The sequence below is a fragment of the Medicago sativa genome, chromosome 2 (genome assembly GCF_051527215.1).
Source record: "Medicago sativa cultivar Bolivia chromosome 2, Bolivia_mono, whole genome shotgun sequence".
Classification (NCBI taxonomy): Eukaryota; Viridiplantae; Streptophyta; class Magnoliopsida; order Fabales; family Fabaceae; genus Medicago; species Medicago sativa.
Window position 1 is genome coordinate 69,800,958 of NC_140750.1, and position 72,089 is coordinate 69,873,046.

Here is a 72,089-nt window from a genome sequence, read left to right on the forward strand (position 1 = left end):
CCTTAAAACTAATACAATCTCGAATAATAGAGCCAACATAGTTGGGAGATTGTTGGTGAGCATTCAACGCTAAAACCACATTAGAAGCATCCGATTCCGTTATAAGATTCAGAAAAGACATGTCTTTTGCAAATTCCAAACCCTTCCACATAGCTAAAGCTTCAGCAGCCTCTGAATCCGGTAATGAAAAGACTTGTCAGGAACTAGCACCAACGACAACACCTTCATTATCTCTCACCACAACACTAATACCCCACTTATCACCCTCTATCGGACCTGTTGCATCAACATTAATCTTATAGAAACCACTAAAAAGAGGTGTCCAATGAACATCAGATATTGGCAAAATGGACCTCCATTAAGTGTCTTCACCAACACCGTACTAGCACTCTTAAAATTCACAATAAATCTTTGTGCTTTTTGAACAGTGGCAGCCACATCAACATCAGCTCCCTCAAAACATTTCTTGTTTCTAGCACGCCATATCTCATAACACAAGGTCAAAACATGGACTATAATATCCTCATCGACATCAATAATATTTTCCTCCAACAACTTATGAAAAGGATCGTGCCTGGAATCATGTGAATTAAATACCACACCTAAAGGGGAAGCAAACCATATCTGCTTTAACCAATGACACTCCATAAAAGGTATGAAACTCTCTCATTATGTTCCACACAAAAAACACACAATGGATCGTTGCTTCTTCAACTTCCGTGTGAAAGTAAGAGAAGAAAAACTTTTCAACCAAAATGAAAAGGTCTCTGGGAACCACCGAAACCAACCCAAGCCACTTAAGAACATCTCTCCAAATTGCTCCTGTAAAATTACATGTTGCAAATAAGTGGTTTTTCGATTCCTCTACTCCCGGACACGATGCACAATGGGAATGATTACTGCCCCCCCAAAAATACCCCTCTTCGAAAGATTACCTCTAGTTGGAAGGTATCCTACAAGCATTTGCAGATAATAATATCAGACGAAGAATTTTGGCTTGTTCAAAAAAAAAAAAATCAGACGGAGAGGGTCACTGAAATTGTATCCAACCTATGTTTGAGGTAACTGAAATTAATGAAAAAATCGTATTCAAAGACTTGAAAAATTCCCTACCTTTAAAATAAATGATAATGCTATAGTAACTAGAGGTTTAACACACCCTCTAGGAGTTCAATGATTAAAAGTTTTCACCCAAATATCCTTTTTATTTTGGTACGCCCTTGTAATTAATGACCTCTGAATTATATTTTCCTGTCAAGGTCCATTGCTTATCTGATAAAAAAATTGTTTTTTCTTTTTTATGAAACTTGTAGGGAAGGGTGACGGGGCTTTGAATTCAGCTACATACTTGCAATGGCATAGATGCTGACAAGAATTTTGCTCTCCACCCAGCACATTTTGCTCGCACCCGACAGCCATGCCCAAAATACCCCTGCGCTAGTTAACTTGCGCAAGTGTAAATTAATGCGCATGTTAAGTCACGTGGCGCAAATTAAGTGGCGCAAGGCTACTTTTTTTTAAATTTATTTACTACTTTCAAATTATGTTATTAACTTTATTCAAAATTATTTTGTTTATATTAATCTAAATTATTAATCTAAATTATTTTCTTAACTTTAGTCTAAATTATTTTCTTAACTTTATTAACTTTATTCTAAATTATTTTATTAACTTTATTTTGAAATTATTTTGTTTACATTAATCTAAATTATTTTCTTAACTTTATTCTAAATTATTGATTCGATATTATTCTTTAAATAAAGGCAAATATAAATAAAGGTAAATACAACAATAGAAACTAAAACAAATATAAAATAAAGGAAAAAAATTGAGGCATAAATAATATCTCATTTTATTAATAATTCATACATTACAATAATTCATACAATAAGTTTGAACTTATTCACTATATCTACTTATTTTCTCCTTGGGGTAAAAAGTAATCAATCTTCGTGGGGTAAAATAGTGAGCAGCCTTCTTGGGGAAAATACATCATCAACCCTTGGGTTAAATTTAAATCCGGTTTTTTTTACCACAAGAAGTTCTTTTTACCCACGGTAAAAAGTTTCTGCGGTTAAAAAAGCATGTTTAAAATTATCCCACAGGTCGATCACTTCCCCAAGTCGGCTACTCACTATTTTACCCCGACGAAAATTGATCACTTTTTACCCCAAAGAGAATATTGAAAAGAAAAAAAAAAGAAAGAAGAGAAATAGAGGGAGAGAGTGAGGAGTGGGAGAAAGTAATTATATGGTGTGAGGAATTAGGGAAGTATGGAGGGGTATTTATAGGTAGAAATGAGAGCCTAGGTTGTAACTACCATAAATGTGGTAAAAAAAAATGTGTAAAGTTTGTTAAAAACGTGTGGATTGAAGGTTGAAAACCTGACCACCGTCCAAAAAACGTGTGTTTTTTAGGACAGACCACCGGCCAACGTGCGTAAGTTAACTCGCGCATAGGCCAGTGGTGCGTGACTTAAGTCACGCATTGCTTACAACGTGCGTTAGTTAAGTCACGCTGCGTGACTTAACTAACGCAAGGGTATATTTGGAAGCAATGCAGGGCGCGAGCAAAATGTGCTGGGTGGAGAGCAAAATTTTGCTGACAATTATCCTACTTTAAAAAAATTGATCATGAACATTGGCCACACCACATTGAGCTAGCTTTTGAGCTTGAGATAAGATCTAAACTAAATTTTAAGATGGTATCAAAGTCTATGCAAGCAGTTATTGGGTCACACACATTTTTCCATATTCCAAATGTTTAGTCCCTAAGCGTTATTGTTGTAAACCCTAGCCGCTTTCATAGTACTAGCCACCTTGCATTACCTTCATTCAAACCACCAACACACTTGTTGTCCTAGACGTGAGTGTGCTCATTGCACCCTCCATCCCTTTTATTGTGCTGGATGCGAGTGTGTACATCCACGCCGACTAGACATATGGCTAAAATGGTCCTTGTGACTTGACATGAGCCTAAAATGGTCCTTGTGACTTGACATGAGCTAGTGTTTGGAGTCAATTTAGGACTTGTCCAAATTCTAAGATGTATTGAAGTTTATCCAAGATCGGTTGTTGGATCACCCACATTTATACACTTTTCAGATATTTAGTCCTAGGGGAAATATATAGATATCACTAAAAAAATGTGTTTTTTTTTTTTAAAAAAATAAACTAACATTCTTTAAAAGAAAAACTAACATCAAAGTAACTACATAGTTCAAATTCCCTCAAGATTAGTTGTTAAATGAACATTAGTTCCAATTTAATAATAATTATTTCCCGTTACCCAACTTTTTCTTTTTAACACCGACCTCAAAGTAGTTTATGATCTAAACTTTAATGGATAAGATCATTGAAAATAATATGATGTTGAAGAAGATTTGATAAGATATAAAAAAAAAATTGCTAAATTATTGAAAAAATTGAGAGTGACAAAGGAGCATGCAGAGAGGAGGTAAAAAATTGTAGAACACTTGACATAAAAAATTTCAATTTTATATATTGATACTTTTGGGTTAAAAACAATATTGAAAGCAATGTGAATTTTATAGAATCATGATACTTCATAAAAGAAAATTAATAACAAACATAAGATAACTTTTTTAACGAGCAAAAAGTTATCTTATGTTTGAAAAAGTAATTTGCAAAAGCACTGTCAAGAAGTATGGAACCATAACTTGGAGAAAGATTTGCTCCTAAAGAAAACATGATTTTTGTATGCAAACAAGAGACATGGTCCAGCATCATTAACAAACAATATCCCGAAACAACAAATTATTCGAAAACATTAGACAAACAACAGTTCGAAACAACACATTATCCGAAAACATAATTCTTATCCAACTGATGGAAAATTCAACAGCACAGATGAATTCTAGTTTGAAGAGTTTGATCTCTCAAGTCTGATAATCCTTTGCTCCATCTGCAAATTGATCAAAGTAATCAAACATATTAATATATCATACATGCTTTGGAAACTCAAGAATTGTTTCCCTTTCATGCAGTTAGTATATATCTAAGATGCATTTTAAAGGGCTAAAAGAGTTCATGCAGCTATGCCCTATCATGCACATGTCGTTAGATCAAGCCTGAGCAGCAACATACCTGAACAAAGGTCTTCAACTTTCTCTTGGTAGTAGCAAACTGATGTTTTACCCAGATCAATGTTAGATCAAGCCTGAGCAGCAAAATAAACAGACAAAAGTTAGATGGAAGGCATATAATAAAACTATCAAGACGTTACCAAATATAGAAGATACATACTAATAAATATAAAATAAATTTATATATTCTAATACGTGTCAACCCACTTTCTTATTTTATTTTTTCTTACAAGAAAGAGCAAGAACTCCTGACCATATCCATGAGTGTAGATAATTATTTATTTGTTTCCTAGAAGGTCTTGTTCAGTATTCTTCTACAAAAGAAGTTTTAATAGATAGCAGAAATAAACCATAGAGAGACAAAAGATCAAATCATGGACAATTCAGGCCAGGCACTTACATTATTTTGTTCATCTCATCGCAAGCTTTAACGAATTCAGGACATGCAATCCTCATATACTCAGCACCAATGCTGCAATATCAACTCGAAATTTAAGCTACAACAAATGCTAAAAGATGTAATATGCTTATAATTCTTATAAGATAGGCACTTGTGAATTGTGATGTTATCAGTAGAGCTTTCCAAATTAATGCAAACATCATCTTATATAAAGAAACAAACAATAAAAAAATTACACAGAAATACAAAGACAAATATTCGAGCTCAAGACTTGCTGCTACTACAAACATCCTCATATACCCAAAAACAAGACAACTATATTGTTCTGCAGTACTGAAGAGTATAGGGAAATGTGTACATGATAGGGTTGTTACTGTTAGATGAAATAAATAAGGCATGTCACCTATAAATGGGGAGGAGGGGTTTTAGTGTGAGCTGGGTCTTTTGGCATTGGGAGGTAGGCAGACCTTCGGAGTGCTGCCATTGTACTATAATTAAAGCGAATTCTTCCCATTTTCCAGCATTAATATACCAGTTTCTATCGGTATAAGGGTATAAAGAGAAAAAAAATTCTACTTTCAAGCTTATTCTCACTGTTAGATATTATTTATTATCCATCAAAGTCTCTTTGATCAGAAGGTCAAAAGTTTGATCCTTACTGCCTTTATTCACCTAACTGGAAATTGAATTTCAGAAAATTGTAAAATTGCAGTTTCCATGCCTTTAAGACCAAGGCTCTTTGCGCAGGGAGGTGTATTGGAAATTAGAATAGATAAAAGAGCCTAGAGGGGATATTTATGTGAGAACTAGTGTATGTTTAAGCATGCATGCATATGCATTGAAATTTACAGCTAAATGCAATACCAGAGGGGATATTATGGATAGCTAAATGCAATAAAACTTGTGGCCTGATGATAAAAAGCATAGCATTTTAGATCAACTAGTGTCAAATGAGAAGCAAACGAGAACCTATTACTTGAACTTCTATGCAGAACTGCACTGTAAGACAAAGCAGTATATGCAAGTTATCAAGTTTTAAAAGATTACGCATATCTATATTTAAATTCATAATCCATACAAGAATAATAAATCCATTATCATATTTTCAATGCATGATTTGGATTGGATTTTTTAAAAGATTTTAGTGGATTGTTAATGAATTTTTTGATCCATCCATTACAATTCAAATCCATATCAATCCAATGCATCCATCTTGCCACCCCCTATATATACAAGATATCATCTGTCCAACTGAAATACTTGTTTAAGTACTTATTTATTTATAAGAGTAATGCTATTTATAAAGAGGTCGGACTACAGACACACTCATTTACATGCATGTCAAACAAAACAAAAAAAGTGATATCTATGTCTCATTACTATCCACATCGATTAGGTAATGTTGAGAGTTTCACATTTGATGAGGTATGACTTGCAAATGTGTTTATATAATTAGGAGACGTCACTCATGTTACAGGGCGGTTTTGTAGGGCTGAGTTCGACTCAATCCAAATTTTAAGATAGTATCAGAGTTTAGTCAAGACCTGTTTGGCTACTCGTTATCAGGTCATGCTCTAGATGTCAAGTCCTAACCATGGTGGAGTGTATTGAGAATCCTATATGATCTAAAAATGTGTTTATACGTAGGAGACATCTCTCTTCTTACAAGTTAGTTTTGCAGGGTTCAGTTTAGGCTTAACCTAAATTTTAAGAGGTAACATTACAAAGTTATATAATGGGATGTCAAACCAGTATCGATAAAAATATGGCACAATAACATGGTTTTTTAATAAGTAAAATATAAGATATAAATTTTTGTTTTAATTCTACTGCATTTAAGTTTTTGTTTGACATTTCTGGTAAATATAATCAACTAGATTTATGCCACCATCTCATTTATGAGAACATGCAATTGTTTATCATGAGCTTGAAAATGATTATGCATAAAAATATATTGTTTGTAAGCTCTAATGCATGACAACAGGACTAAACTCTATGCATATTCATGGTACAATCAATGATGGGCATATCAAACTAAATAGTAATAACACATCAGAAAATCTCTTCTCAAAATTGTAAGAATATAAGGATGTATATGGGTGCAGTGTATGAATGGTCATTCCTGTTAGACTTAGAAAAATTGTGATAAAAGGATGTTAAAGGTACCTTTCACTTTTATCCTGAACTTGACGAGCTAGAGGGGCCAACTTAGAGAAGTCAAATGCTGAATTAGCACTGTATATATAGACAAAATAGTTAGATAATCAGCTTGAAAATGGAAAACCCTAAAATGAGCAGAAACATTACACATCAAGTGACATCTCAGCAAGGATCAAGCCAACATCAGCAAAATATGTTTCTATCTGCTGCACAACACGGTCTCGTCGTTCCACGGTGTTATTCAAACCTACCATCGCATTAAACCGGTCATTGACAACGCCCTGCAAAAAATGAAAAAAAAAACACCAAATATATATTTGAACATTCTTTCAAATAAGACAAATCGCTGAAACCACAACAAGATTATATTCACATACATTTCAAATTTAAACATGTACAGATGAAAATTAAATCACTTCAGATTGATTTTTTTTACCTCATCAAGCAATGCACTCAAGTATCCTTGCATCAGTCCTTTCAGAATTTCCATAGTCATGATCCCTAAGAAACAGAAATATATCTTCCCTTGAGAAGAAAAACTATAAGGAAGATTGATGCTTTAGTTGGAAGAGATTATTCTTCACGAGGAGTGTCACTTAGGTTTTAAATAAAAAGGTAAAGACAAGCAAAAGCTGTCAGCCAGCTGAACTGAATGAGTAGAGATGGAAAAAATCTGTCAGTTATCTTGGATTCAGCACAAAAGCTTATGAAATTTAGCATTGAAATGTGCAAATTAACATTCACGCCATAGTAAAAGACAAATTTCAAGGGGCAGTTTCCTTTTCTTAGTCTTTACTCTTTAGGATACGTTTGTTTCATGAATATCAAGATATTCTTGGGAAAGTAAACTGGTAAATGGTAATATGACATTCCTATGGCTGGCTGTTACTTTTCAATGTTATGTGAATAGAAATTATCCAGTAACTCAACCAACCATTAACCTTAACTCTACTTCTTTCTACCATCAGGGTATGGCGGGGGCCCAACTAAAAACCCGCACCCATTCACCATCAGGGTTTTAAAAAATAAAACTTATTATAATTCTTAAAATTAAATTATAATTATTAAAACAATACTCCTTCCGTCCCTTTTTATTAACCAATAGTCTCTATTTTTCTAAGAAAAATGCTTAACAGCACGACATCACCTTGTTGTGTAATCCACACGACACTTTATTCTACCTGCACACTATTTCAGAATTTTCATTTATTTGAATTAAAAATTTATTTAAATAAAGGAGAGGAGATCATGCCAAGTAATCTATCGTGCAGGGTGGTGCGCGGTGCTTTTGTCGTGCACAATAGCACTTCTCTTTTTCTAAACTAGACAATGACCACTTTCATAAACATTAATAGATACCATTCTACAGATATCCTAGCAGCACAGAGCCTTAATTCCGACTTTTCATATTGCAAGTGATTCAACACTCTGTTCATGCCTGAACACATTTTCAGGATCCACTCTAGTCTTTATCTTAACTAACTTGTTGAAATTATCCTTAAAATACCTATACCCCCAAACACTTGCTTCTATATAGCTTGTATTGTTCTTGGAGTTAATTCCCCAATCAAGATCCCTATAAGGGATCATATAGACTATAGTTATAAAGCTTCCTAATTCAATCTATATACCTTGCAGCATTCTCGTCTCTACAAGGAAAAGGGCTATCATATTATGAAAATTGACTCCTCTTTCCACCATATGGTTTTCATATCATCAATAGGCTATCTTCAATTAACAATCTTTGCCACAATCCTTCAATACCAGTTTCTGGTTTGCCTTTGAAAAGAATTTTAAGTGGTGTATCACTTGGAAAGCATGCAAAATAGAGAACATATTTTATCCAACTAGTTTTTTGACAATTTATCGATTGTGCGAACTACTAACAATTGATTTATGAAGCACGGTTTTTGCAAAGTATGGCTAGTTATTTTTAGTCTTCCATGTTGGGAATAAACTTGATGAAATTTGAACAACTTATTTCACTTTATGGCATCTGCAGTGTGCTTTGCGGCTTCAAATATTTAATTCAAATAGTAGTTATGCCTAAAGTCGCCTTAATTCAAATATTTATTCTTGGCAATATTTAATTTAATATATACTTCTAATCACATATCACAATTATATGTCATTTTAACAATGCAATGCAATCATCTTCTATTACATAAGTGATGGTGCTTGGTTCTTGAATGGAATTTTGAAGGTGTTTCATGCACACGGCAATGGTTTTCTTTTGTTTCTAAAATTCTACCTTCTAAAAATGGAATTTTCAACAACTGCGCTGCTACTACATTGAGCCAGAGAAAATGCTTTTGTATTTGAGCCCCATGTTTAACATCCATATGAAAATTAAAAAGAAACCAGCAACATACATTTGAATAAGGTACAGAGCGTGATGACCAAAGTTTTAAATACTGCCATTTACACCTCTTCAATTATCTGCATACTCGAAAATCTTTGCAAAAAGAAAACCACAAAGTACGAGGATGCAACTAAATAATATCTGATCTGATCCCCTTCTTAGGTGGTCTTGCAATTCTATGCGGTGTCTGAAAACTAATACTGCAATTAATTAACTTGAAAGGACATGAAATATTTATCATGACAAAGGAAAGGGCATGCTCAGGAGCCTCTAACTAACAAATAAGAATGACTCAAGAAACCACAATTCATTCAAAATCAACTCTCAAACTCCTGTATCAGCCATTGTGGTTAGATTCAATTTATTTACTTGTATTTATTTCTTGTAAAAACCTCGAAAATTATAATAAAGAAACGTTATGACTTGAGAAATCGTTGCACTTCAAACACGCACTGCACCGCCAAACATATACCAAAAAAAAGTTATTCAAAGCCTGTAAAATTTACTGCCAACAAGACTGAAAAATTAGAATCTGCAAATACCTAAACTATCTGCTATAATGAGATACAAAAAATTACCAAGTCACATAATTTCAATCTATAGACATAATATGAGGTTTTGCAAATCAAAACGTATAGCATTATATAATAATTTGATTCTGTTAAGATATCTAATAACCAAGATTAATCAAGTCAAGATTGGTAGCAGCACATAGCAGATTATTAGAGCTTTACTGTTTTCCTTTGCCCAAACTATTGCTACTCACAAAATTGAGTTTTGGAATGCATGCTAAGCCAATTTAAAAACTATAAAAACATAAACATGATCTTAGTCGGAAACTATAACAGATAACTATTGCCCAACTAAAGAACAAAAAAGCAGGCCTTCTCTTCTGTAAAAATTAGTTGTTTTCAATTCCAACCATGAAAGTTGAAACAACTAAATTACCTTTCGGCATCCAAATCTGCAACAAAAGCAATGGCAGTCTAACACACAAACGATATTCAAATGAAATGTAACATATATTTGTGTGAACTTTGTATGGAAAATTTGCTAAAATTGGTTAGCATCAAAATTAATTAATTAAATATTTTTACCAAAAAAGCCAAACAGCTGCATAACATATAGTCCAGGGATACCTTTGACGAATGCAAAACATTAACAAAAAGAGGGAGGGCAAAGGTCAAATGCCTTGTTTCATAACTACCTCCTACACCATGAAATTTCATTAAAGCTTGGGCACATTTAAAGCATTACTATGTATTTCAGAATGGAAAGAATCTCTTGATAATATTTACTCAAACAATCTATACCCTGGTCAATTACAAAAAAAGAAATATGGTTGAACCTACTAATTTATCACATAATAATTACAATTTACAACTAGTACATAAAAATGTAGGAGAAAAAGTTACAAATAAGGAAATTCTTAACCGCTAGCAACACTCTCTTATTAGGTGAAATCAATGTGTCCTCGTGAGCTTAGCTCATTTGGTATGGACAATGCATAAAATATGCAAGGTCCAGGGTTCAAACCTGGCCATCACACAAAAAAAAATTAATGTATGTCCCGCTACTTTAGGTGGGTTCCATTTCCAAAACGTAGGATCAAAATTGATTTAAATCAATTAGAGAGTGAGTATTAGAAAGAATGTACAAAAAAGAGTGTTGCACTTTTTCACAAAATATTATAACACTATTACAGTTAAATTGAATGCAGATTTTCTACAATATTTCCGCTACTTTAGGTGGGTTCCATTTCCAAAACGTAGGATCAACATTGATTTAAATCAATTAGAGAGTGAGTATTAGAAAGAATGTACAAAAAAGAGTGTTGCTAACACTACTTTTTCACAAAATATTATAACACTATTACAGTTAAATTGAATGCAGATTTTCTACAATATTTGTAAAACATGACATTTGTTTGTTTTTTGGAAAGCATATTTTCCCTTATTTTAGGATATGATAGATGATAGAACATTAGGACAATATTTGATCTAGGTAGTGGACTCCACTTTATGGTACAAGGATTGGTTGATTGATAGTGACATGTATATTGTAAAATCAAGTTAGAACTATACCAACCACAATTAAAATATATAACTAATGACTCCAGTAAAAATATGAAAATAATCATTCAAATATATAAAATACATCATCTAAAAATCTATAATAAATCAATTAAGAAATTCAAAATAAAAACTACATGAGTTATCAATTGAGTAACCGTTAAAAATATGAGGTTAAAATTATGAAGAAAAAAAAGTGATACAATTAATTGAATTTTGTTCGCAATATACAAAATAGAAAAGTGAAAAATTGATTCTGACTTATAAATAAAAAAGGTGAAAAAGTGAGTTTTTTAACGTATCAACCAAACGGACCAGTCCGGCCCCGCCCCCATCACCATCCCGTTTTTAGCGGGTTAGGTGGAGCGGGTACTCTACTAGGGAAATTGTACCCAATACCCTATCATCTATACCCTCACCCCTACATTTTACTTGAATTGACTATTTTACCCTTTTATATAAAGTTAAACCACCAGTGTTTTTTTCTCCGAAATTTGCCTGTTCACCCTGTCCCAAGTGCAAAGCTACCGGATCTGGTTCGAATCATGCTTTGGGTCCACATCTTTTTCTGCAATTTTGATTTGTAACTATGTTTTAGGAAAACGCAAAAACCACGTTTCTGAATTTCGGTTTCAGGCCTGGCACTGTTCTACGATTTACTAGTGCGATGATATTTTCCGGAAAACATAACCATCCTTGTCCATTTATGAAGATATACCACAAAACTAAGACATTGTTTTCTATTATTATTTGTTTGTTTTCCTTTTTAATTTGCGGTTTGTTTTATAGTGGTACGATGTAGAGTACTATTGCTGGGAAGGATTCATAAAACAATTAAAATCAGTTTGGTGGCATTAAGGATTCGGTGATGGGGTTTAATGGCATGAGGATTTGAAAGAATGATTTAACTAATTTTCGGACTCGTTCTTCATTGCTTTCATGAAAACAACATTACTCGAAATGATTAAAAAGGTTTCCGGGAATACATATCTGGACTGCCATGTGGGGGTGAAAACAAATGTGCTAGAAATCAAATGACAAGAAGGGTAATATTGGAATTTTTTATAATTTGTAGGGGTGAAGGTATAAATGTAGGGGTATATGGTAAAATTTCCCTCTACTAGTGGCAAGTTTAAAATCTCAGCCCACTCCGCGAACCAATGAAGCAACAAAAAACACCAATGAAGCAACAAAAAACGCAGGTAGTATACCAAAACGACGAGATCGCCCTAAAATACACACTCACTCTTGTTAGTTACTACTACGCTGAATCGACAGACGATGGCGGAGGAGTTAATGATGAAACCACCGAATGATGAAGAAGAAGAAGAATGGGAAGGAGGAGTCACCAATGGCGTCGACAGGTTGAGTAATCTACCGGACTCACTGTTATGCCATATCATGTCCTTCCTTCCGACGAGAACTTCCGTCGCAACGATGAATCTCGTCTCTCCCAGGTATCTTCATCTCTGGAAGGATCTTCAGGTCTTCGATTTCTACTTTCACCGCTCAATTCCGTTTCAAAAGGATTCATTATTCGTTAACTCTGTTCTCTCCCTCCGCAAATCCCGTGACATTCAAAAGTTCCATCTCACTCTCACATTTGATCGATACAAATCCGTCGATATTAAGAAGTTTCAACAGCTTCAAATCCGCTGATCACAATTTCACTTGGACATACTTTGATATAAATGATGGATTATTCAAACTGGGAATCGTTGGAAACTTTCATAGTATACTGGAAGCATTTTTTGATGCCTTTTCCCTTACTGAAAGTGAATTTGTCGACCCTATTCTCAACCTCATCCGAGATGACAACAGTGAATTTCATAGACAACTCCTAGTTAAGGAAGATGATGTATATCTACTTTCACGTCATTTGACATCGAAGGTGAATTTTTACTTTTATGGGTTATTTGTTTTTATATGTGTAGTTTGGCACTAATATTGCGCTATCATTTGTTGTTACCGTGTACATGCGGTGGCCAATTCATGCCCCTGTTCTAGATTATCCTGAATTTCGCGATTTACATCATTTGAAGTTAATTCTTCCATGTTTTAACTCAAATCTGCTGGTCCATGTTCTTGAACAATGCCACATGCTTCAAGTTCTCATAATTCAGAGCAACAAGGTTTGTTTACTTCTCAAGTTTAATTCAAACAATATTTGGTCTGTCTATATGTACATGCATGTATGTCTCTATCCGTACACGCAAATATATTTTTGAGTCTCACTTGTTGCTGATAGGAGGAACCACCACCATTGAGAACATGGCAGCCGGAGTCAACAACAGTTTCTCAATGTCTCAAATCTCACTTGACATATATTCATTTAGAAGGGTATCAAGGACTTGAAGATGAGCTGACATTTGCTGAATATATTTTGCGGAACGGACTTGTTTTGAAGACAATGCTTATTTTTGTTGATATTTCAATGGACAAAAAGGACAAGGACTGCTCTCTCAAAAGATTAACTGACATACCAAGGGGCTCTATCATGTGTCAACTTGAATTTGACCCAGCTGTATCTCCTTAAGGTGAAACCTCTTGCTGTCTTTTTTTTTTTTATCCGTCTTAATACATTAGAGTTGATTAAGACTGGCCTTGTATTTTTACTAAACTATCTGTGTCTTGAGTTCTTGACAATTGGACGTGCCTTGTATTTTTACACGCTTGTTAATTTTGCCCTATTTTAAACTATGCTGTTGTATAACTACGTAATCCCATACGTATCCAAATTTTCTTTGATTTATTTGTTTTCTCATAACAGTTTTTGTTTTATGACTTCGATCTTTGCAAGAGTTTGAGAAAGTGTTGGCCTTCTAGATTTCATGCCACTTAATGTACTTAGCGATTTTCTTCTGTTTACTCTATTATTGCTAACAAATCTTTATTTAATTGTGTACTCTTTATGTTGGCACAGCAATATTTTCAATTCATGGTATAGTCTGGGATTTTTTTTATTTTGGATTACCAAATCACTTATTAGTCAAATACCAATTATATTAAAGTATATAAGGTAAAAGTTATAGTCATACCTGTGAGGACTCCTATGCACTCATTTGGAACCTCAAGTTCTTCATCCGAAGCTCCCTAAGTTTATAATAGTTTGTATACGTTTTCTGTTGGTTCGCTTATTTTGGAGTGGCCTCTGGTTGTGGCCTGTTGTTGGCTTTGTTTGGTGGATTTAGTGGGAGTGTGGAGTTTTGTGGGGGTCGGTTTTGCTAATGTGATGGTCTGTTGATGTGGAGTGGTTAAGGGGCACATGTTGGTGTTGGAAGCTGATTTTGGCTCTTCGCCATCTTTTTCCAAATAATTGTTATTTTTGTTATCTTAGTAGTTTGTGTGTTAAACTCAGATATGCTCTGAAGTTGACTCTTAGATGTGGAGTACTAGAGTGGTTTTGGCTTTGAACTCATTATGTTGTCTTGATCGTCTCAGATATTAGAGCTTCTTAGGGTTTGGCTAACTTGTGGACCTCAACATGATACTGAACTTGTATTTTTGTGGAAGCTCATTAATCGCGGTGTTCAGTTGCAGAAGTGTGTTTTTTCCTTTTCCCACTGTCAATGGGATGAGCAGTGCGGGTTGTGCAATAGTAGGTATTGGAGTGCGTTGGTGTGTGGCATGGTGGTTGACGATATGGGAGGGTGGTGGATTGTGATTTTGTGCAGAATTTCTAATCAAGCTTAGTATATAGTCTCTTGCAAGCTTTTGTCAATTATTTATATCACTTCCTGCATAATTATTGCAGCAACGTGTGGAGGTTGGTTTAATTCTTGTTTGTTGGGTTAGGAACTTGTGTGGGTATACTCTTTTGTGTTGAGAACTTGGTTGGATTGTTCTTTCCATAGTGCACTTCTTGTGCCTAAAATTTAGGACAGCGACACTGAGTATTAAGTTGCCTACCAAATGCAGATGCTCTATACTCAGGAGTGTCGGTGCTGATTTTTCTAAGACTATTCATGCTTTAGATAGACTAGTACAAGATTGTTTTAAGATACAAAGTGTGTTCCAATCTAATTATTACTCTAGAGGAACAGTTGTGTTGATAGAGAATTACAAATGATCTCAGTAGTTGAACTTTTTTTTGTGTATAATGGAGGTAGTGAAACTTGAATCTAAGACCTCATACATACATACTAACTACCTCACAGTTTATGCTGCATCGTTGAGAACCTCAATTCCCTTTCTTAGTACATTCCTAGAACCATAACAAGAACACTAAGGTATTGTGGTGTGTGGATTTAAAGTCCGTTTTCCCAAGCTTGTTATTTGGATTTTGGCAAAAAAAACAAAGAGGTTTTGATGCTTTGTTAGCATATTTTTCTGCCTTGATGTGTTTGCATATTGTTACTAATATTGTCTCATGGCTTATTGTTTAATACATGTTAATAAGGGAAGACTGAAATTGTTTTAATTATTTTTGGAACCTGAAGCAGGACAATTTAGAAAGATCATGGCCGAAAGGAAACTGAGGAAAAAAGTCTATTGCAGCTTGATTATTTGTGATAGACACCACTTGAAACAGAACAGATATGCTCCAATGAAAACAAAGAAGTGCATGTTTGGTTTGAAGTTGACAAAGTACATTTATAGAACAAAAGTACATTTTCATGACTTTGAATTTATACTCCTAAAGTACATCAGGCAAACCATATTTGGCTTCAAAGATATACTCGTATGAAAGTAAGGTCTATGATACTTTTTAGTTCTGCTTTTGTCGTTTCTGGATTTAAAGGGAAGCAGGTCCTTTGCTTGGATAGTATCAATCGATTTACCTTTTATCAAATTCCATAGATACTCATGTGGTTACCTTCTTATTACTTTTAAACTTCAAAAGCTGCTTTGTCAATGATTTATAAATTATAATGAAAGCAAAGAATGTGAAGTGAAGTGAAGTTCAAGGAAAATATTTGAGGATTGCTCTTTAGGCGCACTAAAAGAAGCCTGAATGGCAATTAATTATTGTCAGACGAATGACAGTTAATTGTTGTTCGAACACTTTTTAAATCGATTAAATAACTTTTTAAATAGGTTTAACCAATTTAAAAAATGCTCGAATTAAAATTAACTACCGCTTAACGTGTTTTAGATGCTTATAAACAATCTTCATATGATTTTTTTTTTGTTCGTGAGCTTAGCTAAGTTGGTAGAGACAATGCATAATATATGCAAGGTCTGGGGTTCAAATAATGGCCACCACCAAAAAAAAATGATTTTTTTTGAACAAGCCAAAATGAAATTATATACCAACACCAATATAGCAGCTCCCAGGCACAAGGTGTGCCTAAGAGACCACTATAAAATTACAAAAGGAGTCAGTATCAAAAGCACAAAAGAAAACAGAAAACAAGGTGATTAGTCAATGCCTAAACAAGCCAAAGGGTTTGACCACCACCTCTGAGTACTATAAACAAACATGGCTTTTTTAGCTTTCAGTCACGCTAAAGATAACAGTTTAACATTTTCTAGCAACCTGGGGGCATCGGTTACAACATTATTAAAAGGACGGTTATTGCGTTCGTTCCACAAAACCCAAGTACAAAGGAGCCAGATTAATTGCAGAAAGGAACCACTTAGCTTTACCAGCACCTGTCATAAAAGTAAACTGCACCAAATGATCTGCTACATTAATGTATCCGCCCCCACAAAACCAATCCAACGACGCACCTGCTGCCACAAAGGAACAAAGGATGAGCATGATAGAAACAAGTGCTCAGCCGTTTCGACCTGGCCACAACCTGCTACACAAAGAGCCGCCTCTTAATGAAGAATGCCTCGATCTGTCATATTTGCTTTCGTAGGTAAGCGATTCCGCAAAAGCCGCCACGCAAAAATCGACACCTTCAACTGAACCTGGAGATGCTACACTAAGTCCAAAGCGCTATCCAAATGAGGTGTGTCAGTGGAGGTTAAAAAATCATAAGCATCTTGAACAGAGTAACCTTCCACAGGGTCCAGAAGCCACACCCAAGTATCTGAAACATTAGGAAACAGAGAAACATCAAGCAGAAGAGTCCTACACTTCTCTAATAAATTATCCTCCCACACCCACAACCTACGCCTCCACCGCCATCCCTCCCCTCCCTGCATTAGACCAAGAGAGAACATAGTTGCAACTGACACCGTTTTGTTCTCGGCTAGAGCATACAACCTAGGAAACCGCTCACTAAGAATCGTACCACCCACCCATCTATGAGTCCAAAACAACGTATCAGTCCCGTCTCCCACCTTCCTGACCACACTATCACCGAACCACCTACTCCCTACATCGCCTACACGTTCTCGAATCCTCCCTACCTCCCTCCACCAAGAAGAACAACTCCGGCCCCCAACCTCCAACCTCCCATCAATGTCGCCATAACGGGCGACTAGCACCTGATACCATAACTCTTCTCTATCCACTAACATCCTCCAACACCATTTACCTAGCAACGCTACATTAAAATCCTTCAATTTCATAACCCTCAGACCTCCAGACTCCTTAGAAGAGCACACAGTATTCCAACATATCCAAGTAATTTTTCTATGGTCCTCACCCCCCCCAACCTCAAAACAAATTTATCCAACAAAGATTCAATGGAAGAGATTATACCTGATGGAGCTTTAAAGAAGGAAAAAACATAGACAGACAGAGAAGTCAGCACTGATTTTAGAAGGATCAAGCAGCCACCAAAAGAGAGAAATCGGCTATTCCACCCCGACAGTCTAGATTTAATTCGATTCACAATTGGGTCCCAAAAAGAAAGACGCCGCGGATTACCCCCTATAGGTAAACCTAGATACAAAAAAGGAACCTTCCCCACTTTACAACTCAACACCGAAGCTGCTTCACTCAACCACGAATCCGAAATATTGACTCCAACCAAAAGGCTTTTATTAAAATTCACCTTCAATCCGGACATCGACTCAAAAATGACAAGAGTTTCCCGAAGAGCACAGACATTTGTCCAACTTTTTTGACCCAACAACAGAGTAACGTCAGCAAACTGAAGATGAGACACCACCGCCGGGTTGGTTATCCCTATTGTATAGCCCGCAAACAACTGGTTGTCAACCATGGCTTTCACCAAGATGTGAAGTCCCTACTGTATCCCCCTGATGAAGGCCCCTATGTAAGGAAAATTCATTCGTATGACTACCGTTGACTAGAAGAGAAGCTATAGCAGTACCAATACATTCTCTAATCCATTTCCTCCAGAGGACAGGAAAAGACATTTGTTCCATAACCGCGTCCAGATAACCCCAATCAACGGAGTCGTATGCCTTTTTAAAATCCACCTTAAATAACAGAATCTCCTTCCTCAACTTACTAGCTTCGTCAACCACCTCATTGGCTATAAGGATACCATCAAGTATTTGCCGATTTTTAATAAAAGCAGACTAAGGTAATATATAACCCACAACTCTGCGCACATATAGAGCCCATAACTCTATCTTCATAATAAGGGTTTTATTTTATGCACCATATATACTTCTCACGCGCCTTATAAATTTTACGAAAGTGCCCATGGGATTTCGGTTTATAAAATCTGAACAAATCTAAACTATGCTAGGATTTTATAATATGAAATATGCTTATATATCAGCAATCATAAAACCTCATTTCAGCAGTTTTGAATTTTGCTTTTAAAAACAACAAAAAAAAATTAAAAAAATTATAGAAACTTTTTAAATAAAATCATAAAAATACCATAAAAAATTCTAAATATCAAATAAAACTAATGCAATTTAATTTTTTCTGGATTTTTATAAGAATATGAAGAAAAAAACAATTTAAAAAAATGAAAATGAGTCTAAACGATGGAATTTTGGATTTTGAAGGATGGAGTCCCGAAAGAAGTCCTTTCTATGGGAGTCTTGATCCTTGATTTTTTTCTGATTTTCTTGGGAAGTTTCAGAGCAATCTGATCAAGTAGCCCAAAAACAAGATTCTTTACTAAGAACAAGTAACAATGACCTAAAATAGAAGGATGAGAGTTAGGAAGATTAATATGGTCATTAAACTGGTTATCCATGTTACAAACAAACTCAGAATTTTTGCTGATACAGTTCAGATTATATAATCTGAACTGTCATTCCCCTGAAAAGGGTGTTTAAGGGGTGTTCAGATTCTATAATCCGAAAAAGGAAGGAAATCACCCCATTTGTATTCTCGAAAGAGATTGAGAATCGGGTCGACAAATTCATTTTTATACAAGGAAAAGATATCAAGAAATGCTTCCAACATACTATGAAAGCTGCCAACAATGCCCAATTTGATAAAACTGATATCTATATAAAACTCAAAGTAACTCCAAGTGATATTGTGATCGGTGGATTTCAACCTCCTAGAGCTGAAGGAATGTGGAGTGGGAACTTTGGTCAAAGGTATGTATTTTAAGTAAAAGTCAATGTCCAGAGTTTCCAACTTGGGAGAGCCGGACAGAAAGGCAACTTCTGAATCTACAATGAGTTCACCAAGTTTCCACCTTGAAGATTAAACATTCCTTTTGTCTTTTTTTTTGCCCAATCCAAAACCTCATTCACCACCAACACCCCATCCACCAAATTCCTCCCTCTGAGGAAGGCCGATTAATTAGTTGAAATAATAGATCTCATCACCCCGACCAACCTCTTAGCCAACACTTTAACAATTAGTTTGTACAAGCACTTCAAAAGTGAAATTGGACGATAATCTTTTAACTCAAAGGGATTATCAATTTTTGGAATCAAAGCCACGAAGTATGACAAGAAGCTTTTAGGTAAAACTTCATTCTCATGGACTTAGTCGAACATAAATCTAATATTCCCATTCAAAAGGTACTAGAAAGCCTTGATGAAAACAAAATTGAAACCATCGGGTCCCAGACTTTTATTACCATCACTTTCCAAAACCATTGTTTTTATTTCCAAAAGTGAAAAAGTCGCCACCCGAGGTTGTCAAAATCGGGACTTTACTTCAGGTCGATATAGGATAGTAAAATCATAAATCCTAAAATCGCAGGCAAAATCAACGATTCTACCAAAACAAAAATAATGCTAAATATATGTTATAAATTGCATAGTCATAAATGACATAAAGTTCAAAGTCCACAAAATACATATACATAAATTATTCAAAGCTTGGATGCCAAATATTCTTTAGTAGTCATCATAATGCTAAACAACCTAGACCAACACTTAAAGTCAAATATTCTTTATGTTAAGTGAATGAATGAAAAAAACCTGACTTTTTGGTATTTATAGAACCAGGTCATGGGTGCAAATCAGGTCATTTGACAAACCGGGTCAAAAATTGACGCGTATCAAAAAATGGACAAAATCCTCTAAAATCTTGCGATTTTGAACAGATTTCACGATTTTGTGCGATTTTGATAGGATTGTGCCTGTTTTTGGGATTCTACTATGGATTTTAGTCGTTGAAGCTAAGGAAAATCGCAAAATTCAAAATTTTGCGACTTAAGTCGCAATTTTGCCAACAATTACCAACGAAGCATTTTCCACCTCCTCAAGCCTTGCAAAGTTTACCCCATCCAACTTTGATCGGTCCCAAGAAGTAGATGAGACATGACTCCTAAAATAGTTCACCACCGCCTCCCTCACCTCCAACGATTTTTGAATCCAAACCTCATCGACCTTAATTTTCTTTATTGCATTTCTTCTATTTCTACATTTAATACAATTATGATATTTTTTAGAGTTTGCATCTCCTTATCTAAGCCATTTAGACTTAGATCGTTGAACTTACAAACCATCTTTACTTCTCAAAAGTCTCCATAACTCCCCATATTTAATTTTCCTCCCCTCCACATCCACATGTGTTAAACTCCCTCCCCCCTCTCACATCCAACTCCGCAATTTCCTCCATAAGCAACACTACTCTATCCTCCAACTTCTCATATTCCACCTTATTCCACTCTTTAATCACTCCTTTGAATCCCTTTAATTTTTCTTTCAACACAAAACTCATCCACCTGATCACTGAAACTCTTCCCAAGCCTCCTCCTCTACCCTTTTGAAATTTCAATTATCCAACTAATGATTATTAAATCTAAATGGCTTCGGTCCCCCAATCACCACGTCCTTCCTTCAACACCAAAGAACAATGGTCCGAAACATCCCTAGGAAGAACCCAAAGCGAGTAATCCCCTTCCATAATGGACCAACATTCTTAAAAAACCTCTTCACTTCTATTCCTCCAAAACTCCAGCAAATAGCTATAAAGATAGAACCTAATTCGCCATAGCATGATATTTGAACCATATTGGATTAGTGGAACAACTTGTAATTGGTGATAATCTTTTTTCTTCTTGTTGACAGAAACTTGTAATTTGAGTGTTGAGACAGAGAGAATAATTATTGATGGAAAAAAAATTCAACTATGAACTATCCATTATTCGAGCTCTATATGTTGGATAAAACTAACATTAATGTGTATAAAAAAGGCTACATTATACTCCCTTCGTTCCTTTTTAAGTGTCGCTTTTGGAAGAAAAAAAATTGTTCCTATTTAACAATCATTTTTAGGCTTTGTTTGGATGATCAAAGAAAGTATAAAGAAAGAAAGAGTAAGGAAAGATTATATGAGGAAAGAAAAAGAATAGAAAGTGAGTGGATTGCTTTCGTTGTTTGGTATAAAAGAAAATGGAGTAGAAAATTGAAGGAAAGAAAGATCCATATTTATTAATTGACATAAATACCTTTAAAGACAATATATATATATATATATATATATATATATATATATATATATATATATATAGGGACATATCACATGAGAATGACAATTATATATGAGAATGATAAGAATGATTTTTGGCCATTAGATTTAAATCTACGTCTGAGATTTAAAGGTCTTAAAGTGATCTGTCATGTGTACTTTTTTTATAGGATATAGATATTTGTCTCATTTTTTTAATTTTTCAACTCGCTATTTCATTTTTTTTCCGACTCAATGGCGTATATAGCTATATTTTTTTTTTAATATTTTTTCAACTCAATGTTATATTGTTTTATGCATTATATATATATATATATATATATATATATATATATATATATATATATATATATATATATATATATATATATATATAGGGGAATGCTAATACACACCCACCTTAATTTTAGAAGGTGTGCATTAGCATCCTACACCCATTTGCTTTTGACATAAAATACCCTTCCACTTTTTTTAATTGCCAATATGTATATTGCCCTTTAAAGTAATTTCCCACTCCTTCTCTCAAGAAATCTTCACGTGGCTGACCTGTTAGAACCAGATTGTGAACATGCCATGGATGTAAACTAAGCAAGATCCAATTTATCCATAACCTTCAAGTGAATCGACCGAGAATATAACCAAAAATGCAAAAAACAAAAGCCTTTAATTAAGCCGACCTAGATCCAAAGATAACACATCCATAACCAAAAAACGAATTTGTATATTTTCCGATCAACGCAGAATGGAATACGGCGACGGAATACGATGGCACCTTCAATACACAATATGGCGGCGCTTCCTGTGATGTTGTTTGCATCACAAAACTAAATGAGTGGGCGCGTGAGGAGAATTTTTGCAGAGAGAGAAACTATTGATGTGGGTGGGAAATTACTTTAAAGGGCAATATACTTATTGGCAATTAAAAAAAGTGGAAGGGTATTTTATGTCAAAAGTAGATGGGTGTAGGATGCTAATGCACACCTTCTAAAATTAAGGTGGGTGTGTATTAGCATTCCCCATATATATATATATATATATATATATGTTGTTTCCTTCCTCAATCATGGGAACCAAACACAGTGTTAAAGTTCAATGCAACAATAAATGTTGTTTTACCAACATTGCCCTTAGTTATTTATTGCGGAGAGATAAATATATGAAATACTCCCACCGTCCCATATTACTTAACACAGTTGACTCTGACATACATATCAATGCATATTTTTTATCTTTAATATCTTCAATTATCTATTAGAAAAAATTATGAAAATTTAATACTTTAAAAATACTCATCGAGGCGAATCCAACTACATCTTATATGATACTATTTATCTTTGTATATTAGTAGAAAAATATTATCAAAGTATATTAAATCAATATTGTACATTGTCAACTAGATCATCTATTGTGGGACGGAGGAAGTAAGATATTAAATGACTAAGGCTATTATTGTAAAAGTATAAATTATTGTATAAGAAAAAGTAACATTTATTGAATGTATTGATTTGTGTAAAATATCAAAAAGTGACACTTAAAAAGGTACAGAGGTAGGACTTTGGATTCACATATATTCATTCCTTCCCTCTTGAATTTGAATGTAGAGTCCATGCACTTTCGGTAAAATGCGTATGAAATAGGCTACATTATACTTTTCGATACCTACACGTGGACTAATGTCTGCATCAAAATTTTATTTTGTTTATGATATGGGGCAATGACTATTCTAGCTCTAGAGAGGAATGACGTGTGCCATCATCTGCCATGTTTTGAATTTCTTATCACGGGAGTTGCAAGTCTATATTTAACTAATTTAAATATAACACGTTTATTTCCGAAAATTTCAAAAGAAAATGAAACGATTATTTTTATTTATTGTTTCATATTTCATTGACATGCAACCGGTATGGGCAGATATTTTGAGAGATTTAGCTTGATTCTCAAATCTCCTTATTCTCTTCATTATTAGGTGGGGGAATATTGAAACATTTCACCATGCTACCAAGAACAAATGCAAAATGATATTCAAATCCTCTTTGTTTAAACATTTGATAGAGCAATTTTTTTTTTCAAGGCAAATACCCCTTATTCTTTCTCTTACATGTGGGTTAAGTACATTTTGTATTTCTCTCTTTATTTAATAAATTTGGTTGTTAAAAAAAATACAATGACCTTGAACATTTTTTATCTCATTAATTATCTTTAATTATTGTTTATTAATATGAACATAGTCATGATCAATGTATACAATACAATGTATGGTGATGAATTATTGAATGAGTTCATATGCTATATTTTTATGGGTCATGCTAACCGGTGCCCCGGGACACTGGTTAAGCATACCATAAAAGGGAATTATTACCATAAAAGGAAACTGCTTTTTACTTTAGGCAAATGTTAACTTGTGCCCTCAAGGGCACATGTTAAGGAACTCAATATAGAAATATACCTATTAAAAGTCGTGCAGTCAACTTCTTAAAAGTTAAAATGTTATGTTTTCCAATGCAAAGTTGCTCTTTTTGGGTTCCTTAACATGTGCCATTAGGGCACAAGTTAACATGACCATTTACTTTATTATAAATTAATCACACAATTTCAATGCATTAACTACTATATAATTTCATTTTTCATATCCTTAACCAGTGCCCCGGGAGCACCGGTTAGCATTTCCCTATTTTTATTTGTTTGTTGTGAAACGTATATAATATTTATAAAAAAAAAAAGATGTATAACCTAAAATTGAATTATCATACCCCAATATAGAGAAGCAAATATTAAAATTAATAAATAAATTAGAAGATTGATATACAAAAAGCCACTACCCAACAGCAAAACTATAAACATGAAACAAGCAAAAACGGAATTATCAACAATTGTAATCTAATGAATAATGACTTGCACACACACATCTATGGACCATTATATAAGTCATAAAGTCATTAAACCAGCTCCTATAGGAGGGTTCAAAGGAAGAAAAAAGACATGAAACTTAAATTTTCAGTTAACAAAACCAGCAAAATCAAATAAGTACCATCTTAAATTTACCCGCAACAGCAACAAGTCGCTTGAAAGCAACCAACATCGAACTCAATCTCACCCAAGTAAATTCACATTATATGGTCTCCATAAACTTAACTTAGTTGGTAGAAGAGATGAAATCTTCTCCATTTCTCAAAAGAAATAGCAATATCTATTATAGTTTTGAATAAGTAAATTATATAAAATCATATATTTTTAAAATCGATGACATTAATTATACATTCATACATCAAAATTATAATAATGGAGATGTTCATTTCTTTTAAAAAAAATGGATTCATTGATAGAGACATTAAATTATATATGCACGGGTAGAAGTTTGAACCCTGAATTCTTCATTTATTCATCTTAAGAAATGATTTTTTTAATAACTAAAGCTACTTACCAAATAAAAGAATAACATTATGTATTCAGATAATTTCCCCGTCATATCTCAGCAACCCTCAGCTACCAAATCAAATAGAATAGAGTGTGGGGACCTAGAAAATGAATAGAGTATGAATGCATTTTAAAAATCAACAATAAAAGGAGAGTGAAAATAAGTAGGTTGATATAGCGAGAAAGATATGTCAAAAAACTAACAACCGACAAAGAGAAAGATGAACTTTCAATTTAGTTGTGGGATTAATTATTTACATCATTACATGATTAATATACTACATAATATGATTTATTTTCAATAGATAGATAATGAACCACGCTTAACTAGCTAATAAGAACTTCCATGTGATATCATTTTTCAAATACCCGAACCATCAACCCATCCTTCAAAGAGGCAGTAAGACCCGGACCAAATCTAAGCTCTTGATCATTTCCATCAACCCGAATCTCAAACCTTCTAACCAAACCAACAACAACACATTTCATTTCCATCAAAGCCAATTCTTTCCCCAAACAAACCCTAACACCACCTTGAAAAACCGGATACTTAAACATACTCTCACTCACAAAAACCCCATCTTTCAACCATCTCTCCGGTTTAAACACCCCACAATCGGATCCCCAAATCCGCTCCATCCTACCCATTGCATATGGGTGATAAGTCACCCGACTCCCTTTTGTTATGTAACTTCCATCTGGTAACACGTCATCATTTTTTGCAAATTTCGAGTCAAATTGAACCGGTGGGTAGAGTCTTAGTGTTTCATAAACAACAGCATTTAAGTAATGCATTTCACGAATTTCTTTGAAACTCGCATATTCATGGACCGGGTCCATTACCCGGTCCACTTCCTCCCGAATCCTTTCCTCCACTTCTTGGTTCTTCGATAACAACCAAAACAAACAAGTCAACCCTGCTGCCACCGTGTCACGACCAGCCAATAAAAAGCTCGCAACTATGTCTCTTAAATATTTTTCCTCGTTGACCGAACACATAAACCTTGAAAGAAGATCATTTCTCGCTGAAAAACCAATTTCTTTACGGTTTTTAATGATCTTCTCCGTTAACTTGTTCACTACGTTGATAGCTTCCTTAAGCTTCTTCTCTGAGCCAATATTGAAGAACCTTTTGATTTTCCAAATCAACGGTGATGGTGACAATGCACGTCGAGCCGAAATTTTCGACGCCGTGTCAAAGGCCGTGGCTAAATCCGAAACCGGTAAAGAAAGTTGAAGACATTGTGGATCCCAACCAAATGAAAATTTGCATACGTTGTCAAAAGAAAAACGTCGCATGATGTCTTGTAAATCAAAAACTTTTTCATCACGTGCAAATGAAAACATAAAAGGAACAAGTCTCGTATGAATTTCTTCGTTAATCATTTCTAAAGCATAGGAGCGTACCGTTACACTTGTGAGTTCAAGGCTTGCCATTTTACGTTGAAAGTTCCATGAAACCCCATCAACGTTAAATATTCCATTACCAAGAAGATCACCAAGGATTGTAGAGAACGGTTTTCCTTTTGGGTAGTTATCGAAACGGGTTTTGAGCATGTGTTCTATGTTTTGTGGGTTGCATGTGATGGTGTTGTTGAGCACATGGATGTGGATGGTTCCAGTTGGTGATTTTTTTAGGAGGTGAGTGTACCAATCACTAAGGTTTGTAAACTCTTTGGCCCAATTCATGGTTATGTAGCTCCAACAAATGTTGCAGTTGCACCATAGTTTCATTCTTGAGATGAAGATGAGGAATGAGAAGATGGAGAAGATAAGTGTGAAGGTGAAAAACAAGGTGAAGATTGTGGTGGGTATGGAATTTTGGAACCATTCTGAAATCTCAAGAGTCATTTTGATTTGTAGAATAACTTTATTAGCTCTTTAGCATGAAATGAATGAGGTTTAGAGAATGGGTGTCTAGCTAGTAGGGTTTGGAATATATACATATTCACCATTACTATATAGTGAGAGGTTTGGTTAAAAAGATGAAATGAAAAAAATGTGCGTTTTGTATTTGCAAGCTCATATTCAAACAGGTTGTAATAATCACGTGTGTCATTTTTATTCAGACTCTGAGTGGGTATAAGTGGTAAAAAAAATTGATTCCACTTTAAAATATTGTATTCAATATAAAAAATAATAAAAAAATTAAGTCTCCTAAAAAGAAAATAATAAAAAAATTAAGTGGTCCAATAGTTTTTTTTTTTTTGAGGTGTCCAATAGACTATGTCACATATCAATGTATTTTCCATGTATTAAGCATGTGACGTCAATTGGAGGAAACTAGAATTGCATTCTTTTTTTGAGGTGTCCAATAGTTTTTTTGAGGAAACTAGAATAGGTCTTTTTTTTTTTTAGAATAAAGGAAACTGGAACAGTAGTTGGCACCACGAATACCATTTATTTACATGCATGACGCAATTTGGAATAATGGCCATTAACTCATGATTTCTTCAAGGTTTTTTTCTAGATTACCATTGATTTACCCACCAACCAATGAAAATGAACAATTTATTAGTGGGGTCAGGATAGTTCATGAATACCACATAAAAAGGTGAATATTCATTGGTTGAGGTAAATTACCCACCATTCATTAGTCAAACATGCAAATATATTTTTTAAGAGAAATACTGTATGATCACTGAAATCATCGTTTGAAATAAGCAAGTACTCCCTCCGGTCCTATTTATAAGATAAATTTTGGTCAACAAAAGTTAATGTATTTGGTTAAAAAATTGGACGAAATACATTCACTTTTGTTGACCCAAATTTCTCTTATAAATAGGACCGGAGGGAGTATAAAATTAAGGGTTTAAACTCTGACATCCACGTATATAATGTGATGTTCTTATCAACCATAAGCTATCATCACGAGATTATAATCACGAGATTATAAATACATCGTTTTATATGGCTTGTTTTATAAATCTTTTTATATGAGTTATAATCATAATTTTTTTGTTGGAAAATAATTTTTACACACATAATAAAGAGGGTAAGAAGATATGATAAAAGGATAAATATAGAAAGAAAATGAGACGTTAAATAGATGTATAAAAAGTAAAGAGGTACAAATATAATCGTTTTTTTTTTCTCATTGAAAATTGAAAGTGTTAATGGATTGGTGAGCTAACAATGGGTAATTTTCAGTTGAATGATTTTGTATCCCCTTTTTGTCCTATTATTATAAATTTTTGGGGGATTTGGATAGATGAGTATGGGCAACTGCCTTGGAGGCTTAGAAATAGGTGGAACAACTGCCTTCTCATTATAAATAGTATAAACTTCATGATTACTCATGTTTATAGAGAGGGTAATAGTTGTGCTGATGCCATTGCTAATTTTGGTTTAACTGTTAATCATCTTACAATTTGGCTGGAAATTCCAGTTTGGCTTAGGACTCATTTTGTTCAAAACAGGCTTGGTATGCCTTGTTTTAGGTTTGTGAACTTTTGATGGGGTTTTTGGTTTGGTCCCCCCATCCTTTTTTTTTTTTTGTTGGTTCCTCTTTCTCTTTGTTAATATATTTTGGATAGTTCCAGCTCACTGCTAGGCTATCTTTGTTTAAAAAAAAAAAAAAACTGGGCAAGCATGTAATGAAAGTATGAAACAAGGGAAATTTTTTTTCTACCCTACTTTTTTGCCAAAAATCCAAAAATACCCTACTTTTATAAAAATTTTCAAAAATGCCCTACTTTTTCTGGTCAACCTGACACCCCACAACTCCAAGTTGTGGGGTACCCTAAAAGTTGATGAAATTTTTGTCTTTATTATACCCCACAACTCCAAGTTGTGGGGTACTTTATTTTTTTTTTTAATTTTTAAAATACCCCACAACTTGGAGTTGTGGGGTATAATAAAGACAAAAATTTCACCAACTTTCAGGGTACTCCACAACTTGGAGTTGTGAGGTACCTTGAGGTGCCGCAAAAATGCGTCTCCCACAATTTTTTTTTCTTTCAAATTTTTTATAATATGATAAAAAAAATCAGAAAAAACATAATTTCCTAAAAAAAAATATATAACAAATAAAATTACAATTATTATATAAAAAATGTCCTGTTCCCAAACCTTCTTCTTGCGACTTGCCTTGGATCATTACGACGCGGTTAGGGAATTGTTAGACGACGATTTCTTTCATGATGATTTACTATATGGCCATGTTGGGATACGTCATTGTTATCTGTAGTTGATAAAAAAAAAATAAGAAAGAACTTAATTGGAATAGACTAATAAAATTATATAACATATAAAATTACAATAATTTCCTTAAAAAAAACAATAACGATGATGAAGACCAACATGATGTGTCGTTAACGTTGGGTCACAGTACGCAAATACAATCAACTACAAATAACGATGATAAAGACCAACATGACCCTCAAGAAATTCATCGTGAAAGAAATCGCCGTCGAGTCACAAGACGAAGGTGTGGAACAGGACATTTTTTATAATTATTGTAGATTTTATTGTTTTTTTTAAGGAAATTATTGTAATTTTATATGTTATATAATTTTACTAGTCTATTTTAATTAAGTTCTTTCTTATTCTTTTTATCAATTACAGATAACAATGATGAATCCCAACATGACCATATAGTAAATCATAATGAAAGAAATCGTCGTCTCACAATTCCCTAACCGCGTCGTAATGATCCAAGGCAAGTCGCAAGAAGAAGGTTTGGAAACAGGACATTTTTTATATAATAATTGTAATTTTATTTGTTATATATATTTTTTTTAGGAAATTATGTTTTTTCTGATTTTTTTTTTATCATATTATAAAAAATTTGAAAGAAAAAAAAATTGTGGGAGACACATTTTTGCGGCACCTCAAGGTACCTCACAACTTCAAGTTGTGGAGTACCCTGAAAGTTGGTGAAATTTTTGTCTTTATTATACCCCACAACTCCAAGTTGTGGGGTATTTAAAAAATTAAAAAATAAAATAAAATACCCCACAACTTGGAGTTGTGGGGTATAATAAAGACAAAATTTTCACCAACTTTCAGGGTACCCCACAATTTAGAGTTGTGGGGTGTCAGGTTGACCAGAAAAAGTAAGGCATTTTCGGAAATTTTTATAAAAGTAGGTATTTTTGGATTTTTGGCAAAACAGTAGGGTAGGAAAAAAAAAATTCTATGAAACAACACAAGTAGAAAATAAACATGGTGTCATGGTGAGAAGTTGAAGTTGACATTATGACAACCGATGGCAGAGAGTGCTTTGAAAGTATATGTGCATGAGTAACACGTGGGAAATATAACAAGACTTTACCTTACACACGTCATCGCACACCGCACTGATAGGTTCGGACCATTCATATGCACGTGACTAATAGGTCTCGTTAAATAATTTTATTTTATTTTGTAAACAAATAAACAATCCATTAACTTCCCTTCAAAAAAAAATCCATTAACTTTTACTTTCGTCTTATTTTAATAGTCGTTTAAGGATTATATACAATTTTCAAAGAATTGATTAATTTAGTTTTCAGTGATACAATTAATATTTTTTATTAAAATACTCTTATAATTGTAATTAGTTAAGTTTGATGAAATTCAATAAATAAAACTATAATATTTTAATAAATAAAACTATAATAGTTTTTTTTAACAAATCAAAATAGAATATACTGCACAAACCAAAAGTGAATCACCATGCACAAGGTATGTTAAAAGTGGTGAATCACTCAAAATCAGTTACAGAGATACGGCTCCTATGAGCAGGACGTCATCCACCAAGGAGAATAACAAAAATTACATGACACCCATACAAAGGAGTGAGTTTTACCACCAATCATGATAACAAAAACCTAAGGGTGTGTTTGGTTTGGGAGAGAAGTTGTGAAGAGAGAAATAGGTGAGAGAGAGATTGAGAAGAGAGAAGTATGTGAGAAATAGATTTGTCAAAAAAAAAAAGTATGTGAGAAATAGAGTAGATTTTAGGGGTTGTTTGTTACAAGAGAAAGGGAAAAGAAATAGGGAAGAGAGAAATATTGCTTATTTTGAAAAGTACTACAATGCCCCTACATTATATAACATTTCCAACCAAATTAATTGAATTCTTTTATTTAAATTCATTTAATTAATTAATTAATTAATTAATTCAACTACTTATTTTAATTCAACATAATTGATAATTTTTTTGAAAATCAGCAGGAACATACATTTGCCAAATAGCAAAATACCATATTATAAAATATGAATACACGTACAACAAAAAAAAAGTTACGAATACCAAAAATAGCTTACCCTTGATGCAAAAAAATAATAGCTTCTCCTAAATTCACTTTCAAATTATATAAAGTTGACGGTGGGAAAAAAAAAAGAAGAAACTGACATCATAAGAGACACAAAACTAACTAAAGGTATAAAAGGTACTCCCTCTGGTCTCATTTATAAGCAAAAAAAACACTTTTTAGATTCATTCAATACTTAATGTATTAGGTCAATAATATAGACCAAATATTACTAATCTCCTTCACTTTGAGCAGGTTGGAGTATACACAAAAATATTACTAATCTCCTTCACTTTCTTCTCAACTTTGAGGAGAAAGGATTTTGTGTGGGGTCCACATGTTTTTAGTCTCTCTCCCCTATTTCTCTTCACTACCAAATTGGAGAACTTCATTCTCTCTCTTCAATTTCTCTCTTCTTCACTCTCTCTTCTCTATTTCTACTCTACCAAACACAGTGTAAAGGAACACGATTCGAAGATAACCATAAAAATGAATTCAGCTTAATTTTCTCGAGAATAATGGAAGAATCAGTCACCGCATTTTTAAAGATGCAGTTGTTCCATTCCCTCCATAATGTCCAAGCACACGCAAGCCAAATAACCTTTAAGTGATGATGAGAAGATCTCGGCATTCCCGCCAAGAGGGTAAACTGAGAAAAGTGATCAACAAGATATCTTGGAAGAGCAAAAGATATGCCAAGCCAATGACATACCAAGTACCAGACAGTTCCAAATACCTCGCAACCAATGAATAAGTGAGTCGCCGTCTCGATTTGACCACACCCTCCTACACATAAATTATCTTCAGGTTGGATTGCACGACGACGCAACAAAGAGACTTTGGAAGGAACCAACCTGTGCCACACATCATTTGTTGCGACATTTGCCACAGATTCATCAGTGGATGTTAAAAATGCATAAGTCCCACGAACCGAGTACCCATGATTAGGATCAAGAAGCCATCTCCAAGAATCCTGAACAGTATCCTGCAAAATAACATTATTTAACAAAACCGAGCACTCCCTCACACTATCCTTCTCCCACGCCATAAGACGTCTCCTCCACCCCCAAGCATCTCCTCCTTCCCCCCCACCCCCACCTCGACATCTCCTCCACCGAACACTCCTTATTCTCGGCTAGATCAAAAAGACGACTGAATTGGTACCTTAACAGAACTTGACCCATCCAATTATCTAACCAAAAGAAATTGTTTCTGCCGTTTCCTACCACCTTCCTAGTATTGTCCTCAAACCAACTCCCCAACCTCGTTCCAACCCCTTCCCGAATGTTACACTTACACAACATCCTCCACCACACATATGCAAGTCTCCCCCCTCCGAAATGCGGCCGCCCACCTCACCATACCTGGCCTTTAACACACGGTACCACAAACCCCTCCCTATCAACCAACATCCTCCAACATCACTTTCTCAACAAAGCTAAATTAAATTCCCCTAACCTCCGCACCCCCAAACCACCTCTATCTAAAGGTAAAACTATAATAGTTGAAAAAATAATAAATGATGCATTCATACTCCTCCAGTCTTATTTACGAGAAAATTTCCAAATTTTTTTTAGCCCTATTTATAAAATAAAATAAAATTTAAGGTACATTTATTGCTTAAAAGACATTTCTAACACTAATTATATTAAAGTGATAATTATTTTGAGACAAATCTCTATAAAAATTGAGACAAATAAAAAATATTAAAAGTATAATCAAATGAGACAGGGGGATTACCACACATTCATAAATCGAAGAGATTTGGTTCATTTTGTTAAGATTTAGGAAAAATTACAGTAAGTATTCTTTATCTTATTTATTTGTAACACTTTTGTCATTTATCTTTGTTTTTTTTTGTTTAGGTCCTTTATCTCTCATAAAAGCACATATAAATCTTTTTTTCTCATTTTTTTTAAATAAATTATTTTATTTTCTAAAATGTATTTTTATTAAAAAAAAATATCTTATATAAGATGAACATGTTCATCTTCTTCATTTAAATTTTCATCTTTTTCCTTGAATCAAAAAAAATTCTACACAAACATATCTCCAAATATCATAAATCTATATTATATTTACCTCGAATCTTATTATAAACACAAAATCTTAACCCCAAATTTGATTTTGTTGGATTATGTAAGTAGAAATTTGAAAGTAATTGTTATGGGCCAAAGTTACATAAAAAACCTTGGTTCTTTTAATGGACGGAAGTTTGGGTATTATGTGATATGTTTATGTTATCTCAAATTAGGGGTTTTGATTTTTGTGTTTGAAAGAAGATTTGAGGTGAACATAACATAAATTCATGATATTTGGAGATATATTTTTGTAGAAATTTTTTGATTCAAAGAAGATGATGAAGATTCAAATGAAGAAGATGAAGATTTAAAGGAAGAAGATGAAGATGATGAACATGTTCATCTTATTTTTTGGATTTGTTTATTTTTAATAAAAATATATTTTAAAAAATAAAATCATGTATTTTTTTAATAAAAAATGAGAAAAAAAGATTTATATGTACTTTTATGAGAGATAAAGGACCTAAACGGAAAAAAAGAAGATAATAGACCAAAGTGTTACAAATAAATAAGATAAAGAATCCTTTGTGTAATTTTGACTAAGATTTATTATAGCAAAGAAAAGAGTGAAAAGTTTGAAAGATTTATATTGAATTAATAAACATAAGCATGGCACCCAAACTTGTGCATGTGGTTACTTGTCGAACCACTTCGATTTGACGGATTTTTTCTGCTTTGATCGAGTTTGGATTTTCTCCGATTTTAAAATACGGGTATGGGGCGGGTAACACGGATATACCTATTAATCCCGTTACCCAAACCTGAACTCGAACTCTAAACCAATTCACTTACTGACTGACTTACGCAATCAGAGTGTGTATGTGGCACTCGCTCGAGTTCTCTTTCTTCTCCTTGACCATAGCCATCGATCTCCATCTTCTCATATCCTCGATCTCTCTTTTCCATCATTATATCTATCGATCTCCATCATCTCTTCTCAGTCGGTCTCACTCTCACAGATTTTCAACTCTAATCGCTCTCGATCTCGCCATCATGTTCACTCTTTTAACTTTTTGTAACCATCATCTTCAGGTGTTTTTAATAATTGTCATGTTATAAAAATTGCATTGATATTTAAAGTTGTAATCAAATCATTCGGTCAAGAAAATGTTAAAGTGATCATATTGCTGGATATAATGCTTAAGGACATTGACCTCGAGGTTTGAATTTTTTATTTATTGTTTAAAAAAAATGATTCATTATAGGGCGGGGATGGGCGGGTATACACGAATCCGTTGAGAAATAGGATCCATCGGGGAATGAGATGAGATTTAATTTCTCATCAACATCGGATATGATATGAGTATGATAACTGATAAGCATACGTGAGTCGGAGATAGGGATGAAGAGGGTAAAGCCCGTCCTCACCAAACTCCATTGTCATTCCTAGCTAATAGAAAAAGATACAAAAATGAATATGATTGATTGTTACTGAATGAGCATCATCTATTTTATATACTATCTAGTTAAATGACCCTCACTATCTATATTTCAACAACTGCCCACAAACTAGAAGGTTTTCGCAACTTCCATCTTCATATGATCAATACAAAAGTACATCAAAATAACATACAATGAAAGATATCGAAGATACATCCGCACAAATTATAGTCAGAAGACAAAACACGTAACCATTAAATACAAATCATAACTCGAGACTTAACCACTTAACAAAAGCAACAAAGTTTAGCTACCATAAGTTAGAAGCTAACATCAACAAAAAAAAAAAAAAAGCCAACAAAGCGGACAAAATGTGTATATTCAATAAATTAAAAATTAAAATACTAGCACTAAACATTTTCAATAAGTAACATTTTTATTACTCTCTACGTCTCTTATTATAAACATTCTTTGAGAATTTTTTTTCTTCTTAATATAAGCCCTTATATAAATTATTAGATGCATTTATTATTTTTTCTTAAATATACCCCTAATTAATATCATTAACTTGTCTTGAAATCTAAAGAGTCAAATTTAATACACATATAAATAAAATACAATTTAGTAATATTCACACACAAAATAGACACATTAATTGTAATAACAACTATTTTTAAGAAATATGAAAAGGGTAAAAAGGGATTATATATAAGGATGTAGAGAGTATTTTACTCCATCCGTCCCTAATTATAAGCTCTGAGTTTTTTTGCCCTAAATATAAACCCTGTACAATTACTAGATTTTTTTTAAAACATACATCTAATTAATACTACTAACTTATCTATGAAAAATTGAATATACATACAATCAAAGAACGATTTAGTAATATTCGCAAAATAAACACATTAATTGCACTAACAATTTAAAAAAAATGAAAATGGTAAAGAGGGCTTATATATAGAGAAATAGAGGGAGTAAATCTTAAAAAATGTTGTGTGCATGCGCGGCACCGATAACACTAATTGAGTAAGATAAATGATATTTCTATAACTATTTTATGACAATTTTCTATCTCTTCCTCACATTTTGTTTTTACTCACATTTTAATTGTTCCCTAAGTTATCAATAACACACTAATTTGAATTTTTCCACGCATGAGATGAGTTATTCTTTTTCTCGATAAAAGGCACGAGTTTTTTGTGATACATGACTTTGCATTCTCGAAAAAAAGGCACGAGTTTTTCGTGACGCACGACTTTGCAATAGCCAAATCCTACTATCCTAGTCCTACAGTTGCTTTTTAAGTGTCGCTGTCTCTGGAGAGTGTGCCGTAGGTTCACTTTGGACCAATTGTCTTCTTGGCAGTGCCCCACTGGGTCTGCAGCTCATTTGTATCTTTGTTGGGACAAATCAACATGAAGGATCGTGCCACATGTTAGAGCATTCCACAAATAACAAATACTCCCTGGGTCCTATTTTAACCGAATTTTTTTTCATTTCACACATAAGAAAAAGTGTATAAGGAAAAAAGAGAGAAAAATAGTTTTAAGTGTCTTGTCAAGTATTAGTGCATTCTTTCTTATCATAAATGAAAAGTAGAATATATTGAATTGGAGGGTAATTTATCCTTATTAAATAATAAAATCATTTTCTTCATCTTTATTCTTAAAATAAGTTATTATTTTCTTATGAGAACATCTAATTTCATCATATCCTTCATTTAACATACAATATTTATCTCTTTTGTTCCATAATTGAATCATATTTGTCATTAGGGGTAAATTACCTCCAATTCATCAATAACAATGTATTTTAGTTTTTTTTTTCCTTGTATAATCAATTATCACTTTCATCTCACAAACATCAAACTTGTTCATCTCTTTCATTGAACACGTAATTTTCATCTCATCGCTCAAGAATCGAATGATAGTTGTAATTAGGGGTAAAATACACACCCAATTCATGAAGAGATAATGTAGAGTGTAGACCTCACGGTGAAATTAATGTTTATAAAGAAGCATCATTAAAAAATGCCTACCAAACAAATCAACTATTAACAATCACCACATTTTGCCAAAATAATTTAAAACTAGATGGATGACCCGTGCGCCGCACGGGTCTTATGAGCTGGAATAACTATTTAATTATTTAATTTCAACTCATATAAATAATTGTTTGAACCAATATTTAAGAACCAAAATGATAAGCGTAACAGAAAATTAAAGTTTATGTGAAGTAGAATAATTGGGATAAGAAGCGGGAGGGCGGTTTTAGAGGTTTGTTGATAAGGTGCAATCAACGAAAGATTAGTGTCGTGAATATATATTTTAAAAGCGAAATTAATTCAACCAAAATTTGTGTGGCATAATGGCAAAAACCGTGGACAATGACCATCTGCAACCGGGTTCAACTAAAATTACAGTTATGATAAATATGAGATAGTCAAATAGTAAGATAATAAAATGCAGTTCATTAGTTTCACTAAATAATCTTTAATACTCAGAGAAAGTAAATAAAGCTTTTAAAACAAAAAAAAAATAGAAATTAAAGTCTCAAAGAAGTTTATAAAAAAACGGCAAAGATACAATGTAAGAAGGTGACTCAATATAATTCACAAAGCATAGGATAGAAAGAGTTGGGAATTAGTAGCAAATATAGAGAAGAGTAATAATCACCTGATAAAAAAAATTGAAATTGATAATTATAAAATTTGGATGAGTGGCCAAGATTTTTTTCAAGTTTATACTCATCATCTCAATAAACATTACCAAATGCCTGGAGTATTATCTAATATTTCTAAAGAGCTCTACTAATCTGTTACAAAGATTCCATTAAACACAATTACAAATTGTTTATAAAACTAACTCTTCATGATTTCTACAATTGAAAGTTCCATGTCAAAATGGTAAACCAAATTTGATGCTGACACCAGGGGCGGATGTATGTTCATCCATGTGTGGGCTTATGCCTACACTAAATTTTTAGAAACAATTATTTTTAGTAGTATAATGTATCAATAGTTGACATTTTGACCACATGACCTACACTTATCACAAATTATTTCTCTTTTGGCCCACACATATCATCATATATCTCAAATTCTTTCTTGATAGTATGAATATTGTCAAGAATCGGAGAGGACAATGATTAATGCTACAAAATTTCAAAATAAGAAAACCATTCAAAATTTCCATAATATGAAAAATTGTAGAGGACCATTAGAGTAGAAGGCAGTGGTAAGTAGTAAGGTATTGATTTCATTTATTAGTGGGCCATAGCCATTAACATTATTGGCTAGAATTTATAGAGACACACGTTTAGCAAAGAGAAACATGCCATTATGTTATTTTTAAATCATAAAAAAAAAACAAAAAAAAACAACAGAAACAGATGAATGTTTAATAAGCTATCAAAATTGTATCCTTTTTTTTTCCTTCCCAAGACCATGAGATTAGTAATGACATGAACCAATTTTTTTTCTTAAACAACATTACATCAACATTATAATATTCAAGTTTATACACTGTATGTTTTGATGTTGTTATACTTAGATTAGTAAATTCCCAGTACTTTATTAAACGAATAAGAAATACTTATACTTTTTCCTTATGTTGAGCATAAAATTTTGGTATAGTTATAAACTAAATAAGTATTGACGTAATTTATATTACTTCATTGTGGTCCTAATTAAGAACAGCGGGGTTAACAAAAAAACATAAGAGTGGTAGCTTCGACAATATGAGTATGATATACAAACACTGTATTATTTATCCAGGAATTCTGGCATATTTTGTTTCCTTTCTCTGCATTCGAAACTTTCAGACAATTGCTTTTAGGATATTAAGAGCTGAGGATGGTGGATATGCTATAACTCTAAATATAAGCCGGTATAGTATAGTATTGTTAGAAACAATTAAAGTTAGCTATTTTAGTCTCAATTGTAAATAGGGGCATTTATATTAGAGCACGATGCTCATTGTATATTAACTTGAAATTTTTTCTCATTTCATCAAGAATGAAATACCATTCTCTTTTCTCTCAAGTTCTCAACATTTACACCACGAAACAAATATTTTGAAGAAAAAAAGAAAGGGTTTGAAGCATGTCAGAGATAGGATTAGCCATCAAAGGACCGACGACAAAAAGGAACATCAATGTTACCAATAAACTCAAAGAAAAAAATGGATTTCAATAAGCATGAATTGCTATTTCTATACCAATTAAGCAGTGGAAAGACAGAAGGGTTTGAAGGTTTGTCCAACCATTTGGAAAACAGAATTTTTTTGAGGATGTGCAAATGATGATTGGGATAGCATGATTGCCATGTATTTATAGTACAGGAACAGGTGTAGAAGCCATGCCTTGGAAACCAACATACTTAAGGTGATTGGTTATGTAGAAGCCATGAGTTTGCATGGGATATGGGAAAGGTCATATTTAATAGCATGAAAATAAGTACATTGAACAACACTCCCCACTTATTCCAACGCTGGCTATTAGGGAAAACTCAACAATCAGTATTTGAATTTCAAAGTGGGGATAGAGGAGGGAAAAGTGGTAGGGTTAAGTGACTATTAGCAATTAATGAAGGATAATTAGAGGGAAAAATTAGGGTAAATGGTTGCAAGACCTAATAAGCATTTAGAGTAAGGGATATAAATTTCTAAAGACTAAAGAAAGTAAAATAGCATTAATCAATCATTACATATACTTAATTTGATACACTTTTTCTTGACCACCTCATTCTTGAAATAATAATGTTTCAAAGTAAAATCATTCTATCGATGAAATAATGACTTCGATATGCAACAACAGAAAAGTGGAGTAGCAAAAGGCTAAAGAAATACAAAGTTGTGCTATAGCACCTAAAACCAAAAGGAAGAAAACACAACAGGGCTTAACAATTCTGCAAAACTGCTCTAATCACCCAACCAAGCAAAGCATAGGATCCAAAGAACATTCGTATAAAAGACACCAAGTTTATGATACCAACATTTTGCCTTAATCTTCAACAACTCTATCTATTCTATTGCAGATAAACAATGTAGACAAAAACACCACATATTTAAAAAAAAAATAAAAAAAAAAAAGAAGAACTCCAACTCAAGGTACATAAACTCTTATTTGATAATAACTTACAATCAACAACAATGGTTCAATGAAATGGATAAAATCAAATATTTGACATCGAAAAGAATACAAAAAAAATGAAGAAGGCATAAGCATAATTTCCTGCTGCACAAAACTGAAGAGACATTTGTTCTTGATGAAAACCGATAGAAAAGTTTGGTCAAGGTTTTCCAAAAAAGGCTGCTCCTGTTTTAAACTCTTATATTGATAGAAAAGTTGTAAAATCCACTTACCTAAACTTCATTCATAAAAGGATCAATTATTGATAGAAAACTTGGATGAGATCGAAGACAAAATCAAGTAAAGGAGACAAAATTAACTTTAGAAAAAGATTAATGGAATTGATTCAAAGTGATAGAACGAAAACAAAAACCCAAAACAAAAAATACCCAGCCAAGCAAACAACTACAATCAATTTCTACATACCCGCGCCACTGCCTCTTTTGCTCCAGATTGAAAAAGCTGCAATGCCATGCTTGAAACAGATTGAAACAAAAGCAGAAAAATATATGAGGATGGAAAAAATGATATAAAAATGATGAGAGAAAGCAAATGAGATGAAGGGTAAGAAAGAAGAAGAAAACAAATGATGATAGAGTATTAAATTAAAATGGAAAAAACTGGAAAGGTCAGCAAGCTAAGCTCGGTAACATTGCTAATAGGAACTTGAAAATTAGAGAGAGGAAGGGTGGTGTGACATTTGCATCTGTGTGGGAAATATACTATTGTGTGCTGAGTGAAAGCTGTATGGTTTTCCATGGGTATCCTAATTCCCAATAGACGTGATTAAATGCAGTTAGTAGTTCAAGCATTCAAAACCCAGATATTCTGAAAGACCAATGTATCACGGTTCACAACATTGTTTAGTTAATTCCACCGAATTAATAAGGCCTGATTCCAAAAAAAAAAATCAACAAACTTCTTTTAATAAGCAAGCCGCATAACTCTCATTTACTGCACATGTATTGGAAGTGTTGCAACAAACTTCCAAAATAATTTGAATTTCAAATTTCACAATTAAAAGGAGGAAAAAATTAGGGTTGCTTAGCAAGCATTAATTACATGGAATTAGAGGGAAAAATTAGGTTTAGTGATAAGCAAGACCTAATAAGCTTTAAGAGTAAGTGATATAATACTATCACACTGTTATTTTGGAGGCGGCATCTTTAAAACGATTGCTTTTCATGTTAGGGAAGAGCTCATCCAATCAAATTAACTTCCTGTATAGTTACATGGGCCTATGGCCTAACCAACGACAGACCAGACTTTTTTCTAAAACAAAAAAGGTCTAGACTTTTTTAGAAGCATATTTAGCTTAAAAGACCAAGCCACAGGCCATTCAAAAAGCCTCTTAGGTCTATTTGGTCGGCCTATTTAAGTAAATATGAATACTATTATTTATTATTATATTATATTTTGTACTTTGAATTAAAATAAAAGTTTATTAACTTTTTCAGTAATTTAAGCTTATCAGTATACATTAATCTTTTGCATATTTAAATGTATTATTATAAACTAGAATTTAAATATGATACAATATATAGTCAAATTCCCTAAAAACTTATCTTGATTATCCAAAGAGAGTTTAATCTAATTGATATATTAGTTTGTCAGTCTATTTAAACTTAGATCACCTTGCTTATTAAAAGATGTTCATATGAAATAGGGTTTTAAACAGGCTAGCAGGCCGTATCAGGCTTTCAGACGGTCAGACTCAGGCCTAAAAAATAAGCCTATGACAGGTCGCAGGTCAAACTTAAGCCTTCAAAAAATATGGCAGGCCAGGCTCAGGCCTTACAAAGCCTAACTCGACCTAACCTATTCCCACCCTTGCACACATCCTCACATAAGGAAATACCAATTGCAGTCGGTGTGACCACACCAGAAAATTATTTACTTTATAAGAAAATCTTCAATATTTTCCAGCCAGGATTTCCTTTAGAAAATAGAATCTTGAAGATTTATATGTTTGATTTGTATTATTATTATTATAATAAGAATGACAGATAATAGAGTATAATGTATCTTTGTAAGTTTTTTAGCCTTAAGACATGTCTTGACTTGACGAGTCTTTAAAGTGTAATTCACTTAAACTTTTCCTTATAATAAAAAAAAAACAGCCTTAATTGTGGTCTTGGTCTTCTTATTTTCACCATTTTGTATAATTGGTATCATTTTGATAGTTTTGATCCCTCTATCAAATATTTAGTCTAAAATAAGGGTGATACGATATGTTTAAAAATAATTGTTTTAAAGGAGTTATCTTACAATTTCATAGATACTGATATTTTCCCATCATTAGATCATATACCACATCCTTTAAAACATACTCCCTCCGTCTCAAATATAAACAAAAATTTGTCAGTAAAAATTAATGTATTTGGTTCAAAATTTATATCAAATACGTCAACTTATGTTGACTCATTTTTGCTATATTTTGAGACGATGAGGTATATCTTCACCAATTTTTAGTTAAGAAATACGATGGAGGGAACAAAATTTTCAAATTTTAAAGTAGGGAACCAAGCCTACAAAATGATGAAAATAGAGAGACCAAAATTACAATTAAATCAGTATTACTTATGTGCCCACCCGCTCTCTCACACAGTTGATTCAAAGTATTGTTGTTTGGAAACACAGTTGATTCAAAGTATTGTTGTTTGGAATAATGTAAATGTTGGAGAACGATAGAAGGGGCGGAAGTAGAGGACCAGAGGTGTTCATGTTTGATCAATTCTAATATATAGTGCAATAACCGAAGTGAAATGTTAAAATTTGAACAAATAAAACAAGAAAAATCAGTTTTCTTTAATTGATTTGATCTATTTTTGGTTTTTATGATGCAAATTGATTCAATCTACCATTACCCATCAGCCGTTAATTGTCATACACAGTTATGATACTGAATGAGAATACCTAACCTACTTTTCTTTTTTGAATTTCTTGGTTCTATGATCATGAAAATGTTTACCGTTTACGGACATGTTATGGTATGACCGTTTGTCAGAATCACGTTAAATCGTTCTCGTGAGCTTTGCTCAATTGATATAAACAATGCATAATATATGCAAGGTCCGAGATTCAAAGCCCGACCACCACAAAAAAAATAAAATTACGTTAAATCACCACAATTATATCAAACATGCACTTAAACAGCATGTAGACCACTCTTTCTCTATATCGAATGTCGGTTAACTATTTTTTTATACATAATCACAATACCAATTAGTAGAATTGGACTTGCATATTGAACTACTAAAAAAATGAAGGATGAGACAACTTCGGTTGTAAAGTGGTTGATTTGTAAAATTGTTGCAAGGGCCGAATAAGTTGGAGGTAAGGGACAAAACACAGTGAAATTTTTGTCACTTACTAAACCACAACACAACTTTTAATTCAAAGTACAAGTTGTCTAAAATACGAAGATATTCTTTTGTCTATCAAAATCGTATAAGACCAAAAGTTGTTTAATACCATAAAAGTTAGTTCTCTGATATTCTGTCTTGTTGTGTCAAAAAAAAATTATGTCTTGTGTTATGTTGTTCTATCTTATGTTGTCATATCCAATATGTACTTTTTATCCGATCAAACACACCTTATGTGTAATAGTTGTGTCTAAACGATCTTTTACATGAGAATATAGAAGTAAAAGATATATTTTTTTGACTGGAAGTATAGAAGTAAAATATGAAATATAAAACACACGGTAAAATTAATATTTGATCACATATATATGATCAATTATAAAATTTAAATAGTATATTACATATCAAAGTATGATATGACAAGCACAACTTTAATTTGAAAACAATTACAATGAAATTACAAGTTTAAATCATAGAACATATATAAATCAACAATTGTCAATGCAAAATACATTATCACACACAAACTCACTTTAATTAATGCATCTTTTTTGGTATGATTAAAACTTTAATGCATACTTGAAGATACCAGGGATGTGGATATTCATGAAGTAATCTTCCCAATCAATAATTTTGGGATCAAAGTAAAACAAATTCATTTCTGCACCTTCTTGTTTTACGGCTAATAGCAACTTTTCTGTATTCATATCATCAAATCTGTGTACAAAAACAAACACTAAGTTAATTAATGAACCAAATGCTTTAGTATGATATTTTAATTTAGATGCTAATTATCAATTAACTTACATGCCATTGAAGAACAAGTAAGGCAGGTAAAGATCAACCAACCGCATAACTGTACTGATTTTCCGATTTAGGTCAGTATATATTCCCCGAAAATATTGGCACAAAATTGAATTTGCCACTTCTAGTCCCTGTTAGATGAAAATATTTTTAGCGCAATGTTGCTAATCGAGAAAATTACACTCACCTCCCTACACCACAGTGGTACATATGTTCTATTTTTTCAAATATGTCACTACTCTCTTTGTTTGACACCAAAGAGAAATATATAGAAATTGTGTATAAAGACTAATCTAACTCATAAACAAGAAGGAAACACAACCAAAGAGCTCAGTAAAACATAAAGTCCTTACAATGTCATTTCATAAATAGTTACCACTCATATTTAATTTGCAACAAAAAATTGAACCCAGATCATTTAATTCATGAATAGTCCCAAAAGTTTAAATCTCGATCATTTAACTCATTCAACTCTTTTAGCTCAAATTAGTTGAGTTATGAGACCCCACAATCCCACACACATTCCCATTTTCAAATTATAAAGGAGAAACGTGTGTAATACACCAAATCAAAACCTTTTACAAAAGGAATGTGAATTGTAATGGTTGAAATTAATGAATAAAAGTAATTAAGTACCTTTAAAGGAAGCAAGTAGCATATGAACATGTATCTCCGGAAGCTAGCTATGTTGCTAAACACAGTAATATTGCCAACCTTAATCGATTTTCCATCCTTGTTTATCAATGGTTTTTTGGTGAAATATTTAAGGTTATAGTCTCTGAAAGTACGGTACGTAATTGGATTTCTGACAGAGGAACCAACATGATATATGATATGATCACTAGGTTGATTTGCATGAGCCATCATAGCTACTATAATTGCATTTACCACCATGTCTGCTGGTATCTGCTCAAAATTCAACATCAATATTAATATTGTACTACTATCAATTTGTGGAATTTATCAAAAGAAAGATTTCGTGCATAGACCAAAACAAGAAAAAAAAAAATATTTGGTGACTCACCACGTCGAAAACTGCGTCGAGATCTGCCATGAAGCTTGTTAACTTTCCTTTACCATAAGCAACGACTACACTGTCTATGGTTCTGCAGAAAACTCCAAATATAAGAAAAATGGAGGATAATTGAGATTCAAAACTTTACTAGAAAAAGTTGAATAATTACCTAAAATTAGAGAAAAATTATATCCATCTTTAATTACGTTAGATAAATCAGATTCAAAGATGATTATTTTTTTATTTATTTATCAAAGAAATATTAGTTTTTTTTTTTTTGACCGAAGAAATATTAGTTCAATAATAAGAGTTTGAATTTGTAATATCAATAAATGTAATTCAAATCGCCGCCTAGGTAACAATTGTAAAATGACCAACCATTAATGTCACTTTCATTAATAATAATTTTTTTCATTCTAAAAAAAAAAAAAACTCATTCAACTTTTTTTAATAGAATAAGATATAATTTGGTGATTTACCTTAAGCCTTCAACCCATCCAGGGAAAGGTTCTCTACAAGTGCTAGTAACAATGGTAGGTCGAACAATAACAACAGACATGTTTTCCTTGAAAGTTTCTACAAGCATTTCTCCCATTGCTTTAGTAAACACATATGTGTTTGGCCATCCATAGTTAGTAGCTCTAATAAATTCAATCATGCAAAAAAAAAAAAAAAAAAAAGATATTCAACTTTTTGTATTTATTAGAATTCACAATCATGCAAAAAAATTGAGAGTTTCACTTATTTGATTACCTTTCCATACCCAAGTCCTTCATGGCCACTTCAATATCATGTTCAGTTGTTCCATGTGCCTGAAATTGATTCAATTTCTCCTCCACTAATTTCTTTTCCATATTAATGTCAAGTCCTGGAACTCCATTTAGTGACACACCGTAGCGATGAGGATCCTCTAATATGAGTCCTCCTCCCTCGCCACACACATAAGCTGCAAGGTATAACAATAACAAAATAAAAAAATTCCATAAGTACAACTTAGGTGATAAAAAAAACTACTTAAAATTTTATTCACAAAATACTTGCAGGCATGGCCGGATTTAGCATAAGGATTGGTTACGCTATAAGCACACCATATTTTTACATAGGATGGAGTATATAAGAATAAAATATTAGAAAAAGTTGACGATTCATTTTGTTCCCGTTAGCAACTGTAAGTGTTACAAATGAACTTGGACTAATAAAACTATTGAAACTATTTTTTTTTTTTGACACAAAAACTACTGAAACTATTATTTTAGGTGAAATAATACATAATCACTAGTTTTATTAGGAAAACTTTTTGAGATGATTATTTTAGCCACATCAAAAATTTAGTCTTGGATCCACCCCTACTTGCATGGACATAAAACATACTCCTTTTTAAGAAATATATATGCTAACTTGTGACATATTATATATTAAAATATAATACTATCTTAATGTCATGAAGACTATTTACATTAGTATAGTCGATTCAAAAAAATATAAGTGGTCTAATTAAGTTGTTGCAACAAATGTGACTAAAAAAGACATCTTTTTTGATACATGCATGTTTGAATACAAAGGGATTAATTGTGATGAAGATTTGACTTTATTATATGGATGGATAGCAGTCCCTCTGCCATACAATAACATATAAACATACTTTCCCCTAAAAAAATAATGAACATATTTGACAATTTCAAACAAATTACAAAATTATTTAATAAATAAAAATAATATTTTAGCTATATTACTTTTTTTTTTGAAGGAAATGTATTAATCTTTTTTTTTTAAAAGACAAACTCTATTAATCTTATTAAGTACTTCATCGCTCTAGTCTCGAATGAAAGTTTTGAAGGAACTATATTAATCTTTTAAGAAATGCTAACATGTGCCCTCTTGTTAAGAAGTTTAAAATGAAAACTTTATATTTGAAATTGTGCATTCAACATATTAAAACAGGAAAAATTATCTTTTTCTACCTAAATTTCATCAATCATTTTTAATTCAATATCTATTCAATTCAATATCTTACACTTTACACATATACATATAATGGTAAACACACAATTCTACCTTGAGTCATTGCAATACTACCGATAATAATTGATGAGTGTATTAGGAAGACATTATTAAATGGTGTAAAAATAGTTGAATTTTCTTACGTTTGAGACTACGAAATATAAGTATTTATTCACTTACATTTAAATTGGGTTGATACCTAAAATAATTTCTCTAATTTGTGTGAGTTCTGAAAATAGTCTCTGTAAAAAGAAAATTACAGATTGCACCCCTATACTTTTCATATTTTTCCCTCACCTTGTTAAAATAGATATTTGGGGGAAGTTTTAAAATTGTCCTCGCAAAAGGTCAAGATGACTGAAAATTACCTCTTTAAAGGGTTAAAATATGAAGAATCCAAAATTTCTAGAGTTGAACCTGTGGTTTTTCTTCTACATAAGTTATTTTTAGACCTTGCCCAAATTACGATAGTTATTTGATGTATTAAGCCATTTAAATTTATTAGTTCACATTAGTTTTTCACATATGTAAATATACTATTGTCTTTTTTAGTAAATGTAAATATATTAGGCTTAATAGCAGTTTTGACTCCCTATGTTTTAAGACGTTGCGATTTTGGCCCCTAATAAAATAAAATACAAAAATGCCCCCTAAATATTACCTCTTTTGCAGTTTTGGCCCCCTGACCAATTTTAACCAAGTCAATGCACAAGTGGACGCCACGTGTGTAATTTTTTTTCTAATTAATTTTTTTAATTAAAAAATAAAAAAAAATATCTTTTTAATAATTAAAAAAAAAATACACATGTGGCCTCTACGTCAGCTTTGACTTGGTCAAAATTGGCCTGAGGCCAAAACTGCAAAAGGGGCAATACTTAGGGGCGATTTTGAATTTTATTTTGTTAGGGGGCCAAAATCACAACTTCTTGAAACATAAGGGGTCAAAACTGCTAATAAGCCAATATACTATTATTAACTATAGTAGAATTTAAATATGATATCATGTATAGTCAGATTCATTAAAATGTCATGTAAAATATTAAAATGAAATTTACACCTAAGCATTTAAAAGTTTAACTCTGTCGAACCTATTTTGACCCTCAGAGAGTAGTAATTTTCACTAGCACATGTCTATACCAACCTGTTGAAACGTGGACAAGCACCTTTAGTTGAATACATTTTTTGGCAAAGCTCGAAACATGTTTGACTCCTAATGTATTTATACCCAATGCAACATCGTATCTGAATTTAATAACAATCAATGAAGAATTATATACAACTTTTAACCATAAAGAAATTAACGTGACACATAAGGTTCTAAATTGTATCACCTTTCATCAAATTTTGTTGTTGCAGCTAAATTAACTATAACATCTGTTTGATTGCAAATCTCCTCTTCTAGAATGGATTCCTTCAAATTCAAGCCTTCCTTAGAAATGTCTCCAGGCACCAAAGTCAACTTTTCAGAGACAAAAGAGTTGAATTTTGAACCCTGATTTTCCTTCAGCAATTTAAACAAGTCCTTCCCTATTATCTACATATCAAACACAAACTTATTACGTATACATAATGAGAAAAAAGTAGTAAAAATGTTATTTAAAATATCAAAAAACAGAAAGAATGAAAAATGTTATTTTATACGAAAATGAGACTTATATTCAGGGCCGGTTTTAAGATTTTTGATGCTCTGGATGAAACAATAAAATTTTGTCCTTTTAATTATTCTAATGTTTTTCTTCATCCATTTTTTGTTGCAAAAAATTTATTTATAATCAAAGTTCTCTAAAAATATATTTTCAATAGAATTAATCAAAGAGAATTAAAAAGAAATATATATCTATATAATACTAATTATCAAGTAAAAATAATAATTTTGGTTCCACTAAGAATGGTGTCCTGGACTGCCGGCCTTTCCACCCACCCTTAGGACCATGCTTATATTTGTTCTAATAATATACAAATATTCATCACCTCATTGCGGAAACGTTGGGCAGCAGATTCAGAATCCTTAGCTCTTAGAAGAAGATAAAGTTTCTTCACATTTGGTTGAACTCTCAAAATCTTTTCAACCAAAACTGCAAAACTAAACAAGTAAACAAACATATATATAATTAAGTCATGGCTTAAAGACAGAGAGAGATATGTATACTTTTTGCGAGGAAGCCAGTGGCACCAGTGACTAAAATTGTTCTGCCCTCAAGAAAGTTCAATATGCTTCCCAATTCCATTTGAAATAAAGGAAGAAATTTTTTAAAGTGAAGTTTTCGCTACAAATGAATGAAATGGGCACAATGACAATGTTCTGGAATTATGATTAATGCCTTGATGGTGATATACCAATACCATATGTCTTTATATAGACATATGACACATGAATACTATAATATTTTTTTGAGGGGACATGAATACTATAGTATTATTAAGTGGTTTTTAGGTAGGAAAAAGAAAATATGATGTAGGATGAATCAATGAAAGTAATCCTATTAACACATATTTTATAACACACTTTTTATTTGTTCAAATTTATGGGTCTCACCAAAATTATATGCGATCCACATGGTTTGGCGAGACCTATATGAAATTTAACTAATAAAGAAGAGTATGTTTCTGTACAAAAGGAAAATGAGTGTGTTGCTAGGACTCTATGTTTTGAAAATATTTTGAAACTCTAACAACGATAGGTGCTTCTCACTCTAAATATAAGTTTATGGTATTACTCATTCTCACAACTGAAATGTCATCCGAATATTAATAACTCAAAATTCAACTTATGTTTGTTTTTTTCTTCATATTTTGTTAGATTAACGTCAAACAAGTCGTGTCACTCCAGCTCTAGAGACGCGGGGATCTTAATTTCAACTTAAAGGCAGGTGCATGCAGGGATGAATCTAGAAATTTATTGAATGGGGTGAATCTTTTAATAGTATACATTGAAATTAAATACTCCTAAAAATCACTTAAAATCTAAAAATTCAAATTAAGAGTTCAATCTCAATCTCAGTTGAAAGAGATATATATATTTTTTTAGGAAAGAGATATACATATTTAATATGTGACACACCATAAACTATTATATTCCAAAAATTTTGATGTTTTAGTGAATTTATTATTGTTTTCTCAAGTTTACCCTTGTTGGAAAACTCCATAAACTATTAAAGTAGTTGTGACCTTTGGTTTATCACATGTGAATTTAATGATAAATAAGGACATTTTAGTCAAAAACACATAAATATTTATATACTTTAATTACTCCTTAAAACTTGTGCCAAGAGCTAAAACATCAAAAGAAAAGGAATGGAGGGAGTATCTTTTAACTTTTTAAGAAGTGTAATTAAGAAGCTAATGATAATCTCTAATAAAAAGGCGGTGAAGGATCACATGGGAAGGTAAAATCCCTTCCCACCATGGGTCAGTTTGGTTTTAGTGGTTTGATCAAAAGGAGACCATAATATTATTGTGCTCTATCAGCATCATATTTTTTTCCCACCATCTTTCTCAACCATTCTCTCTCTTCTCACCCACCACTTGCAGCAACTCATTTTTTTCCCACCACCTCTTCTCTACTTTACTTTTTATCAATGGTTTCTATGCAAAATATTAATCATAATTAGCAATAGTAATGATGATAATAAAATGAAAATGGAATAGATTATACCTGCATATTTTTAGCCTGGATGATTAATTTGACGGAAGAGAGTGGACCGTCCCATGACATACAAACAACGGAGAGTGAACCGCCGCTGCTGCCGCGGCGTTTGGTTAATGTTGTTGTGGCGGCATATTTCAATTTCAGCAATTGTGATGTGTCTCCTTCTCCTGTCAAGAATGTTGTGGAGGGTAACTTGGTCTTTATGGAGGAAAATTGAGGAGGAAGAGCGAGTACAGAAAGGCACCGCGTGGAAGAAGAAGAAGAAGAAGAAGAAGATGGAAAAAGGTTTGTATGGAAGTTGAAGGGGAAGCACTTGGGTGACATAATGTCACCGTGACATTAAATCTGAGCCACACAACACACATTGCCACATAAAATCTGGGCCACACAACACATACAACACATCTGGGCCACACAACACAACACCTTTGTGTGGCCCAGATTTAATATCACGGTGACATTATGTCACCCAAGTATTTTCCGAAGTTGAAGTGAGTCGCCATTGACATGCGCAGTTCAATGAATAAACATATTAATAAATCACAATTGATTAATTTTTTGAATCTTTAGTATTTATTTGGATTTATATTATGCGTTATCTTGATTTTTTTTATCTATCTTCAATTGATTTTCTGGGTTATGTTAGTGTGATAGGAGTGAAGTTGGTGGTAGTGGAATGATGGTGTGAGGAGGTTTATGGTAAAAACGTGAATGAGAGATGGTGGTTGGGAAGGAAGAAAAAAATATAGTGCAGAGAGAACATGATAATTTTGTGGTCTTCTTTTGATCAAATGGTTAATATCACCTTTCCCATGGTGGGAAAGGATTCACATGTCCCATGTGAAATGCCACCTTAAAAAGGCTATTGATAAGATTCTTCTTTTAATTTCAAAAGATCCGTGAGTGCTTTTGAATTTTGATCATCAAATAAAGAGACATGTTTTTTCTATTTTTTTTTTTTTTTACAAAAGACATGTTTTTTGTATGCTACCCCTCGATGAATTGGAGGGTAATTTATCCTTATTAAATAATAAAATCATTTTCTTCATCTTTATTCTTAAAATCAGTTATTATTTTCTTCTGAGAACATCTAATTTCATCATATCCTTCATTTAACATACAATATTTATCTCTTTTGTTCCATAATTGAATCATATTTGTCATTAGGGGTAAATTACCCCCAATTCATCAATAACAATGTATTTTAGTTTTTCTTTTCCTTTTATAATCAATTACCACTTTCATCTCAAAAACATCAAACTTTTTCATCTCTTTCATTGAACACGTAATTTTCATCTCATAGCTCAAGAATCGAATCATAGTTGTAATTAGGGGTAAAATACACACCCAATTCATGAAGAGATAATGTAGAGTGTAGACCTCACCGTGAAATTAATGTTTATAAAGAAGCATCATTAAAAAATGCCTACTAAAAATCAATTAACATGAAAATCAACCAATTTCTATTTGTTTATCAATAAACAAGATGGGCTAACATTATTCCTAATGGTGTGTTTGGTTGTGAGAAGAAAATGAAAAGAGAGAAATAGGTGAGAAAGAGTATAAGAAGAGAGAAACAGATGAGAAATAGAGTAGATTTGATGGGTTGTTTGGTATAAGAGAAAGAAGAGAGAAATAGAAGAGAAAGAGATATTATTGTTTTTTGAAAAGACAAAAATATCCTTGAATAGAAAACAACAAATAATTTATGATTGATTAATTTATTTTTGTACAAATTAACTTAATTTATTAGTTTGATAAAATTAAATTGTTTTAAACCGTAATCCACCTCTCATAAAAATAAAAAAACGTAACCAGAAAACAAATTTAAACCGTAACCCACCTCTCATAAAAATAAAAAATCAAAATCAAAACGTAATCCTGACTAGTGTGACTTGGTGTTGATATTGTGTAATAATAGTGTGGATAAAACTGTAATTTTGGTGGTTCATTGGCACTTTTTCTGCTTTCTTCGCTGGATAGAGGAGATATCAAAAAGTAAGAATTTGCTCTCCTCTAACTCTCTCTCTTCAACTTCTCTCATCAACCAAACTGAAGAAAGTCACTAACTCTTCTCTATTTCTCTCCCACCTATTTCTCTCTTCTATATTTCTCTAGAACCAAACAAACCCTAAGTGTCAACAAGATGAATCATATCATATCCTCTCCTCATAAAATTATTTAAGTAAGTCCCACCAAACAAATCACCTATTAACAATCACCACATTTTGCCAAAATAATTTAAAATATAATACTATCACACTGTTATTTTGGAGGCGGCATCTTTAAAACGATTGCTTTTCATGTTAGAGAAGAGCTCATCCAATCAAATTAACTTCCTGTATAGTTACATGGGCCTATGGCCTAACCAACAACAGGTCAGACCAGACTATTTTCTAAAACAAAAAAGGTCTAGACTTTTTTAGAAGCCTATTTTGTTTAAAAGGCCAAGCCACAGGCCATTTAAAAAGCCTCTTAGGTCTATTTGATCGGCCTATTTAAGTAAATGTGAATACTATTATTTATTATTATATTATATTTTGTACTTTGAATTAAAATAAAAGGTTATTAACTTTTTCAGTAATTTAAGCTTATCAGTATACATTAATCTTTTGCATACTTAAATGTATTATTATAAACTAGAATTTAAATATGATACAATATATAGTCAAATTCCCTAAAAACTTATCTTGATTATCCAAAGAGAGTTTAATCTAATTGATATATTAGTTTGCCAGTCTATTTAAACTTAGATCACATTGCTTATTAAAAGATGTTCATATGAAATAGGCTTTTAAACAGGCTAGCAGGCCGTATCAGGCTTTCAGAAGGTCAGACTCAAGCCTAAAAAATAAGCCTATGACAGGCTGCAGGTCAAACTTAAGCCTTCAAAAAATATGGCAGGCCAGGCTCAGGCCTTACAAAGCCTAACTCGACCTAACCTATTTCCACCCTTGCACACATCCTCACATAAGGAAATACCAATTGCAGTCGGTGTGACCACACCAGAAAATTATTTATTTTATAAGAAAATCTTAAATATTTTCCAGCCAGGATTTCCTTTAGAAAATAGACCTTATAATAAATAAATAAAACAGCCTTAATTGTGTTCTTGGTCTTGTTATTTTCACCATTTTGTATAATCGGTATCATTTTGATAGTTTTGATCCCTCTATCAAATATTTAGTCTAAAATAGGGGTGATACGATATGTTTAAAAATAATTGTTTTAAAGGAGTTATCTTACAATTTCATAGATACTGATATTTTCCCATCATTAGATCATATACCACATCCTTTAAAACATACTCCCTCCGTCTCAAATATAAACAAAAATTTGTCAGTAAAAATTAATGTATTTGGTTCAAAATTTATATCAAATACGTCAACTTTTGTTGACTCATTTTTACTATATTTTGAGACGATGAGGTATATCTTCACCAATTTTTAGTGAAGAAATACGATCGAGGGAACAAAATTGTCAAATTTTAAAGTAGGGAACCAAGCCTACAAAATGATGAAAATAGAGAGACCAAAATTACAATTAAATCAGTATTACTTATGTGCCCACCTGCTCTCTCACACAATTGATTCAAAGTATTGTTGTTTGGAAACACAGTTGATTCAAAGTATTGTTGTTTGGAATAATGTAAATGTTGGAGAACGATAGAAGGGGCGGAAGTAGAGGACCAGAGGTGTTCATGTTTGATCAATTCTAATATATAGTGCAATAACCGAAGTGAAATGTTAAAATTTGAACAAATAAAACAAGAAAAATCAGTTTTCTTTAATTGATTTGATCTATTTTTGGTTTTTATGATGCAAATTGATTCAATCTACCATTACCCATCAGCCGTTAATTGTCATACACAGTTATGATACTGAATGAGAATACCTAACCTACTTTTCTTTTTTGAATTTCTTGGTTCTATGATCATGAAAATGTTTACCGTTTACGGACATGTTATGGTATGATCGTTTGTCAGAATCACGTTAAATCGTTCTCGTGAGCTTTGCTCAATTGATATAAACAATGCATAATATATGTAACGTCCGAGATTCAAAGTCCGACCACCACAAAAAAAAAATTTACGTTAAATCACCACAATTATATCAAACATGCACTTTAAACAGCATGTAGACCACCCTTTTTCTATATCGAATGTGGGTTAACTATTTTTTTTATACATAATCACAATACCAATTAGTAGAATTGGACTTGCATCGAGATTATGGATGTGTTTGAACTACTAAAAAAATGAAGGATGAGACAACTTCGGTTGTAAAGTGGTTGATTTGTAAAATTGTTGCAAGGGACGAATAAGTTGGAGGTAAGGGACAAAACACAGTGAAATTTTTGTCACTTACTAAACCACAACACAACTTTTAATTCAAAGTACAAGTTGTCTAAAATACGAAGATATTCTTTTGTCTATCAAAATCGTATAAGACCAAAAATTGTTTAATACCATAAAAGTTAGTTCTCTGATATTCTGTCTTGTTGTGTCAAAAAAAAAATTATGTCTTGTGTTATGTTGTTCTATCTTATGTTGTCATATCCAATATGTACTTTTTATCCGATCAAACACACCTTATGTGTAATAGTTGTGTCTAAACGATCTTTTACATGAGAATATAGAAGTAAAAGATATATTTTTTTGACTGGAAGTATAGAAGTAAAATATGAAATATAAAACACACGGTAAAATTAATATTTGATCACATATATATGATCAATTATAAAATTTAAATAGTATATTACATATCAAAGTATGATATGACAAGCACAACTTTAATTTGAAAACAATTACAATGAAATTACAAGTTTAAATCATAGAACATATATAAATCAACAATTGTCGATGCAAAATACATTATCACGCACAAACTCACTTTAATTAATGCATCTTTTTTGGTATGATTAAAACTTTAATGCATACTTGAAGATACCAGGGATGTGGATATTCATGAAGTAATCTTCCCAATCAATAATTTTGGGATCAAAGTAAAACAAATTCATTTCTGCACCTTCTTGTTTTACGGCTAATAGCAACTTTTCTGTATTCATATCATCAAATCTGTGTACAAAAACAAACACTAAGTTAATTAATGAACCAAATGCTTTATTATAATATTTTAATTTAGATGCTAATTATCAATTAACTTACATGCCATTGAAGAACAAGTAAGGCAGGTAAAGATCAACCAACCGCATAACTGTACTGATTTTCCGGTTTAGGTCAGTATATAGTCCCCGAAAATATTGGCACAAAATTGAATTTGCCACCTCTAGTCCCTGTTAGATGAAAATTTTGTTAGCGCATTGTTGCTAATCGAGAAAATTACACTACCTCCCTACACCACAGTGATACATATGTTCTATTTTTTCAAATATGTCACTACTCTCTTTTGTTTGACACCAAAGAGAAATATATAGAAATTGTGTATAAAGACTAATCTAACTCATAAACAAACAAGGAAACACAACCAAAGAGCTAGGTAAACCATAAAGTCCCAACAATGTCATTTCATAAATAGTTACCACTCATATTTAATTTGCAACCAAAATTTGAACCCAGGTCATTTAATTCATGAATAGTGTCCCAGAAGTTTAAATCTCGATCATTTAACTCATTCAACTCTTTTAGCTCAAATCAGTTGAGTTATCAGACCCCACAGTCCCACACACATTCCCATTTTCAAATTATAAAGGAGAAACGTGTGTAATACACCAAATCAAAATCTTTTACAAAAGGAATTTGAATTGTAATGGTTGAAATTAATGAATAAAACTAATTAAGTACCTTTAAAGGAAGCAAGTAGCATATGAACATGTATCTCCGGAAGCTAGCTATGTTGCTAAACACAGTAATATTGCCAACCTTAATCGATTTTCCATCCTTGTTTATCAATGGTTTTTTTTTGAAATATTTAAGGTTATAGTCTCTAAAAGTACGATACGTAATTGGATTTCTAACAGAGGAACCAACATGATATATGATATGATCACTAGGTTGGTTTGCATGAGCCATCATAGCTACTATAATTGCATTTACCACCATGTCTGCTGGTATCTGCTCAAAATTCAACACCAATATTAATATTGTACTATCAATTTGTGGAATTTATCAAAAGAAAGATTTCATGCATAGACCAAAACAGGAAAAAAAAATTATTTGGTGACTCACCACGTCGAAAACTGCGTCGAGATCCGCCATGAAGCTTGTTAACTTTCCTTTACCATATGCAACGACTACACTGTCTATGGTTCTGCAGAAAACTCCAAATATTAGAAAAATGGAGGATAATTGAGATTCAAAACTTTACTAGAAAAAGTTGATTAATTACCTAAAATTAGAGAAAAATTATATCCATCTTTAATTACGTTAGATAAATCAGATTCAAAGATGATTATTGTTTTATTTATTTATCCAAGAAATATTAGTTCAATAATAAGAGTTTGAATTTGTAACATCAATAAACGTAATTCAAATCGCCTAGGTAACAATTGTAAAATGACCAACCATAAATGTCATCATTCAACTTTTTGTAATATAATAAGATATAATTTGGTGATTTACCTTAAGCCTTCAACCCATCCAGGGAAAGGTTCTCTATAAGTGCTAGTAACAATGGTGGGACGAACAATAACAACAGACATGTTTTCCTTGAAAGCTTCTACAAGCATTTCTCCCATTGCTTTAGTAAACACATATGTGTTTGGCCATCCATATTTAGTAGCTCTAATAAATTCAATCATGCAAAAAAAAAAAAAAAATCAAACATATTCAACTTTTTGTATTTATTAGAATTCACAATCATGCAAAAAAATTGAGAGTTTCACTTATTTGATTACCTTTCCATACCCAAGTCCTTCATGGCCACTTCAATATCATGTTCAGTTGTTCCATGTGCCTGAAATTGATTCAATTTCTCCTCCACTAATTTCTTTTCCATATTAATGTCAAGTCCTGGAACTCCATTTAGTGACACACCGTAGCGATGAGGATCCTCTAATATGAGTCCTCCTCCCTCGCCACACACATAAGCTGCAAGGTATAACAATAACAAAATAAAAAAATTCCATAAGTACAACTTAGATGATAAAAAAAACTATTTAAAATTTTATTCACAAAATACTTGCAGGCATGGCCGGATTTAGCATAAGGATTGGTTTGGCTATAAGCACACCATATTTTTACATAGGATGGAGTATATAAGAATAAAATATTAAAAAAAGTTACGATTCATTTTGTTCCCGTTAGCAATTGTTAGTGTTACAAATAAACTTGGACTAATAAAACTATTGAAACTATTTTTTTTTTTTGACACAAAAACTACTGAAACTATTATTTTAGGTGAAATAATACATAATCACTAGTTTTATTAGGAAAACTTTTTGAGATGATTATTTTAGCACATCAAAAATTTAGTCTTGGATCCACCCCTACTTGCATGGACATAAAACATACTCCTTTTTAAGAAATATATATGCTAACTTGTGACATATTATATATTAAAATATAATACTATCTTAATGTCATGAAGACTATTTACATTAGTATAGTCGATTTAAAAAAATATAAGTGGTCTAATTAAGTTGTTGCAACAAATGTGACTAAAAAAGACATCTTTTTTGATACATGCATGTTTGAATACAAAGGGATTAATTGTGATGAAGATTTGACTTTATTATATGGATGGATAGCAGTCCTTCTGCCATACAATAACATATAAACATACTTTCCCCTAAAAAAATAATGAACATATTTGACAATTTCAAACAAATTACAAAATTATTTAATAAATAAATAAAAATAATATTTTAGCTATATTACTTTTTTTTTCTTTTGAAGGAACTGTATTAATCTTTTTTTTTTAAAAGACAAACTCTATTAATCTTATTAAGTACTTCATCGCTCTAGTCTCAAATGAAAGTTTTGAAGGAACTATATTAATCTTTTAAGAAATGCTAACATGTGCCCTCTTGTTAAGAAGTTTAAAATGAAAACTTTATATTAGAAATTGTGCATTCAACATATTAAAACAGAAAAAATTATCTTTTTCTACCTAAATTTCATCAATCATTTTTAATTCAATATCTATTCCATTCAATATCTTACACTTTACACATATACATAATGGTAAACACACAATTCTACCTTGAGTCATTGCAATACTACCGATAATAATTGATGAGTGTATTAGGAAGACATTATTAAATGGTGTAAAAATAGTTGAATTTTCTTACGTTTGAGACTACGAAATATAAGTATTTATTCACTTACAGTTAAATTGGGTTAATACCGAAAATAATTTCTCTAATTTGTGTGAGTTCTGAAAATAGTCTCTGTAAAAAGAAAATTACAGATTGCACCCCTATACTTTTGAACTCTTCATATTTTTCCCTCACCTTGTTAAAATAGATATTTGGGGGAAATTTTAAAATTGTCCTCGCAAAAGGTCAAGATGACTGAAAATTACCTCTTTAAAGGGTTAAAATATGAAGAATCCAAAATTTCTAGAGTTGAACCTGTGGTTTTTCTTCTACATACGACAGTTATGCATTAAGCCATTTAAATTTATTAGTTTACATTAGTTTTTCACATATGTAAATATACTATTGTCTTTTTTAGTAAATGTAAATATATTAGGCATAATAGCAGTTTTGACTCCCTATGTTTTAAGACGTTGCGATTTTGGCCCCTAACAAAATAAAATACAAAACTGCCCCCTAAATATTACCCCTTTTGCAGTTTTGACCCCCTGACCAATTTTAACCAAGTCAATGCACAAGTGGACGCCACGTGTGTAATTTTTTTTCTAATTAATTTTTTAATTAAAAAATAAAAAAATATTTTTTTAATAATTAAAAAAAATACACATGTGGCCTCCACGTCAGCTTTGACTTGGTCAAAATTGATCTGAGGCCAAAACTGCAAAAGGGGCAATACTTAGGGGCGGTTTTGTATTTTATTTTGTTAGGGGGCCAAAATCACAACTTCTTGAAACATAAGGGGTCAAAACTGCTAATAAGCCAATATACTATTATTAACTATAGTAGAATTTAAATATGATATCTTGTATAGTCAGATTCATTAAAATGTCATGTAAAATATTAAAATGAAATTTACTAGACAAGACCTAAGCATTTAAAAGTCTAACTCTGTCGAACCTATTTTGACCCTCGGAGAGTAGTAATTTTCACTAGCACATGTCTATACCAACCTGTTGAAACGTGGACAAGCACCTTTAGTTGAATACATTTTTTGGCAAAGCTCAAAACATGCTTGACTCCTAATGTATTTATACCCAATGCAACATCGTATCTGAATTTAATAACAATCAATGAAGAATTATATACAACTTTTAACCATAAAGAAATTTTTTTTTTGAACAATTTAACCATAAAGAAATTAACTTGACACATAAGGTTCTAAATTGTATCACCTTTCATCAAATTTTGTTGTTGCAGCTAAATTAACTATAACATCTGTTTGATTGCAAATCTCCTCTTCTAGAATGGATTCCTTCAAATTCAAGCCTTCTTTAGAAATGTCTCCAGGTACCAAAGTCAGCTTTTCAGAGACAAAAGAATTGAATTTTGAACCCTGATTTTCCTTCAGCAATTTAAACAAGTCCTTCCCTATTATCTACATATCACACACAAACTTATTACGTATACATAATGAGAAAAAAGTAGTAAAAATGTTATTTAAAATATCAAAAAACAGAAAGAATGAAAAATGTTATTTTATACGAAAATGAGACTTATATTCAGGGCCGGTTCTAAGATTTTTGATGCTCTGGATGAAACAATAAAATTTTGTCCTTTTAATTATTCTAATGTTTTTCTTCATACATTTTTTGTTGCAAAAGATTTATTTATAATCGAAGTTCTCTAAAAATATATTTTCAATAGAATTAATCAAAGAGAATTAAAAAGAAATATATATCTATATAATACTAATTATCAAGTAAAAATAATAATTTTAGTGCCACTAAGAAAATGGTGTCCTGGACTGCCGGCCTTTCCACCCACCCTTAGGACCATGCTTATATTTGTTCTAATAATATACAAATATTCATCACCTCATTGCGGAAACGTTGGGCAGCAGATTCAGAATCCTTAGCTCTTAGAAGAAGATAAAGTTTCTTCACATTTGGTTGAACTCTCAAAATCTTTTCAACCAAAACTGCAAAACTAAACAAGTAAACAAACATATATATAATTAAGTCATGTCTTAAAGACAGAGAGAGAGATATGTATACTTTTTGCGAGGAAGCCAGTGGCACCAGTGACTAAAATTGTTCTGCCCTCAAGAAAGTTCAATATGCTTCCCAATTCCATTTGAAATAAAGGAAGAAATTTTTTAAAGTGAAGTTTTCGCTACAAATGAATGAAATGGGCACAATGACAATGTTCTGGAATTATGATTAATGCCTTGATGGTGATATACCAATACCATATGTCTTTATATAGACATATGACACATGAATACTATAATATTTTTTTGAGGGGACATGAATACTATAGTATTATTAAGTGGTTTTTAGGTAGGAAAAAGAAAATATGATGTAGGATGAATCAATGAAAGTAATCCTATTAACACATATTTTATAACACACTTTTTATTTGTTCAAATTTATGGGTCTCACCAAAATTATATGCGATCCACATGGTTTGGCGAGACCTATATGAAATTTAACTAATAAAGAAGAGTATGTTTCTGTACAAAAGGAAAATGAGTGTGTTGCTAGGACTCTATGTTTTGAAAATATTTTGAAACTCTAACAACGATAGGTGCTTCTCACTCTAAATATAAGTTTATGGTATTACTCATTCTCACAACTGAAATGTCATCCGAATATTAATAACTCAAAATTCAACTTATGTTTGTTTTTTTCTTCATATTTTGTTAGATTAACATCAAACAAGTCGTGTCACTCCAGCTCTAGAGACGCGGGGATCTTAATTTCAACTTAAAGGCAGGTGCATGCAGGGATGAATCTAGAAATTTATTGAATGGGGTGAATCTTTTAATAGTATACATTGAAATTAAATACTCCTAAAAATCACTTAAAATCTAAAAATTCAAATTAAGAGTTCAATCTCAATCTCAGTTGAAAGAGATATATATATATATATATATATATATATATATATATATATATATATTTTGACGGAAAAAAAAAATATATATATATATATATATCTCTTTCAACTGAGATTGAGATTGAACTCTTAATTATATATATATATATATATATATATATATATTTAGGAAAGAGATACATATTTAATATGTGACTCACCTCGAATAATATTACTTTTCGTGGAGGAAATCTATGAAAAACTAAAAAAAAAAAAATAGCAACAAACCAAATGTGGAATAGAAAACACCGTGTTATCAGTTAAACTAAGCATTTTTATATTAATATTATTATTTTTATAATTTATTTTTACTCTGTTAAGAAATTTCTCAAGTTGTTGTCAACATTTTGAGAAATTTCAATTATTCTTTGTTTCATACTTTCCATTTTCCTTTTTATTTTGGTTTTGAGTTTATCTATACGTATCAAAACAACCAATAGATTTTATTAATTATCACTCTTCTTATTACATCACCAATATATCGCATTTATTATATCCTTTGATGTGTAAAATAGGTTTTTAGGTGTCCTTGGATGATTTTCCTTGTGAGAATTAAAGAGTATCAATTTACCCAAACAATTGCCTATTATTTTTACTATATGAAGTAGGGTCCCCTTAGCTTGAACCAGTGTATGTTTTGGTCCAACTTGGACCAATGAAATTACCTGGTATCACAAGTTGTGTTCTAATTATCCCATGCCATACACCCCCTTATACAAAACATGCTAGCAACTCCTTTTCCCTAGAGTCTAGATGCACATGAGTATGAGTCTTGCAAATTCCAGAATATATAGTCAATTTATGTATCTTATTAAAAATAAATACAAGCCACTATAAAAATTTCTAAGAATGAAATTCGTAATAAAAATAAAAACGTAACTATTAATAAGAGATTGGCATCCAAACTTGATAAAAATTAATAAAAGTTTTTTTTCCTTTCAAACTCTTCACTCATGTAGTTTCTTTTTTAACAAATCTTATTTTATTTTCCGTAAATAGTTTTTTCTAAAAAAAATAAATTGGCTGATATTAGTATATTACTTTACGTTACTCTCAATAGTTTTTTTTTCACAAATCTTATTTTATTTTCCGTAAATAGTTTTTTCTAAAAAAATAAATTGGTTGATATTAGTATATTACATTACGTTACTCTCATCTTGTGTTATATAAATTACTTTGTCCGTATTTTATTGTAGCAGATTTTTTTTCACATTAATCTTTTTGACAAATTTTATTTTATTTTCCGTAAATAGTTTTTTCACAAAATGACAAAGGTTCATGTTTAGACCCAAACCCATAAATCCATTTTCACAAAATGACAAAAATGTTACAGTGCAGCCAATCTTACATAAACCTTGCCCATCATTCAACTTGTACAACAGGTACTGAATAATTAATCTCAACCGTATGTATTAAATATTAATATATCAATGGTCAGCCTTTAACTGGTTCAAGTTGAACCCCAACGTTTACTGGTCCAAATTAAAAGAAACCTATATGAAGTAAAGATCCCATGGTAATGCAAACTTATTACTATGGTACACTGGGTCTGGATTGGGTGGCACTTTGGTGACATTAATGTCACCGTGCCATTGCATCTGGGCCACACATTGTCATTGTCATTGCATCTGGGCCACACAACACATCTAATGTCACCCAATGTGTGGCCCAGATTTAATGTCACCGTGACATTAATGTCACACAAGTATTTCCCGTCTGGATTGGTCCTAACTCTGAAAGTTTGAATGTCAAGCTCTCTACTTTGTTAGTCACCTACACATGTGACATATGTCAAAACAAAATCGGTGATCAAACTTTTGGAATAAACAGTACTCCAAAATACACTATGTCTCCAAATCAAAATCGTGAAGCTTGACGATTTGATATTTCAAGAAGGCATCAAGCAAGTAACAATAGTAAAAAGGATTGAAGTGGGTTCGGTGCCGAACAATCAATGCAACATATTGTTTATTACTCCCTCCGTTTCAAAATAAGTGTCGTTTTAGCCAAAAATATTTGTTTTAAAATGAATGTCACCTTCGGTTTCCAATGCAATAATAACTTTTTCTTTTCAATTGTACCCTTCAATTAATACTATATACATTACTTCCAAAGTATTATTTCTTCTTTAATGAAAAACAAACCAATAGTTGATTAGGATAATTTAGTAAAATACTCCCTCCGTCCCGGTTTAATTGACCTACTTTGGTTTTTCACACAGATTAAGAAAAGTGTATAAATAAAGGGGAAAGTGGAATATATTGTATTGGGAATGATAAAAGTAGTATTATTTAGTGTTATATTGTATTGGGAATGATGAAAGTTGTATTGAAAATTGAAATGGGTCAGTTATTTTGGGACACTTTTTTTTAGAAAATAGGTCAGTTATTCCGGGACGGAGGGAGTAACATCTCTTTTTCTTTTAATTTATGCATTTCTTAATATATGTGTAAAAACCTTAAACGACACTCATTTTGAAACGGATGGAGTAAAACAAAGAAAGAAAAGAAGGTGGTTGAAAAGAAAAAATTGGAAGAACAATAAGTAGAAAATTGATGAACAAGCTAAAAAAATTGATGACCAAGTCTAACATATCGACATATACGACAAGAAATTTCGCTAACTTGAGAGGGTTTTGACCACCAGCAGATTATGTACGAAATATTTAGAATTTTTTAGTTTTTGTCCTATGTCTTTTTTAGTTTGGTTCTGTGTTGAATTATTATGTTGTTTAGGTAAAGAAATATAGTGTGCATAAGTGTATTTTCGAATGTAATGGTCATCTTAATACATATATATAACTTCTAATGTATACCGGATTGATGTATATTTAATTAACGTAAAATATACAAAAGGTTTTTCAATGCAACAGAGCTACGCTAGCTTACGACAGATGTAGTTCTCTAGTGTGTATTTTACAACTGGGGGACAACTCCTTTGGAGATCGAGACGAATGCCCCAAAGTCATAGAAATGCAAAGACTGTGGGGTTTTTTAGTGATACTTACTATGTCCGGGGGTATCTTCTGAAGGTGAGAAAAACACAAGAAGGGAGGTTGAATTGTGTTTTGAAAAATTCTTCAATTCTCCTAAAACTGAACACACTGATCAGAAGCTAAGTGAGACAGCTTCTGAAGTGATGGTCAGAATCTAAATGCAGCGGAATAAAACAGAGAGAGTGAAGAAGAACGACACAAAGCAATTATACTGGTTCCTTCCACAATCCGGAAGTAGTCCAGTCCCCCTTGCACTTCCAAGGAGATTTCACTAAGAGTAATATCTGATTACAATTGCTCAAGCACACAAGCAAGAGACTTCCTTTGCTCAAGCACACAAGCTAGAGACTTCCTTTGCTCAAGAACACAATCAAGAGACTTCCTGCTCAAGCACAACTGCAAGAGACTTCCTAACTAAACAAAATTACACAGAAAATTGTTTAAGGTTGAACACTTGATATACAATCAGAGGTGCTCACAATATAAATCAGATACAGACTCAATGGACTTAAGAATTTCTAAGATATGACTTTGAGACACAGAAATTCTAAGTGAATGCAGAACAATTTCAGCAGAGGTTTGGCACTTGTAAAAATGTTGTGAGTCTTTCGTTCAGCGTTCTTGCATTACCAAATCTCTAGGTCTTTACTCCTTTATATAGAGGTGTGAAAGAGACGTTGTGAAATTGCCAGCACACCAAAGAGTCGTTGTTGAAGCTTGATCTTTCACCAATGATATTTTTCCTGATTTGGTTGTTGTCCTATGAAGAACAAATTTGAAATCCATTCCTTATCCAAAGGAACATTTTTGCAGGCGAAGCCGTATTCTGAAGCTGTTTTCTTGTCTTGTAGCGTGGACACAAAACAGAGTAGTGGAGAACGTGGTTGTACAATTCGTACAAAGTACAATGTCAACGCTTTCGTCCAAATTGCAAGCACATGCCTTCAAACACCTTTGAAATGACCGTTGCAATGTTCCACTAATTTTCTGCTGTGTTTTCGAATCCAATAGATAGCTTTTGCAATGTAGATTCTTCAATCTTTGAATCTTATGCAAATCCAGTTGATCTTCAGCTTCTGGTGAAATGACTTCTGATGAGGCAGCTTCTGATGATGCAGCTTCTTCTGCTTCTGATGATGCAGCTTCTGATAATGTGGCTTCTGGACCTCTTGTCTTCAGGAGCACTATTCTTTAGGAGCGCGTTTTACTCTCTTCAGGAGCAGCTTGACTTCAGGAGCGCTTTCCACTTTCAGGAGCGTATTGCCTTCAGAATCGTCTAAGCTTCATTTCCATTTGCTCTTTATTTGCTCATTCAGAACCAATTAATGATGTAACTTTAACTATGGTCCTGTGCACTTTGAACAAATATTAGCTAGTCCAATTTACAAATTTAAATACCTTGTTATCATCAAAACTCTTTGAGGTTCATTGTTAAACACATTTTGTTCCAACATCTTCCCCAACGAAAACAACAGCTCACCCACGGAGGGCAGGGAAGGGCCGAAAAATGAACGACCCTCTCCCACCCCCCGAGATGGAGACATCAAAGCGAAGATCCATGAAGGGCACCTGTCCTGAATACGCTGCCTCTAGGACCTAGAACACTCGGGAGGGGAGCAACGGAGGACATAGTCGTTCATGAAAGAACTCCTCAAACGGAAGATGGAGGAGGAGAACCAACGAAAGCGACGAACAATGCGGAGAACATTGCAAAGTGGACTCAGTTGATAGGAATATTCAAATCTTAGATACACCGCTTATTCATCTTTATCATCTTTAGAGGTGAATTTTTAGTCATTAGACTCTTTAAAAAAATAAAAACTAAATCTTACAACCTATCTCTACACACAAACTCTACTCCTGTGCAATCTATTTTGACCGCAAATACATGGTTGTAAGATTTTAGCGTTTAAAAAAAAATGAATAAAAAATACGATAAAAAGATACTAAATTAAAAAAAATACAAATGAACAATGTGAACAAAGCATATTCATGTAGCACAAGTCAATTACTTCTTTCTCTGTGAAAAATCTTCACCAATAAACGTGTGTGTATCTTATTGCTTCTTGTACTTTACGGTAAGGGTGTCGCTTCCGTAGAATTGTGTTACTTTTCCTACCGAGGGATATACATGTTTAGAACTTAGAAGAAACATTGAATTGCTTCAAGCAAAACTATAATATATTAAAATATGAACGAGCTAATTAATTAACTATTTAAAAGAAGAAAACACTTGTAAAGTGATCATATAAAAAGAAGAAAATAGAGAGATTAATATCGTAACGCTTTCAACAATAAAAAGTACTAATAATAATGTGTAGTTAGTCATTTTATTGGCAACATTGTAGGTATTGATAATTGAGCTTCAACCACTTTTGATTGAACTCCAATCTTCTATGTGCATTTAACTTGCCGATTCTATTCATTTATTCTCGGTCAAATAATTTACTCCCTCCGTTTCAAAATGAGTGTCGCTTTAGCCAAAAAAATTTGTTTCAAAATGAGTGTCGTTTTCAGTTTTCAATGCAATAATAACTTTTTCTTTTCAATTATACCCTCCAATTAATACTCTACACACTACTTCCAAAGTATTACTTTTAAAACTAACCAATAGTTAATAAGGATAATTTGGTAAAATAACCATTCTCTTTCTCTTAATCATTGCATTTCTTAATATGTGTGTAAACACCTAAAACGACACTCATTTTGAAACGGAGGGAGTAGTAATTAAAAATCTTAAAAGTAAATAAGTGAAAAAAAATTGGATACAAAACTAGATCATACAAATATAATGTTATTATCAATTGAACTATATTCACATGCTTATTGATTTACCTATTTTAATTTGACAGGAGCGGTCTAAAATTCGTATATAAATTCATCATCGAAAAATAACATGATAATATCGCGACCCATGTTTTTTTAAGGGAAAATAATTATATATTGTTGCTACCCAAGAACGAACTAGAGACCACCGGTGTGTAAGGCCGATGTGATAACCACTACACCACATCAACTTGTACGTGACCTATGTTTTTTTAAGAACAAAATTAATTCTAAAAAATAAAAAAGGTTATTTGAAACTTTAATCAAGAAAATTATTTAAAAATGTTTATACAAATAACTTAATATACATATTTTTTTTTTATTTAAAGAACTTATTATATATTTTAAAAGTGAAAAGTTCTGATGATATTTTTAGTTGGTCAATTTTTTTACTTTAAAATAATGTCATAAAAATGTTTCTATAAAAACCGATTTAAACACATTTAAATTCCAACGAAAAAAAGTTAAAAACATTTAAAATATACCGTAAACACACACATTTGTTCTAAATTGATTTGATCAGTGATTTAAAAATGCTCCTATTTAAATACCTATTAAAATTATATCAACACGTGTATTTCTAGTTACTAAGTTATTTGTCGGAAAAATAAAAACTACTACCTCCGTCCCTATATATAAGACCCTTTTGCTAAAATCACGGGAATTAAGAAAGTGGATATTTCTATTAAAGTTGTTTGAAATCACTATTGTTTTTACATTTTTATCCTTAGGAGAGAGAGTTAGTTTATGTTTTCCATATGCTATTTATTGCTGATTGAAGAAAAAAATGTATAATAAATAGGGGCATGTATGTAAAGAAATAATTAATATAGTTGGAAATAGCAAAGGGGTCTTATAAAAAGGGACAAAAAAAAATCTCAAAAGGGTCTTATAATTAGGGACGGAGGTAGTATAAATAATGCCTTCACATATCATATGAATTTGGAGCCGTTTGGATTTACTTATCCGCTTTGCTAAGGGGTTAGGTTAAAGAATGCATTAATAGAAACCTTGTTTTGGAAATACAAGTTTTTACTTTTGCCTTAAAGATAATTATACCATTTATTTATTTCATCTTACTTATTTTATGGCTCATTTAATGGCCAGGAAAAAGATGGAATATAATATGAAATTGGATAAAGACAATATATGATATGAACAAGATAAGCACTTATCATGTCATGTGTTTGATACGCACATGATATCAATATTTTATCATATTAAATGATAAAGTTATCTTTATAAATCATTTACATATTTTTAACATATTTTAACAAATTTTCATATTATAGCACCCCAAACAAAAATCATATTATAGCAATATCAAAGTGCCTAAAAAAACAACATCAAAGAAAAGAGGAAAAAATTGAAATCAATAAAATTTAGGAGGAACTAACTTGGAGTGTGATCCACTTCAAAGTTTCAGGTTCGATTCTCACCAGTGTCAATTTGTATAAATTGATTTAGCTTCTTCAAGAAAAGAAAGCCAAGAGAGAGAAAAAAAATAGAGAAAAGAAATGCATAACTTTTTAAGAAATAAGAAGCCAATGATTCAATTCATAATTTTTTAATAATCAATTTATCATTTTTTATATACGTGCCTACCTGATAAAGCTAGTACATGCCTACCTGATAACTCCACCTGAAGAAGAAATTATGCGCACTCATGGCCAAGTTCGTGTGTTTCATGTTCCTTCGCGATACTAAATAGCCGACATCTTAACTAAGGGACTTCCATGACAAACTCTTTGATGACTTTTGACATAGTCTCAACATTCGACAACCTTCAGTTTTGACTATGAGGGCGTATTAAAATATGTAAATATTTTTTATATTTAGTATTTTTTTTTACAATTTTTTATATTTCGTATGTATCTTTATTAGAACATGTAAATATCTTTTATATTTACTAGCGGAAAGACGGGCACTATCGTGCCCGTCTGTCCGCTCTTTCTACTACGCTAACGCATGTGATTATTTTATTATATTTATTTGTATAATTTTGATTTAAATTTTAAAATGTTAATGAAAATTATTGATATTTGATTTACAAACAAAATATTGTCAAGGCATATACCAATTATTTATGAACTCAACATATTTTACTCACGTTTGTTACTAATATTTTTATCTGAGGATTTAAATTCCAATTTTTAACATTATTTTTTGCTGATGTTTGTTACTAATATTTTTTTTTTGCTCACGTTTGTTACTAATCTTTTATTAGAGGATTTAAAGTCTAATCTTTAACGTTATTTTTTGCAAGTCTAATCTTTAACGTTATTTTTTGCTCATGTTTGTTACTAATCTTTTTTTTAGAGGATTTAAAGTCCAATCTTAAACAATATTTTTTGCTCACGTTTGTTACTAATCTTTTTTTAGAGGATTTATAGTCCATTTAATATAGTGCTAACAAATCTTTTTTTACAAGATTTTGAATCCTAATATTTTGTTCACGTTTGTTACTAAACTTTTTTTAGAGGATTTAAAGTCCAATCTTTAACAATGTTTTTTGCTCACGTTTGTTACTAATCTTTTTTTAGAAGATTTATAGTCCAATCCTCATCGGCTATTATTTTTATTTAAAAAATAATTAAAAAAACTCATAGAGTTGTGAGAAATAAAGCAGGAAAAAACATAAACTTTGGATTGTTTTTTTTGCATAAGTGATTATTGTTCACCTTTGATTTTCTCAAATTCTGATTCATTCATTCTTCTAAAAAAAAAAAGTAAAAACAAAGCTTGAATTGTAATGTTGGCGGAAAGTAAATTGCTCGAAGGATATAACAGAAAGATATTTAATTCATGAAGTGGACCTTAAAGATATTCCATTCATTGGTGCTTCAGAAGTATTAATCAAGTTCTTGAGCCTTGAAACTTTCTAATTTTTTAGAGGTGATGAGATCTACTATGATGAATTCTGGATCGATTTGAATTCATGAGAAGAGACATAAAGAATGCAAATATAATTTTTAAACTTTTTGTGAGTTTGATTTGTGGTTAACGGTGGTAAAAGAAGGTTAATGATGACGATTAGTGACATTGACTATTAATCTACGTGTTATTTTATAATTGGTCATTTGTATTTAAAATTAAGGGTATTTTTGGAAAGAAAATTCCAACCCAAAAGTGTGCTGAAAGGGGTAGTTTTCTTTATACTACATATAGTATAGATAATATGTATCTTTTATACACCCTCCGGTCACTATTATAAACAAAAAACAATATTGTAGGTTCATTCATTTAATGATGTATGTGGTCTTTATTATAGACCACATACATCATTAAATGAATGAATCCAAAATGTTGATTTTTGCTTATAATAGTGACCGGAGGGTGTATTTTGTAACTTCTTAATAGTCAAATCAGTAACAACACTGAAGTCAAGACAATAACAAAATCAGTATCACAAACTTTATAACGTCCACCACTTGAGATTCAAACACATTAAATAATCTTTTTCTTCATAAATTTACTATGCAGTTTAAATGACGCAATTGTTAGACTATTTTGATCAACACTAACAATTTGTTTATTTACTTTGAGTTTTTGCCTTTATTTTCACGTCGAAAAACAACATTAAGACGTGAGAAAGAGTATATACGAACATAAATCGAAACTTTGGCTAACATGTTACTCTCTCCGTCCCATAATACTTGACACAGTTGACATTGTTACGCATGCCAATGCATAACTTTGTGTTTAAATATCTTGAATAATATATTAGAAAAAATTATGAAAATTTGATATTTTGAAAATACTTATCGAGACGAATCTAATGACATCTTATATGATATTATTTATCTTTGTATATTAGTAGAAAAATACGGTCAAAGTAAGTTAAATCAAAATCGCACATTTTCAAACGGATCATCTATTGTGGAACGGAGGGAATAACATGCTAATGCAATTCATTCAAGTAGCATGTGCCATGTATGTAGTGCCATAAGAACATTGCCCAAAGCAATGAAGGAACCGAAATAGGAACTAAAGCAACACGAAATTATATTGAATTTCATCGAATAAACAATCATTATGAAATACTCCCTCTGTTCCTTTTTAATTGTCACATTTTGACTTTTTACACAAACCAAGACAACAAATACTTTTACTACTTTTGATACAACAATTTATCTTTTTCCTATAATAACCTTAATCATTTAATACTTCATTTCATACATTTCTCTCTCTGCAATAAATATATAGGGGTAATATAGGTAAAGCCACATTTA

General features: G+C 32.0%; 5 protein-coding genes and 1 pseudogene across 6 annotated transcripts; 1 reads left to right on the top strand and 5 right to left on the bottom strand.

Moving 5' to 3' along the window:
• Nucleotides 1-3,696: 3,696 nt before the first annotated feature.
• Nucleotides 3,697-7,318, bottom strand: LOC146950182 (histidine-containing phosphotransfer protein 1-like). The gene is made up of 6 exons (XM_085741550.1): nt 7,102-7,318; nt 6,813-6,946; nt 6,672-6,740; nt 4,506-4,577; nt 4,107-4,179; nt 3,697-3,924 (listed from the first exon to the last, which is right to left on the bottom strand). Exons 1-6 carry the CDS (start codon nt 7,159-7,161, stop codon nt 3,877-3,879), a joined length of 456 nt encoding a protein of 151 aa, XP_085597676.1. The 5' UTR covers nt 7,162-7,318; the 3' UTR covers nt 3,697-3,876.
• A 4,947-nt stretch (nt 7,319-12,265) lies between these two features.
• Nucleotides 12,266-15,898, top strand: LOC146950183 (putative FBD-associated F-box protein At5g38565; annotated as a pseudogene). The gene is made up of 4 exons (XR_015027456.1): nt 12,266-12,942; nt 13,034-13,231; nt 13,348-13,636; nt 15,539-15,898. The product of XR_015027456.1 is annotated as a putative FBD-associated F-box protein At5g38565 (transcript).
• Nucleotides 15,899-25,430: 9,532 nt separating this feature from the next.
• CYP94C1 (cytochrome P450, family 94, subfamily C, polypeptide 1) lies at nt 25,431-27,158 on the bottom strand. Its single transcript, XM_085746126.1, has one exon. It carries the CDS (start codon nt 27,067-27,069, stop codon nt 25,573-25,575), a length of 1,497 nt encoding a protein of 498 aa, XP_085602252.1. The 5' UTR covers nt 27,070-27,158; the 3' UTR covers nt 25,431-25,572.
• A 4,741-nt stretch (nt 27,159-31,899) lies between these two features.
• LOC146950185 (uncharacterized) lies at nt 31,900-34,444 on the bottom strand. Its single transcript, XM_085748612.1, has 2 exons — nt 34,343-34,444; nt 31,900-32,442 (listed from the first exon to the last, which is right to left on the bottom strand). Exons 1-2 carry the CDS (start codon nt 34,442-34,444, stop codon nt 31,900-31,902), a joined length of 645 nt encoding a protein of 214 aa, XP_085604738.1.
• A 9,316-nt stretch (nt 34,445-43,760) lies between these two features.
• Nucleotides 43,761-49,560, bottom strand: LOC146950186 (fatty acyl-CoA reductase 3-like). The gene is made up of 10 exons (XM_085746127.1): nt 49,383-49,560; nt 49,205-49,308; nt 48,565-48,767; nt 48,375-48,475; nt 45,986-46,178; nt 45,712-45,873; nt 45,242-45,323; nt 44,854-45,123; nt 44,221-44,348; nt 43,761-44,130 (listed from the first exon to the last, which is right to left on the bottom strand). Exons 1-10 carry the CDS (start codon nt 49,459-49,461, stop codon nt 43,974-43,976), a joined length of 1,479 nt encoding a protein of 492 aa, XP_085602253.1. The 5' UTR covers nt 49,462-49,560; the 3' UTR covers nt 43,761-43,973.
• Nucleotides 49,561-55,563: 6,003 nt separating this feature from the next.
• LOC146950187 (fatty acyl-CoA reductase 3-like) lies at nt 55,564-61,331 on the bottom strand. The gene is made up of 10 exons (XM_085746128.1): nt 61,154-61,331; nt 60,974-61,077; nt 60,332-60,534; nt 60,110-60,210; nt 57,738-57,930; nt 57,463-57,624; nt 57,070-57,151; nt 56,686-56,955; nt 56,050-56,177; nt 55,564-55,959 (listed from the first exon to the last, which is right to left on the bottom strand). The coding sequence occupies exons 1-10, from the start codon at nt 61,230-61,232 to the stop codon at nt 55,803-55,805; spliced, it is 1,479 nt and encodes a 492-aa protein (XP_085602254.1). The 5' UTR covers nt 61,233-61,331; the 3' UTR covers nt 55,564-55,802.
• Between the last annotated feature and the right edge of the window lie 10,758 nt (nt 61,332-72,089).

Coding starts and splice junctions, on each gene's coding strand:
- LOC146950182 (XM_085741550.1), bottom strand. CDS start 7,161: ATGACTATGGAAATTCTGAAAGGACTGATGCAAGGATACTTGAGTGCA. Junction 6,947..7,101: donor TGAGTGCATTGCTTGATGAG/GTAAAAAAAATC, acceptor CATTTTTTGCAG/GGCGTTGTCAATGACCGGTT. Junction 4,578..6,671: donor GTTCAGGATAAAAGTGAAAG/GTACCTTTAACA, acceptor TTGATATTGCAG/CATTGGTGCTGAGTATATGA.
- CYP94C1 (XM_085746126.1), bottom strand. CDS start 27,069: ATGACTCTTGAGATTTCAGAATGGTTCCAAAATTCCATACCCACCACA.
- LOC146950185 (XM_085748612.1), bottom strand. CDS start 34,444: ATGGAAAAGAGAGATCGAGGATATGAGAAGATGGAGATCGATGGCTAT. Junction 32,443..34,342: donor CACATACACACTCTGATTGC/GTAAGTCAGTCA, acceptor GTTATTTTGCAG/GATACTGTTCAGGATTCTTG.
- LOC146950186 (XM_085746127.1), bottom strand. CDS start 49,461: ATGGAATTGGGAAGCATATTGAACTTTCTTGAGGGCAGAACAATTTTA. Junction 45,874..45,985: donor AAGGACTTGGGTATGGAAAG/GTAATCAAATAA, acceptor TGAATTTATTAG/AGCTACTAACTATGGATGGC. Junction 45,324..45,711: donor GGATGGGTTGAAGGCTTAAG/GTAAATCACCAA, acceptor AGTTTTCTGCAG/AACCATAGACAGTGTAGTCG.
- LOC146950187 (XM_085746128.1), bottom strand. CDS start 61,232: ATGGAATTGGGAAGCATATTGAACTTTCTTGAGGGCAGAACAATTTTA. Junction 56,956..57,069: donor TCGACGCAGTTTTCGACGTG/GTGAGTCACCAA, acceptor AATTTTGAGCAG/ATACCAGCAGACATGGTGGT. Junction 55,960..56,049: donor TACTTGTTCTTCAATGGCAT/GTAAGTTAATTG, acceptor TTTTGTACACAG/ATTTGATGATATGAATACAG.